This window comes from Cyprinodon tularosa, unplaced genomic scaffold (assembly GCF_016077235.1).
Source record: "Cyprinodon tularosa strain WSP-4 unplaced genomic scaffold, ASM1607723v1 ctg240, whole genome shotgun sequence".
NCBI classification, from domain to species: domain Eukaryota; kingdom Metazoa; phylum Chordata; class Actinopteri; order Cyprinodontiformes; family Cyprinodontidae; genus Cyprinodon; species Cyprinodon tularosa.
In genome coordinates this window covers 799,901-871,989 of record NW_024038897.1, presented here as the reverse complement: position 1 = coordinate 871,989, position 72,089 = coordinate 799,901, and the positions used below count along the sequence as shown (strand labels likewise).

The 72,089-nt window shown below is 37.6% G+C and overlaps 3 protein-coding genes and 1 long non-coding RNA gene across 6 annotated transcripts in view; 2 read left to right on the top strand and 2 right to left on the bottom strand.

Annotated features, from left to right (window-relative positions):
* Positions 1-2,662, bottom strand: part of LOC119785152 — a 27,973-nt gene extending 25,311 nt beyond the window's left edge. Inside the window, exon 1 of the long non-coding RNA XR_005281019.1 lies at positions 2,539-2,662. This is a non-coding gene — a long non-coding RNA (uncharacterized LOC119785152). The remainder of the gene's footprint in view (positions 1-2,538) is intronic.
* Positions 2,663-25,337: 22,675 nt separating this feature from the next.
* Positions 25,338-26,685, top strand: LOC119785148 (immediate early response gene 5-like protein). Its single transcript, XM_038287593.1, has one exon. The coding sequence runs from the start codon at positions 25,497-25,499 to the stop codon at positions 26,382-26,384; it is 888 nt and encodes a 295-aa protein (XP_038143521.1). The 5' UTR covers positions 25,338-25,496; the 3' UTR covers positions 26,385-26,685.
* A 4,547-nt stretch (positions 26,686-31,232) lies between these two features.
* Positions 31,233-45,807, top strand: zgc:154046 (uncharacterized protein LOC562075 homolog). Its single transcript, XM_038287582.1, has 14 exons — positions 31,233-31,391; positions 34,481-34,750; positions 37,677-37,795; positions 38,282-38,335; positions 38,423-38,588; positions 38,725-38,899; positions 38,988-39,166; positions 39,244-39,344; positions 39,432-39,551; positions 39,632-39,754; positions 41,986-42,121; positions 44,920-44,982; positions 45,083-45,220; positions 45,311-45,807. The coding sequence occupies exons 1-14, from the start codon at positions 31,365-31,367 to the stop codon at positions 45,524-45,526; spliced, it is 1,887 nt and encodes a 628-aa protein (XP_038143510.1). The 5' UTR covers positions 31,233-31,364; the 3' UTR covers positions 45,527-45,807.
* adamts13 (ADAM metallopeptidase with thrombospondin type 1 motif, 13) lies at positions 44,982-65,054 on the bottom strand. Of its 3 annotated transcripts, XM_038287580.1 has the most exons (29): positions 64,894-65,054; positions 62,852-62,891; positions 62,555-62,688; positions 62,286-62,369; positions 60,738-60,862; positions 59,637-59,783; positions 59,007-59,141; positions 58,590-58,740; positions 58,364-58,468; positions 58,121-58,272; positions 57,980-58,043; positions 56,801-56,927; positions 55,674-55,822; positions 55,468-55,588; positions 55,281-55,361; positions 55,012-55,193; positions 51,758-51,911; positions 51,541-51,670; positions 51,279-51,458; positions 50,955-51,153; positions 50,777-50,879; positions 50,556-50,685; positions 49,553-49,729; positions 49,275-49,479; positions 48,671-48,986; positions 48,459-48,602; positions 48,204-48,383; positions 46,249-46,424; positions 44,982-46,152 (listed from the first exon to the last, which is right to left on the bottom strand). In XM_038287580.1, exons 1-29 carry the CDS (start codon positions 64,969-64,971, stop codon positions 45,997-45,999), a joined length of 4,125 nt encoding a protein of 1,374 aa, XP_038143508.1. In that variant the 5' UTR covers positions 64,972-65,054; the 3' UTR covers positions 44,982-45,996. The 3 variants fall into 3 exon arrangements, with proteins under 3 accessions (XP_038143508.1, XP_038143507.1, XP_038143509.1); XM_038287579.1 differs by having other exon boundaries at positions 44,982-46,424; XM_038287581.1 differs by lacking the exon at positions 55,674-55,822 and having other exon boundaries at positions 44,982-46,424; positions 58,121-58,241.
* Between the last annotated feature and the right edge of the window lie 7,035 nt (positions 65,055-72,089).

Here is a 72,089-nt window from a genome sequence, read left to right as displayed (position 1 = left end):
TCAGGACCAGAATGTTCACATTTTGGACAGATGATAGGTGGTTTGAGAGGGGCGTGAAGGAAGCCATCTATACTAAGAAAGAAAAACCAACCTTAAACAGAGCGGGTGGACTCACATTTTAGCTTTCAAAAACCTACAATGCAATAGAGTTGATTTCTTCTCACTATCATCGCAACCCCCACCCCCTTACAGGGGACCAGAGCCAGGCCAACGATTCCCTCTAACAACCCCCTTTCATAGACATATACCCCGTTTACACTACCCTTAAAAAACTGAGCCGAGACCGGTCCGAGCTCAGTAACTGAGATAACTTGTCGTGTGTGAACGGAAACAACCTGAACTGAACCGAGATAAACATAACCGGACCGCGCTAACTGCAGACCAGTTCCCGAGGTGGGTTCGGCTCGGTTTTTTCCTGGCTCGGTTCTCTGATAACAAGAGCGCATGAGCAGAACGCGTCATCGCCGACTGGCTGAACATGCCGATTCACACTCCATTCCAGAAAGTCGGCTTCCCAAAAGCCGACTTTCTCAAGTACATCCGCGCAAGGTTGCCGTCTTCGCCTGACCCACCGCAAACACGGAAGTACAGCAATAATAATCAAGCATAACTTTCTGAATGTGACGGGCGCCGCCATTTTGATTTGCTTGATTCCCTCCTCCTTCGTCTTCTTCTTCTTGGGTTTTACGGCGGTTGACAAACAGCGTTTGGTGCATTACCGCCACCAGCTGCTTGAGTCCCTCCTTCAATCCTAGCAGTAATACCGCACATCGTCACTAGGAGGCGAGGAGTCGAGGCGTCGAGATAACCGAGATAAGTGTGACGTGTGAACGGTCGTCAAAACTGAGCTTGGCCTGGTTACCGATCCAAGCTCGGACCGGTCTCGGCCTGGATCGGTTTTTCAAGGGTAGTGTAAATGGGGCTTATAGACAGGTTTTGGGTATCACATGCTAACAAAGGAACCAAACGACCCCCATTCCAAAGGGGCGGACCGGCTCGTTAGGTTCAATTTGCATGTTTTCTAAGCTCAAACTAGGCTTTGCTTTGGTCCACTCTATAAAGCCTTGAACTCAATGCTATTTCTGACATTTTGAATTGAAAAAGCTTCCTGGATGGGAAGCGAAATGTCTTCAAACTTGGAAACAAAGTCCAGTGGATTTTTTTTTTTTTTTTTTACTTTTTTGGAATTAATTTGAAATCACATGATGCTACACAATGATGGTGAATGTTTGAGGTGTTGCCTTAGCATGAATCTACATTTTGGCTCCAATTGACTTGACGGTGTCATCATTGGGAAATTGAACTTGTTAATGTTAAAAGATGCCTGTTGGTGTTTGGTCTTAGTTATAAACTGCTGGACAATCAAGTTGTCTTTTTTTTTCTCCATCCGGGCTTTGTGTTCAAACCAGAACTTGGGTTTGAAGTCGGGCTATGTAGGACATCAGTGAGTGTTGCTGCTTGTGTAAATTTTACCTATTGTGTGAAAGATCAGAAAACGGTGGTAGAAGAACAATAGGGATCTGCTAATGTTACTAACGCTACATTCACATGAGCTAATACAATATACAGTCTAATTTTCCTAGACACCCTCACAAGGAAGACAACATAGTATGAAAGGGGATCCAAAGATAGATGATTTATTCACCATGGTAAATAACTTTTTCACCTTATGACTTCTTAAACTTGGTGAATAACCAGTGACAAAGTAACAAAGCCATGGGATCCTGATCTAATAACCTGAATAAAAGCAGAGCAATCTCATTGTATGACAAGTTCTGAAGTTAAAGAAACAACTCTAAAGTTTAATTAACTGGAAAGGTTTAGTAACATTTGATACCAGATTGTGAGAACAAAAGTTATGTGCTCATGTATAAGAGAGTTTTGGCCAAGTGGTTAGAGCTTTTTCCTGGCCAAGTGGTTAGAGCATTGTGCTTGGGTCTCGGAGGATCTGAGTTCTGCAAGACCCTTAAACCCCAGTCTGCTCCCCAGGCGCCGCACAATGGCAGCCTACTGATAATAAAAAAAAACTGAAAAAATGTTAACATCTGGTTTTGCTGTTTTTTGTTTACTTTTTATTAAATAGCACAAACTAAAATGTAAGAACACCAATGCTAAACGATCCTATTAAGTTTAACTGAAGCACACTGCAATAATAATCTAGTAATAAGTAAAAATGTCTTAAATTAGGTGTATTTAGCTTTAATTTGAGTATGTAAATAAGATTATTTGCCAATGGAATAAGTATTTTTACTCTTAAAATAAGATAATTAGATAATACGCACTTGTAATAGGACAACACAATTGTTTTTTCATATTCTAAATGTAAATTGTCTTGTTCCATTGGCAAAGTGTCTCACTTACCTCCTAAATTCAAGAACAAATGCACTTATTTTAAGGAAAATATACTTATCTAGATATTGATTTTTCCAGAGGAAGAGCTCACCCACAACCTGTTTTTGCACAGGCAAAATTAGAGCACATGATGGCAGTGCTAAAGCAAAAGAAAAAAAAAAACGGCACCAGTGAGACTTTACTTACTGTCCTCGGAAACTGGAGCGAGGCCATGTGCTCTGGGTTACCCCTAACTCTGTGAGCGCTTTGAGTATTTCACGTTGGGCAACCTTGAACTCTCTTTCCTGTTTTCCTGCCTGAGCATGTCGCATTGAAGCACGCTACTCTGTCTGTACAGGTGATCTTACACAGGATGTGGAAACTCTGAATGTTCAGGGTTCTGGAGGGGGGTGGGGGGGTTGAAACAGGATATGTTGGGAATAACACAAAGCACAAAAAGTGTCACATGATCTGAAGCGGAGGGTTGATTTATTTGGCTTCAGAAGGAATCTGTTGCATGTGGTTTGGAGGAGAGAATATTTTCCCTCTTTGCTCTCTGCGCTCTCAGACACAACACATGGAAACATTTTCTGAGAGGCCATGGGTCTGGGAAATTTTATTTTTTCTCCCTCTTTTCTTTGCTTTTTACACTCCCCCCCCAAAAAAGAAAAAAAATGTGATTGAACAACATACAGCTGCTCACCACATGTGGAACTCTTACTAATGAATTGCGGCAGTGGGCTCAATGACTGCAGCCTTATTAAATATACGGGCGTACCAATCAACTTTTGGAGGTTTTGCGGCAGGTAATACACTCATCATTAAATCCTTTGCAGCCGTGATATATCAATGAACATCCTGCTTACAGGCTCTGTTTCAGTGCGTAATGAATCCACTTCCACTCACATGAGACAGTTGCATGTCTGCTCTATTGTCTGCCATAAATATGCTGGAAGGGTTGGTTAAATATTGATAACACCAATTTTCTGCCTCCTTCTTACCCCACGCACATTTCTCCATCACAGCCACACTAGCCAACACATCCACACGCTCACACATCCCAAACCCCTCCTCCTTTCTCTCCTTCTGTCTCTCAGTTATTTCACCCTCACAGTAACCTTGCTTATGCATATTGCATATGTAAATAAAGCACCCCGCCTCTGAAGTAATTGTGTGCATCTTTCACATAGCAGCATATCTCAGCTAAGGCTTTAAGAGGAAACACAGAGGAAAAGCTGGATTCTCTTTGTTTAATAGTCATTCTTTGTTGTTTTGTCACATCCGCAGAGTAAATAGCTTGAGACTTACTGCAAACTAAAACCTCTCATTCTCAGTTTCTTGTATTAAATAAATAAATCTTTTTTTTTGTTATGTTTTTTGTCTTGTGTTTGGTTTTCAAAATAAGCTCAATGCATTTGTATCATATTAAATGTCTAACTTGTCTTTTGTCATTCCTACTGTGTCGGTTTTCACCCATAACACAAACTTGGGTTCAGTTACCTTTATTCTAATGATTAAAGTTGGAGTTTTTGTGACATGAATGAATTGTTTGTTTAGTTAAAATATGTTCTAAAAGGAGACAAGATTATTTCAGAGAAAAGCATCACTCCATCTCTTTGAATCTTTAAGCACTTGAAAGCCTTACTCCACGTAATTCTTAAACATTTAAAATCTTCATGAAAGTCCTCCTTTTATCATATTTTAAATATGCGGTTTTAAAATCTTGAATAATAAAAGTTTTTACATTGTTTTTTTTCCCCATTATTTATCTATTAGGTTCAAAAGACAAATCTTACCCTTCATATGAGCGTCGCTTTTAAACAGGAGATTTAACAGAATAAAGCTGTCCTCTATTCTTATTCTAAAATGTAATAAAAACAGCCAATCAACGCATAAAAGGTATCTCTTTGTCATATTTTATTTCACTACATCCTCAACCTTGAAATTTTCGGAATTTCATCCAAACCAATTACTTTGAATTTGGGTTTGACAGGAAACTCAATACATGGTTTTAAAAAATGTATTTATTTATTTTCACTAATATAATCTAATATAACACTCCTAAATACAGTCTGATGCAAAAAAAAATTGCCTTGAAAGTCAACTGTTTAGCCAATTACCTCCATTAATATTTAATTCATTCCCAGCGTCAATGTAGGGATCACTTAAATGTACTATTATCAAACAAAAACATCATAAGGACCTAAATAGCTCAATTTTAAAGCAGGCTTGGGTTATACACCAGTATTCCTTTAGCTTTGATGAGTCTTAATCTCTTCCAAGCTGATCCTGGTAGAGTTTCTTGGCAACAAGAAAGCCATTGTTGAGATAATGAGTTGTATATGCATTTAGCACAAGCCATGTGGAAAATGAAGAAGACGCTCTGGTCATAAGAGACCAAAATAGATATTTTTTAAATCTTTTTTCTTTCAAACTGCAGGCAGAATAACAACTTGAGTTGGAAAACTAATCCTGCACATCATTATGAATGCACCATAGTGACAGATGGCACTGGCAGCATCATGCTGTGGAATGGGCTGCATCTTCACATCAAACTGGTCACAGCTGATGGACGGAGCTGAATACGATGGTGGAAGAGAACCGGCATAGAGGTTTAGAAAAGATGTCCCCAGGAAGGCTGAAAACAAATGTCCCACTTTGCAGATCTTTGAAAGCCACTAATATCCGTAGGTCTGTCAAATTAAACACAAAAATATTATTATTTGCAAATAAAAAACTGTTCAAATACCACATCTATTTTTGTAACACACAGCAGAGTAATGGTTACATATGAGCTAAAATCCTTACATTTGCAAAGTGTTGCATAGTTAGAGTATTTAATGCAGAGCTAAAAAAATAACAAATATTTTTATGTTTTATTTCAACATCCATGTAGCATAATCCCAAACATACGACATAAATAGATAAACCATACTATATATTCACTAGGAAGTTAACTAACTAGAAAAAATACCTTACAAAGTATTCATACTATTGAAATGGTTTAGGCTAATTTAGGGGTAAGGACTTTTTTTTTGTTGCAAATTCTTAATAAACTCTAAATTTTAGCATCTTTTTTTTTTTTTATCTCCAAATCTTAGGAAGAAAATTCTAAGTTCAGGAGGAACAAGAGCAGTAACTGAAAAGTGAACCAATCCGTGCAAATGCAGCTGTTCCTACTTCTAAAACATCAGTCAGACTGTTTTTTTATTTACATTTCGATTTCCTGATAAACATTGTGCTATTGTATTTATGGCTCCCTCACTCTGTGCCATGCAAAGAGTAATCTTTACAGAAATATGTACTGAGCATTAATGTGATGATAATTATGCTCATATACAGTGATGGATCTAAACTATCTTTTTTATGGTATAATGACCATGTCACAAACAATTTCTAGTGATTTTTAAACCAGAAATTAGCTGCTCAACTTTATATTTTTCTATATATTTGACATATGAATAAAATTTAACATGATGCTGAAATATACACTATTGCACTATTTAGAACTAAAGTAAAACACAGCAATTATGTTTCAGCAAACTTTTCCATCAGGATTTGAGCCTTGCGCTTTTTGTTTTCCTCTCCTCAGAGGTTCTGACCTATTACCTTTCATCTAAAGGTGAGAGTTTGGGTCAGATGTTTGGCATTTGGAGTCACATGGAGGTGTTCCATTAGGATAATGATCCCAAAAAGGCCTCACAGAGGTTACAGAACAGGCCCCATTTGCCACACTTCAGATCAGAGTTTAGAATTTGACAAAAAGAGAGTCTGGGCAAAAATGTCCCCCTGTGGAAGAGTTTTAGAAGGAAAACTGTTGACGAAAAAAGAACAGAAAGGTTGCCTCGTGGAAGGGAGTGGCAGCCAAGAGGATAGTAGCCTCGTGAGACCATCCTGATCTCGCGATCTTTCAAGATTTCACTCGCTAATCAGTCTGGAGACTCTCCGTTAAAGAAAATTTGGAGCCGTTCACCAATCAAACGTCCAATCAGCGTTGGTTCTGAGGCGGGTTGAGGTGTGACGCAACGAGAAGCGCGACAGTTCAGTCTAAAGAACATGGCGGCTTCAGCCGATGAAACTAGCGTTAGCGTGGCTATCCAGCAAGTTTTATCGGAATTACAGAGTATTTCTTCACTGAAAGAAGAGCAAAACACTGCTCTGGAGGCTTTTCTCAGAGGAAAAGATGTTTTTGCTCTTCTCCCGACTGGTTTCGGCAAGAGTTTGATCTATCAATTGGCTGCTCTTCGTCGTCGCTCTGTTACATCATATGCATCGTTGATCTGATTGGTTTATTTGGCCCGTCTATCACCAACATAGGCCAATCAGCTAACCAGTATTTTCGCCCCTTCCCAAAATTACTTAAACGGAAGGTTTCCAGATGGATATGGGGAGCAAATCCATCTGGTGGAGTCAGGCGAAGAGGTTAGGGCACAGAGCTTGGAATCCTGAGGTTCTGAGGTCCAGCCCCACTTCTACAGACTGCCACTCTGGGTCCCTGAGCAAAAGACCCTTAACCCTACGCCGCGCCCCACAATGGCAGCCCACTGTTACCCAAGGGGTGGTTTTAAATGGAGAGGTAATTTTTTTCCAATGTGAGATCAATAAAGTTTTCTAATTCAATTATTATTACAAATAATCATCTATGTGGCTCAAAAAGAAAGAGAGGGGAAAAAAATTCGGAGAAAAAAAAAAATCATGACCAAAGCGAAAACATGGAGGTGGTGGTAGTGTGACATGCCTGAACTAATGGAACGATTGCTGCTCATGATCATCAGGTATTGACCTCGAGCTTAAGCATACTTGGGTCACGCCATATGACAGGGATCCAAAGCAAACAAACAGGGAGACCTTTCTATCAGTTAAAAAATGTATTGGTCCTTTCATAGTTAGGTCCTGAATCCACACATTACATTTTGCAGTATTAAAACATAAAAATCCTTAACAATGTACAGATCGCAAGAGGATCTTTAACAAATATCACTTAAAAAAAAAAAAAATCATTTACACGTTCAGAGAGGATAATTCTAGAAGTAATGCATTTAGTAATAACCTCACTGACAGAGATGTTTGAGCTTTTAATATTTCCTTTTGGGCAAATGAATGAGAAACCATTGTTGTGGGCTTTTTATTGTGTGCGTAACCTTTTTTATGATATCGCTGAATATTAAGCATAGTTCTGTATGTAAAAGGAAAACACACACTACCTCAGTCTATGTGGTTTATTATGCTGAGCTATTTATTAAAACCTGAAATGTAATAAGATAATTAAATTCAAACTCCTACAGATGTTGCCGTGCCTCTATGATTTCTACATCAATTAACCAGGCTAAAAGTAGTTGTTTGCCAGTCTTTTCAAAAAGTTAGTCATGTAATCCACGAACTACCTAAAAGAAAACAAGTTAAAGTTTCAAGGTTACTTGAAGGTCACATCGTGAGTCAGTTTACCAAAACGCCATATAAAGAAAAGGTCAATGAATAAAAGGCCTGGATGTTTACGGAAAATGGAGGCGTTGAATGACTGCAGTATCTTTTACACGGTATACAAAGAAAGCTCTTAAAATATCCTGCAAAAAAGAAGAAAACGCTCCCTTGAGGAAAAAATCCAGGAGAGGTTTTCGCCACAAGATGGTAATCATTTATTAGCCTCAAAAATATGGGGTTGATTAAACTGTTTGAAAGCATCTGGATGAGCCAGATGAGTCCTTAAACTTTCTCTAAACCTGTGAGTGTTACCTCAAACTGTATTAGAACAATAATTAACAACCTTGTTTTCAAAATGTCCTTAAACAGACATTGGAGAAAAAAAAAACAAATATCTCTAAATTTGTGGTTAAAACATACCAGGTGAAAACATGTAGAATCAATCTAACTTTGGTTTATAATCGATTAACTCTGTTTGAGTATTTTCATTCTAATTTTTGGGGGTAAAGTCACACTAGGTTGGAGATTAATTTAGACCAAAAAGAGTGTGACTTAATAAAATCAGAGGTCAGTGTGAAAAGCCAGCAAAATCGAATCACTAATAGTGAGGTTGTTGTTTTGAAGTCCATTTTTTATGACATTTTTTGAAGTGAGATTAGACACAATGCAGTCAACTCTTAATTTAAACATCCAAAAACATCCAAAACACATCTGACTGTATTTAAGTATTTAATTTCTTAATATTATCATCATTAAAAAGATCCATTATATTTTATTGGAAAAATCCCTGCATTTCTGCTTTAAGAAATCAATAACTTTTAAACTGTCCATCCATCTAAACATTTTCTAAGCACAATAGGTAGCATCTAGATAATAATCTTCTTCAAAGGATCACAAAAGGGAAACTTCAAATGTTGCAGATTAACTAAGGAATGGTTGTAATTTTAAAAATGGTGCCTTAAATTCTCACGTGGAGGGATCTATTGATGGGAAGCAGACAACCCATGAGTTTAAAGGTCTTTTATCAACGCATTTATTGTGGGGAGTGGCGGCCTGGTGGATAGTAGCCCCGTGAGACCATCCTGATCTTCAGACCATCGAGCTTTCAAGGTTTCACTCGCAGATCAGTCTAGAGACTCTCCGTTAAAGAAAATTTGGAGCCGTTCAGCAAACGAACGTCCACTCAGCGTTGGCTTTGAGGCAGGTTGAGGAGAAGCACGACAGTTCAGTCTATAGAACATGGCGGCTTTAGTCGATGAAACTAGCATTAGCGTGGCTATGGAGCAGGTTTTATCAGAATTACAGAGTATTTCTTCACTGAAAGAAGAACAAAACACTCTGGAGGCTTTTCTCAGAGGAAAAGATGTTTTTGCTCTTCTCCCGACTGGTTTCGGAAAGAGTAGCCTGGCTTGTGGTTGTGTTTTCGTCGTCGCTCTGTTAGTACGTTATATGCTTCGTTGATCTGATTGGTTTATTTGGCCCGTCTATCACCAACATAGGCCAATCAGCTAACCAGTATTTTCGCCCCTTCCCAAAATTACTTCAACAGAAGGTTTCCAGATGGATATGCGGAGCAAATCCATCTGGCGGAGTCAGGTTAGGTGGTTAGGGCATGGAGCTTGGAATCCTGAGGTTCTGAATTTGGGCCTCACTCCCACAGACTACCACTCTGGGTCTCTGAGCCAAAGACCCTTAACCCCACACTGCTTCCCTGGCGCCACACAATGGCAGCCCACTGCTCCCCAAGGGGATGGGTTTAACCCTTTATAGGGCAAGTTTGCGTTTTTGATCACTTGCCTACCCCTTACAGATGGAGTCCCCCTGTCCCTCAGTGAGGTCTAGAAGCACAAGATCTATATTCAGTCCTTCAGCAAAGATGCTGCTACATGGCTGTACATCTTATTTTGACATTTGACCAATTAGATGAGCTCTTGAATGATATATTACCTCCTAGAAATTAAGTTGAAAAAAAGTCAAGAAAAGAAGGTAAAAAGAGTAAAGTTAATAAGCCTGGTTAACAAATATATTTAGGTTTATAACCTAAAAAATAAGGTTATGGGGTACCAAAAAAAAAATGTATTTCTTTCACTCTCAGAGTATTGTTCATGAATTTCTTATAGAAGCACTTTTGTTATTTTTCTTAATACATTCGGCCAAGTTGGCGTTTCTTGTTATTACATTGACATTCATTTTTTGCCATCAAAATATCCATATTTTTTTAATGTTACAAAGGTAAAAAGGTCTTGTCCTGGATTCCAGTAACACTATTGGCTTTATATCTGAATTTTCAAGGTATTTCACTATAAAGGGTTAATGCAGAGGTACATTTACTCAATTTGAGATTAATAAAGTTCAATTATTAAGGTTTTTTTTTGACACTCCTTGCTTCGTCTATCTATCCATTAAAAGCAACAATTGAAGAACACTTAACCCTTTAAAGCCTGATCAAAGAATAAAACAAAACAGAATTTTTTTGTTTGTTTTTTGTTTGAAGTCCTTATTTGGCCTTTTAACAAAATATGTAAAAAGAAAAAATGGAAATACATTTTTGATATTAATAATTTATTACTATGCGATAAGTCAAGATTATTTTTTGTGTAGTCTTCTACTGGCTGTTATCAGGCATATCTGATTGTGTACATTAGGATTTTGAGCAAAGTTTTTACCATTAAATTATGCAAAAGGTGTCAGACGCAAAACATTTCAGAAACCGTATGTATCAAATACGATACATTTGGCATTACAGGGTTAACAGTCTCTGCCTTTTTTATCTAAACAAAAAAATATTTTATCATTGCTGTAACTCACAAATCTCAATACATCTTTAAGATACAAAGTTTATTTTATTTCCACTTCTAAATTTTTTTTCTCTTTTATTTCCAGCACCTTTCAGAATATTTTCCTGACAATTTAAATGCTGGATCAAACACAATACATAAGATAATTGTGGACTGAGAGATAAATCATAAATGCTTTTTATCTTTTTTTTGTTTGTTTTTGTCCCACATTATTTGACCCCCCTTTATTTAGACACTCACAAGTAAAACCCCATAAAAAACACAAAGTGCTGTGTTGTAAATTAAGTCCACCTGTGTGTAGTTTGTTTTCACTACAAATGCAGTTGTTCTGTGAAGGCAGCAGAGGTTTGTCAGAGAATGCTAGTGTTTAAAAGAAAGAAAAAATTACAAGCTCGAATAGCACACCAGAAAATTGGTGTTAAAGCTGTGGAGAAAATTAAACATTAGGTCTAAAACTGGTTGAGAACTTTTCTGTTTAGCTACGTTTCTTCCCTAAATGAAACCACTAACTGAGTTACTCTACTCTTAAAATAGTAAGAGATCGGTCTACCTTTTCACTTTGCAGCTGTTATGAAAAAAAACATACGATTGGATGTGTTTATGTACATTTGTTAGTTCTTTTTTAATTTGCATTTTGTGGAAATTGTCTTGAGATGACTATTGTTTTGAAATGATGATATAAATGGACTAAAATTACTTGAATGTTTCAGCAAAATACAGACTAAAATACAACAAAAATATGCGGCAGAACTTGAAACCTTGAGTCCAAAGAGCTTCTACTCAAGGTTTTTATTAGAAAAGTCCCAATAAAAGTTTTGGTAAATGGCAAAATATGCAATATTAGGGATATGAACACTTTTGCAATTTGGAAGCTCTAAATATTCAGCTTTTCACTTACTTGCAAAGAGATTATAGATTATTCTGTTTAAGTGACAGAATGGAATAAATAAATGCGAGACAATCTAAGCAATAACATCCATTAAATTTTTGTTATATTTAGTGTTAATGGGTTTTTTTTCTCTCAGCTCTACTCTCATTCATACCATAATCGCTACACCTTCTCCATGTTAATGTCTAACTACATGTTAATGTCTAACTCCCTTGTTTTTTATATCCTTAGGTTTTGAGTGGCCCTCAAAAGCCAGTTCAAAGCCTAACGATTCTGACTTTTTTGTTCTTGTATACTTTTATTAAATAAATGAACAAATGTTTAAAATTTCAAATAAAATGAAGTTAAAAGTAAAAAGATGATATATTACTATAACTTTCATGAATCTTTACATCATAAATGGCTGCTAAATGTATACATAAAGCTTTACATGCTAGTAGTTAATGAAGGCTGCCGGTGAACTTTTATTGCATTAGAAATATTCTGAAGTTGTTCTAAATTAGACTTGGCTTTAAATCCCAGTATGAGGTTTGTATGATCTCCCTGTGCATACCCGGGTTCTCGCTGGGTGCTCCTGCTTCTTCTGATAGCCAAAAACATAAAAGAAAGGTTAATTGGTTACTTACTAAATGGCAGACACTTACTAAATGGGCCTTTATTTTGAGTGCATGTGTATGGTAGTCTTTCTTGTGTGTCTATGTTCCAGTATGAAGGACTAGTAACCTTTCCAGGGTGTTCTCTGCCTCTCACCGACAGGAGGAGATGGGCACCAGCCTCTTAGTAAACCTGCAAGAAAAGGTTATTACCGAAGATGGATGTGAAGATGTTTTATTCAGTTTACATTGTTTTAAATTTTATTTATATGTCAGAATAAAAGATATATATATATGTTGAGCATTAAAATGGCTCTCAAAAGTAAAAACATTCCAGGTTTTTAGAAATCTTGCACCACAATAAACTATTTCCTAAACTTTTAGGCTTTTATTTTGACATGTATCCACGTCAATTTCACTAAAAACTAACAAATCTGTGCAAGGGGGCAACGTGTGCACATCTTAAGAACACTTTGTAGAAACATATTTTGGTTTAATTCATAGTTTTTTCTTTGGAGTCTATTAATATGCAGTACTAAATCTGTAACCTCACAAGGACGTTTCATGTCCTCTTCAGCTGAACCCACAGATTGCGTCTTATTTATTTTATTATTTTGTAATTTTACTAGGCCACTCTTAAACTAATCTCCCTCAGCTGAAGTCATTATTTTGCTGATGTAGACGAGTGTTTTGGCTTACTACAAGGATAAATTCTTCACCTTCAACTTTCTACACACCAGTAATTGGTGCTTATACTTTTATCAACTCTTGACAAAACAAAATAAAAAATAAACTAAAGGTATCCCCGCAACATGTGTGTCTGTGAGAAGGAAGGGTAAGTAATTCTAATGGTCCCAGAAAATAGATAAATGTTAACATAAATATAATAAATATATGCAGCATATCAAGTTGAACTGCAGAATTAATATCTTTTTTTGTTTTACTTGCTTTGAAAGTGTAAAGATTTCCACTTTTTGACCAAGAATTAATCATCCAGACTGATAAAGAAAACCTGTATGTGTATAAAATGATTTGTTTCTTAGTGCACCCCACATTTATGGCCTCATTCACTAGATGCACCCCAAGAACCACAGTGATAAACATGCTGCTGAGAAAATTATGAAATCAAGCTTAAAAAAAAAAACGAAACAGGAAAAAGAGAAACAAGGAAACACAAAATCGGGAATTTAAATGTATCACATTTTTTATCCCAAAAGGGGTGATTAGGCTGTAGGGTGTGAATGTTAACCTGTCCATTGAAATTATTTAGCTACCTTAGCTACAGGCTAAAGTTTGCCTACATTTCAACAGCATTTAATCAGTGTAGGGGAATTTTAGTAAGACATTAACTCGTTAAAGTTGTCTCTTATCTACACCAAATACCAGATGAGTCAGAATGAACAACAGTCCTGACTCTCAAAACCATCGCTGTTCACCTTTACTGTCTCGGTAGAGGTGAACAGCACTGGGTTTATTGACAAACTAGTAATGATGTGACATTACAGCATATACTTGTTGTAATGTCACATCATTACAACAAGTATATGGGGATTACTCTGTATTTATTTTGCTTGTTTTTCGGCACGGTCTTGGTTCTGTTATGTTTTCTTTTGAGTATTCAGTTTTACTTTGCTCCATGTTTTCTAGTTTTATTGATTCAATTCCTATTTTGTTGTGTTTTCTGGATATATTTGAGTTCTTAGGTTTTTCTTTGTTGCCCTCTTGTGTTGCTCTCCTTTTCCCTAGCTCCTTTCTAGACTCCTGTCTTCACACCTGCTCCCAATCAACTCGTTAGTCCTCTCTTTCTTCTTGTGCAGTTTCTCAGTGCTGGTTCCTCGTCGTACCTCGTCTCTCCTCGCCTTTCCCTGACTACACATGCTCTTTTTCCCTGATGTCTACATGGTTCCTGTTTGTGTTACATTTTAAGTTGGATTTTTGGATTCTTGCCTCAGTTGCTTGTGATCATTCAATTAAATCTTCAAGAAACTCACCTGCTCTCTGCCTCTGCATTTTGGTCCTTAAAAAACCACAACCAAACCCTGACAGTTTTACTATCATAACAAAGAAAATTAAATATTGTTTATTGAAAGATATTCAAACAGACAAATTTTCTAACAGATTCATTGTTATTAATTATAATCATTAAAAAAAAGTCTTGTTGAAGTTTAGACAGTTTGAATTAATAAGCTGCCTACTTCAGCCTGCATGGAGATCTAGTCTGATAGAATCATTTTTGCTCGGTTTTTACAGCAAAAAAAAACCTTGCATATTGCATATGTAGTGCTGATTGCAGTACTGATCTATAAAAAAATATATTTTTAATAGATCAATAAAGTCCCAGAGTTGTTTTGACAGCAGCTGATCAGGTACTGAGGGGGCCCCACTTGAGTGTTTTTTGTCACTGGGCCCAACAATTCTGGCCCAAACACCAATGCAGACATTTTCATGTTTTCCAGTGGGCATAGTTTTCTCTTGGAGAACACAATGTTGTTTCCATTCCAAAAAATATCTTTTGTAGTTTAGACCATAATACATTCCCCAACAAGGTTTTAGGGAGATTTAATCCAGGCTTGAATGTTTTCTTTGAAGAAAAGGCTTCAAACAGCCATTCATGGAGAAAAGACCAGACTGTAACACATAAAACAAGATCAGTCTTTTAAAGGAAAATTCCGGTTTTTAACACTTTTAGCCCATTTTCTGTAGTGTCCAGGATGCATTCGAATGATTGACACCAAAATTTTGACAATTGGTCCTGTCTCTGCTATTTGGCTCATGCAGAATCCCCCCCCCTGGCTGCTTCAGAATGGCTTCCATAGTGCATGTCCGATAATGTCCTTAAAACAACCTTAAACGTTCTTTTTTTAAAATATGCTACTCACCGGGTCGTCAGCGCTGTTCAATGACGTTCCAAAAAAAAGTTTCGTAAAGAAAAAACGTTCCTGTCTTGTTTTATTTAGCATTTTGTAAATCCCAGAACTATTTTTTCCGATACATCACAACCGCTTATAAACTTCCGCTTCCCGTTCGAATCTGAAGCGTTGCACACTCCAGACCACTAGTTGGCGACAATGTCTCTATATACTCCTCCTCAGTATATTCCGGTTCAAAACGGTATCCTCTACCGTCAAACTCAAAGTCCAATATGTCCTCCTCAAGAATCCACCTTTCGTATTTCATTTTCAGAGTTTTTTAAAGTGTTTAACAGAGACCATAGCACCTCGACGTCGGAGTACACAGAGTGAAGCGAAAAGACTACAACTAAGTGTAAACAGGCCCCATTTCCGTTTCCGGTGGCGGAGGGATATTGACTATTCCAACAGAACTCAATGGGATTTACAAAATGCTAAATAAAACACTACAGGAACGTTTTTTTCTTTACGAAACTTTTTTTGGAACGTCATTGAACAGCGCTGACGACCCGATGAGTAGCATATTTTTAAAAAAGAACGTTTAAGGTTGTTTTAAGAACATTATCGGACATGCACTATGGAAGCCATTCTGAAGCAGCCAGGGGGGGATTCTGCATGAGCCAAATAGCAGAGACAGGTGTCGATCATTCGAATGCATCCTGGACACTACAGAAAATGGGCTAAAAGTGTTAAAAACCGGAATTTTCCTTTAAGCTATTTTGTATAAAACATTAATTATTTTATCTTATATTTCTTGATCTTTCCTCTCTGTACCATTTATACTGATAAATTTCAACAGTAAGATATGTTTGATCTTTGCAGACTATGACTCTATCCAGATGGGAAAAAACCTTTAATGGGGAAATCATATCAGACAAATTCATTTCAATTAATTTCAATTTAAAAAAACAAACCTTATTAATCCCAAATCAATTGTTGTTGAAAATCATAATGTAAAAGGGTTCTTCAACTAATTGCTGTAGATGATGGCTGTAGGCAGGAAGGGTCTCCTGTAGAGTCTAATAGCAGACCCAGAGAAGCTGACTGAATACGCTTTGCTGTTTGTATACAAGCCTGAGGAAGATGATAGTCAGGATTTTATAAAAAAAATATTTTTGTAAAATCATCTCCAGAGACTATAGAAGGATTCCAAGAACAGAAGCTTGTTGCTCTTTTTAAAGTCATACCCAGCAGTTGATAGCAGAAAAGATCAGACTCTCAACCAGCTTATAGACGATCTGCAGCATTTTGCTGGAAACCCCGAAGGACCTAATGTTCCCAGAGAAATACAGTCTGCCCTGTCCATTCTTGTAGATGGCTTTGCAGTTGTGTCTCCAATCCAGTCTGCTTTCCAGGTGAGAACCAAGGTATTTACTCTTCCACCATCTCCAGTTCTTCTCCTACGCTGGTAATAGCGTTTGACTTGTTCGTGTTTCTTCTAAAATCTAGAATCATTTCCTTTGTTTTATTCACATTGAGGAGGAGATGATTGTTTCCACAGCACGGCACAGAGCACTAGCTTCGTGAGACCATCCTGATCTCGCGAGCTTTCAAGATTTCACTCGCTAATCAGTCTGGAGACTCTCCATTGAAGAAAATTTGGAGCCGTTCACCAAACGAACGTCTAATCAGCGTTGGCTTTGAGGCGGGTTGAGGTGTGACGCAACGAGAAGCGCGACAGTTCAGTCTAAAGAACATGGCGGCTTCAGCCGATGAAACTAGCGTTAGCGTGGTATCGAGCAAGTTTTATCGGAATTACAGAGTATTTCTTCACTGAAAGAAGAGCAAACACTGCTCTGGAGGCTTTTCTCAGAGGAAAAGATGTTTTTGCTCTTTTCCCGACTGGTTTCAGCAAGAGTTTGATCTATCAATTGGCTCCTCTTCGTCGTCGCTCTGTTACGTCATATGCTTCGTTGATCTGATAGGTTTATTTGGCCTGTCTATCACCAACATACTGTAGGCCAATCAGCTAACCAGTATTTTCACCCCTTCCCAAAATTACTTCAACGGAAGGTTTCCAGATGGATATGCGGAGCAAATCCGTCTGGCGGAGTCAGGTTAGAGCACTGCACCAGCTCCCTGTTCTTGTCCATCTCTGATGGACACCATGATAACAGAGCCATCCAAGTATTCCTGCAGAGTCGGTTTTGAACTATTTCTAATTACAGGTACTCTGATTCTCAACGGCTGGCAGGTGTGAACTCAAGACGACTTATTGCTAAATTTAAATCATAAAGTATTTTGAACAAGGTATTAGCTTAGTTCTGAGTGCACTAATGTAGGTGGTTCCAATCGCCAGATTATTTGTGTATTGTGTAAAATCAATATTAGACTAAATTGGGAAACAGACGTAAAATTATTTAGTATTGTGTCAGGCCCCTTATGTAAAAAAAATAAGAAGAATTTGACAGCGGTGAGTTAAGTGCCACTTACAGTTTTTTGAGTTGTTGCCAAGTGCTTGACTCGCTAGCATTTTTTCTTGAACAGTTAAACAATAAAGTGGCCTGTAAGTTTGTAAGATTTGCTGGAAGAGCAGCCAAGCTCTGTCTAAAAGAAACAGACTGACAAGTCCGCTCTACATGTGTTCAAGCAATACCACTTAAGACTCTGGATCAATCTCTTCTCTGCCATTTAAACATAATTCCCACAGTAGTCTGCTTGTCTGACTCCAATTAACAGCATTATCAGAGCATGATAACTATAATAGTGTCTGTCCCCCTGTACCACCTATTTGGCAGGAAATCAAAGCCCTCTCCAGGTGTTTGGTGTGATGTCAGCCATCTGTGTGTATGCACACACAAACAGATGTGGAGCACAGATGATAGATAATCTCTCCATGAAGAGCTTTTTTTCCACTCGGTTGAGTGTGGTGACAATTTTTCTGTCATCACAGTCAGTCTTTATTGGTGTTATTGTTGGTTTCAGAAAGATAATTTACTGGATGTCTGCAAACAGTATGTTTCTGGGATAGACAACTTAAATCAGTCCAGTGGTGTAAAGGTTGTCCAGAATTGTAATACCCGTGCCACAATAGTGGAAAATACAGTACTCTTCATTACCTATGTATATTCAGTGATATGGCTTTAAAAATGAAAACCTTAAGTATTTTGTGAGTGCTGCTCAATAATACCACATTAAATGAGGTTAGAGAGTCCAGTGAGGCTTTTGGGAGGCAAGTAAAGTGAAAACTCACACAAACAATCCTAAGGAATTAGAATCTATTTAATTGATAATAAACTAAATGCAATATTGTTAAATAAAACCAAGCAACTCAGCAATAGGAATTTATTCAGCATGATTTGATTCAGCAGAACCGGTTTAGATTGTGGGTTTGACCTAACATTCTGAGAGATTCAATTCAGTTTATTTCTATAGCGTCAATTCATAACACATGTCATCTCAAGACACTTTTCAGTTCACCAGATCATACAGTACAGTCCAATTCAATTCGATTCAAAGTTTTCTATCTAAGCATGCTTGTAGCGACAGTGGAGAGGAAAAACCCCCTTTTAACAGGAAGAAACCTCCAGCAGAACCAGGTTTAGGGTGAGCGGCCATCTGCCGAGGCCGACTGGGGTTCAAGGAGACAGCAGCAGAGTTAAAAAAAGGCAACTGTAAAAGGCGGAGAGCTCTCCTTGCAAAGCATTATGGGATTTGCTGTCCCAGCAGTCAGTTATCTGAGTTTGCTATAAAGTTCACCATATAATTCCCGCTGTATGTGGAAACAGTAAGCTTGTTATGTTATGAGAACAGCACATTTTAAATAGGGCATACACGAGGAGAAATGGGCTCTTGGATGTTCTTGCATGCACATTTTTCTTTTATTTGGAGTGGGTGGGTTTTTAAAAAAAAATCCTCCTCAATACCTTTAATGTTCAGTTCTGGTGTGGAACTAGTCGAATCACTAACACAAAAGTGATTCAACAAAATGTTTGACAAACAGTTGAATTTTAATAACTTAAGAATGTATTTTTAGAAAACAGCAGCGTAAGAAATAACGCCTCTTTATGTGAAGCTTATGACCAATTCATTAGTTAATGTGGGTTTTTTTGTAAGCATAGGCTAAATGCAGGCTAAAGGCTAATGTTATCTGAATGCACCGGCTGGATTTCTTATGAACTGCAGTGATTGCGTAACATTATTATACAACATTATCTTTATGTTTTGCCATTTTTTATTTTCTCTTTTGGATGATCCAAAGTTTGCTTCAAACTGCGCAAACCTAGTATTTCAGAAAAAGCCTATTAGTTACCATGTAGTTAGGTTATATATTTATCCCATGTTAGACCCAGCATGGCTCCTAATTCCTTACTGTTTTGAGGATTTTGTTACAAGCAGGCATTGTGAAGACTGTAATTAACCTGTTGTTATGCTCCACAGAAAAAGCGCAGTGTCGAGTCCTTCACCTTCCCACCATAATATTCTGTAAAACCTGGATACACCTGATTTTGTTTCTACCCAGATAACTCATATATTCAATTCAATTCAGTTTATTTATATAGCACAAATTCACAACACATGTTTTCTCAAGGCACTTTACAGTTCACCAGATCATACAGTCAAATTTATTAAAAGTTTTTTGTCTAAGGAAAACCAGTTAATTGCATCGACTCATTGACTGAATGCAATCCCTCACACTAAGCATGCTTGCAGCGACAGTGGAGAGGAAAAACTCCCTTTTAACAGGAAGAAACCTCCAGCAGAACCAGGCTCAGTGTGAGCGGCCATCTGCCGAGGCCGACTGGGGTTCAAGGAGACAGAAGCAGAGATACAAAAAGCAGCTGTAAAAGGCGGCCCCCGTCCAGGAAACACACAGCCAGGCAGACGAGCTCCGAGCCAGCTCCCATGTCAGAGGATGAAGAGAGCACATCCAGGCAGTCACAGTCAGAGAAACAGGACTACACTGGAAAAACAGGCCGATCTCCAACATCTATAAACAAAGGTGTTGATGGCAGCAGCACAGCTGATATTTTTCTCCAGGATGGCATCACAGCCAAACAGGAACAGACAAGGCAAAGCTACTATAAGAAAAAGCAGAAAGAGCACAACGTTAGAGATTGAATTACCAGATTCTGCAGAGTGGGAGAATAGAGATAGAATGAAGCAGAATGATGAAATGGGGGTCCCTATGTCCTCCAGAAGTCTAAGCCTGTAGCAGCATAACTATAGAGATAGCTCAGGATAACCTGAGCCACCCTGACTATAAGATTTATCAAAAAGGAAAGTTTTAAGCCTAGCCTTAAAAGTGGACAGGGTGTCTGCCTCACGGACTAAAACTGGTAGTTGGTTCCACAGGAGAGGAGCCTGATAACTAAAAGATATGCCTCCCATTCTACTTTTAGAAATTCTAGGAACCACTAGTAAACCTGCAGATTGAGAGCAAAGTGCTCTTTTAAGGACATAAGGAACAATCAGCTCTCTGATATAAGAGGGAGCTTGGCCATTTAAGGCTTTATATGTGAGGAGGAGGATTTTAACTTTTATTCTGGATTTAACAGGAAGCCAATGAAGAGAAGCCAGGATAGGAGAGATGTGATCTCTCTTTTTAATTTTCATCAGAACTCTATAGGGCTATATTACCTCTGGCCTTCTTGCTTAGCTTTTTGGAGATTTGTAGGAATGATGTCCAAAATAAATTTTCTACAACACCTAATGTTTTACATGCAGGGCAACATTTCCGTTTTGGACTCTTGTGACCAGAGCATCATTTCCTACAGCTCAGCTTTATTTTGTCACGTTTTGGTTGTGGTTTTGAGGACCCAAATGCAGAGGGAGAGAGGCTGAGGTGAATTCTTGTAGTTTTTAATGATGAAAATGGTTCACAAAGCAGGAATCCAAAAATCCAACAAAAAATGTAACAGACCAGAACCATGGAGACATCAAGGGAAAACACACACAAGGAGCCAGGGAGAGATGAGGTGAGAGCACTACGGCGACGACAGGACCAGCAACAACAAGGAATCATCAAGGAGTGACTGCAGAGGGAGAGCATATGTAGCTGACAGACAAAGGGAGGGCTAACGAGCTGACAAGGAGCAGGTGTGAGAGGAGACAACGAGGGAGCCAAGGGGAAAGGAACACACACACAAGAGGGCAAAAGGGGACAGAAAAACATGAGAACTAACATAAATCTAGAAATTACAACAAAAAAGGAATTAAACCAATAAAACTAGGAAACATAGAGCAAAGTAAAGCACAATATAACCAAAACCATGACATATTTCCTTGATGGCTTTCTACAAATACAGCACCTGGTGGCTTTTGCTCAACAGTTGCTTTCTTTGTCATTGTCATAAATTTGAAATTTCTTTATTGCAACATTAGCTGTTGTCTTGAAGGCATATCACCCAGCATAGCTGGTAAGATCTGCTGTTCCGAGTTATTATGGGCCTGTTTATCAGCTGTTAATCTGATAAACTTTCTTCTTGTCCATCAGTTCTGATGGACAACCATGTCTTGCTAGATTTGCATTTGTGCCATACTCTTTCTCTTTTTCTAACAATGAAAAAAACTAAACTTTGTGCAATATCAAAATGTGATCTAATGTTTTACAATGTACACAAATCCATGACTTTAATCCTTCCAACTTTATTCATTCAATCTTGGTCTTACTAATGCAGGTTCTTCCTTAATGTTCCTTATGACTGAGGCCTTCACCCAACAGCTGTATTTAAACTGAGATGTTACCCAGACATTTATAAACTAAGAGACTTCTGAGGGAAGCTGAACTAAATTTTATTGAGATATTAGATCTCTTTGCACATATTTGACTTTATTTGCGAAAAAGACAAAAATTTATTTATCCTATCTTCCTATTTCCTGAAATTTAGGCACTTTTTTTTGTTATTTCCTCATTCTTTTTGTGACAACATTTAATGGATAACATTACTTTTACAATTTTGTTTTCATTTAATTTGTGGAAGCATTATATATATATATATATATATATATATATATATATATATATATATATATATATATATATATATATATATATATATATATATATATATATATATATATATATAAACAGGCCCATAAAATCTACATATTTTCTGTTCTGCTTAAAGCTTAATAAATTTAACTAAGTGAGAAAAAAAATAGATGATCCCAAAAGACAAAGGAAAATGAAAGAGTTATAGTGCCTCATCAAACAGAGGGGAAAAAAAGAACAAAAAAGCAAAGTAGATCATGCATGTCAAAGGAGTGCCCTCTTCTGCATGTTGACTATAAAAAGGTTTGTACAGATGACGGGAATAACCTCCTGTATTCCTGTTTTGGCTAAATGTGCTATGAACCATCTGAGTAAGGATCTGTAGATTCATTGGTACATTTACAGACAAATGGGTGTTTTGTTTTCCATTGTGCAGTTGGGCTTCTGCAACATCTTTCTCTGTTTCTATAAGCTCCAAAAAGATCACAGTCTTCCCTATGAAGCACAAAACTAGACTTTTCTTTTCAGCAGTTTTTCTTTTTCCCCTGCTTTCTTTAAGTCATCGGCTCTGATGCTGCTTCCCCAACAGATGGCTGTGAAGAAAATACTGTCCTCGGTGTGGACTTATAGATGTTATGCAACATCTTGGTGTATATGCAAAAGGACCTGCTAAGCCTCTACAAAGAGTGTATTAGAGCTTGCTTTCTCATAGCTAAAAATGTTTGTATTGTTGCTTTAATGCAACCAGAGGTTTTAGTAATACACAAAAACATAATCCCTCAGTGCAACATACAAAAAGTGGGTATTATTGATCACAGCAAAAAATTCACTCCACAACAAAATGCTTTGTGGCATGTTGGTTCTGTTCTACTGTTTTTCAGCTCTTTTAACCACTATTCTTACATCATTCCCTATTTATATCTCTTATATTCAGTTTTCTCTCTTTTATTGACCCAAATATTTGATCTTCTGCTCAGTATTAATTTTATAATACATACAAATAAGCGGCCATGTTATTATTTAAATGCAAATGTTGAATTCCAGCTTTCTGAAATAAAGTTATTTAAACAAACGTTAAGTAAAAATAGTTAAATTAAAGCCATGTTGGGTTAGAAAGAGACACGGCATTCATCAGTTTCCTCCATCTTAAACACTAAACTTCTTTCCCAGAATGCAATAAACTAAGGTGGTGAAGCCTGGTTATTTAAACCAGTGTTGAGTAAATAACTAGTTTACATCAGAGGACGAGTTTGTTCACTCAAGCAAACATTAACCTTTTATCTGCAAACTAGATACCTCAAGCCAGTGACACATTTTGATCAAAGTATTTATCATAAAGAATCATGATGACCATATTGTCTGGTAACACATTATACAATGGTACACAAAACTATATGTTGCCATCCAAATAAAACAGTTTCATAATAATCACATCAATCAATGCACCATAGCATACAGGGGAAAAAAAAGATAGCATGTTATGATGGCTTAAAAACAACATAAGTAACTGTATCGTAATCGAATAGAAAAAACCAGAACAAAATGTACAAAAATAAACTAACTCTACATTTACCAGCAGCTGGTTAGTGTTAGCAGTTAAGGCTAGAGAGCTGTGCGGTGGGTCTGCTGTTAAAATGGCTGTTGCTTGATGGAAACATTTCAATACAAATTTTTTTGTCAGAGACTTGCTCCTATAAGGCCTCTAAAGCAGAGACCCTAGTTGAGATTTTTTTTTCTTCTCCTTTTTACAGCTTTTTATTGTCATTAGACTGTCACAAGTACAGAACAACAAAATGAACTACCTGCATTTAAACCATCCCCTTGGGGAGCAGTGGGCTGCCATTGTGTGGGGTTAAGGGTCTTTGCTCAGGAACCCAGAGTGGCAGTCTGTGGGAGTGGGGCTAGAACTCCGAATCTCAGGATTCCAAGCTCAATGCCCTAACCTCTACGCCACCACTCCCCAGCACAGAGATAGAGGCACATCTACAGTATCTCTGTGCCTCTATCTCTGAGATAGATTTTAGCTCCCCTCACAATCCTTTGCAGGGCTCTCTCAAACCTCTTAAATCCATTTTCTTTACTCTGAATTATATCATTATATGTGATTTAAACCCAAATATTAGTAATTCACTGGTCTACCAAGCTGCCAATTAAACATAGCAGAATAGTGGAAGGAAGTGGACTTTAAAATGAATCCCAGATTGTCAGATGCATAAAAAAAAAATTTGCACCTATAGATTTAACACAGTGCACATTTAGGCGTAGCATCAAACTCAAACATGCGTTTTTTATTCTTTTTTTACTAATACCGTTTAAACCAAGACAAGACTTAGCCAAGTGTGCCTTATTTAAAACTGCTCTTTTTCTCTTTTATCTACTCCGCCAATCAATCAATCAATCAATCAATCAATCAATCAGTGCAAATGTTCTAATGATTATTAGAAATGACAAAACGTAGAAATGAGATTTATACTAGGCATATTGTACATAATAAAACCCCAGTACAAGATATTAAAATCATATAATTGATTAAAAAAAAACAATACAAATATCAATACAAATGAATAATTAGGTGAATAAATAGATTTTGAGAAATCTATATTAAACTCCAACATCTAAAATAAAAAGTATTCACAATAATACATTTAGAATTGAACTAGATTAAATATATTTAAAACCAACATGAGTGCAACTGCAATAAAAAAAAATCCACTTATGATTAAATAAAAAAAAATAATAAACTTACTCCAACCATGTTAATGCCAATCCTCAAAGATACACCCTAAAATTATAAATGGTCTTCAGCTATTAGTATTAATACCTTTACTAAAATATATATATGTATATATATATATATATATATATATATATATATATATATATATATATATATATATATATATATATATATATATATATATATATATATATATATATATATATATATATAAACAAGTAACGTTAACCTATTTGTGGTGTTAAAACTTTATCTACTGGATCCCGCCATTAAAACCATCAAAGACTGGATCTTTTCATAATTGACCCATTGGGTTGGGACTAATTACCCAGATCTGTTTGGTTTCAGGTATCAGTTTCTGGACTTCAGTATATCTTTTTATTAATAACATTCATGATAAAAAAAATAATAATAATTAAATATTTTAACAATTTTATTTTAGATTTATTTAGTTTTTTTGTTGAACATGTTCTTAGTGATTCTAATCCGTTGTTTAACACTATTCTGCTGTTTTCTATTTCATTTGCTTCCACTCATAAAAAAGTCATTTTTTCCTGATATTAATATTTACAGAGATCGGAGCACATTTAGTGAGATGCAGCATGCCTGCTCCTCCGTGCATTTTCAATGAGGCCACTAGTGATATTTGGGTATATCAGAAGCACCGCCTCCCTCCCATTGGACAATGTGTGCGTGAGGGCGTGGCAAAGGAAAGATGAGAGTTGAAAATCCATGCCCTTACTGGGAAGACATGGAGCGCTATGGACACAGTCTACACGAGCATAGTAGGTATCTCAACTAACGAGATAAATATTTCTTCTGTTAGAGAGCAAGCGCTTTGAGAAACTGAGAGAAACAGGAAAAAAAGGGCTGCCCAGTTTAGGATGGAGTGTGCATTTGACGCACAGAACCTGATCTCCATTTCTTTGAGGAAAATCCAAAGCTCCAGGACGCAGAGAGGAGGCATCAAGCTCCACAAGAACTTGCTCGTAACCTACGTCCTAAGAAACGCCAGACAGTTTTACATGAGCAAAAACTCATTGCAGACGCAGAGAAGACCCCCGTGTGAGGATGCGGCGGTGGTCCGTGGGAGACAAGAGTACCTCGAACTGTCTAGCAGCTTTACGGAGTTGACGGATGACTTCTACTGCAACTTTACAGGCGTGGAGTCGGACACTTGGCACTGCGGAGCGCACCAGCCAAGCGCACAGCCGACGGAGCTGGCGCGCCAAGACGCCTCTGCGTGCGCAATGGTTCCAAGTGACTCTGACCTCATGGTTTCAGAAGCCTGCTGGAGCTGCGCGGACAAATCTTCCTGGGAGTTACCCATCCCGAACACACAAGCCAACCAAAAGACTGTCCTGGACTTAGACACGCATGTGGTGACAACTGTGACGAACGGATACTTCCACTCAGACTGTTGCGCGCAGCCAAAACAGCCGCAGGCGGGCGCGCATTGCTACACCGGGAAGCGAAAGATGGACACAAGTTATATTGTTGACCCGGAGTTTTATTTACCGGACTTGGTGCCTGTGCCGTTCAAGAGGATGAGGAGCGAAGATGAGGATGATGGTGATTTACAGTCGGACTCTGAACAGCTGGAAAGCTCCAACATCTCCAACCTGATCTCGGTTCTGGGATCAGGTGGTCTATCTGAGTTTGTGAGTTGGCAGCAGATGGACCTTGAACAGATATTCGGCTCTCAGACAATTTGTTTAAAGCAAACACTGTTGGCAGGCAGTGGTTGGACCAGAGCTATCGAAGCGTTTTGATTTGTGTAATGTTTTTTTGTTTTTTTAATTGTATGATTTTACTTTGTTGTTTCCAAATAAACCATGACACGACTGCAATCCCCACTCTCTGTGCGCTGTTATTAAAGAATACTGCTGAAATGTGACTTGATAGAACAATCACATCCATCTCCAATGGCTTTGGCTCATTGACTTTCTTCATGCCAACTTCTCTCATTATTGCACTTATAGATGAAGTGTGTTTTCTTGTGATCCGCTTAGAATAGAGCATACTGGAGTCTGTCTGTGGATTGTATTTCCTGAGGAAACTGGTCAGTACTGTTTCTGTGAAAAAGATGTGGGAAGATCACCATCATGTGGCCAGTGATGATTTGTACAAAATCATGCACCAGCTTAACGCCTGGTATTCTGTAAATAAATTATTTATATCAAGACCTCTTTTGATAAATAAATAAAGTTAATAATAATATTTAACAAATGCTTTCTCATGTAGTTAATTCAAATTCTTGTTTTTGCAAATTTTTTGGAAGGTGGATTTTGATAGAAAAGGGGGGAAATCCTATCTCTCTTAATTTTTCCATCTACCGTCTCCAATTCACTGAACTTTGCATTTGTACTAAGCAAGATAAACATGGGTTAAAGTGTAGCTGCAGCACATAAAGCCTTTATCTAATGAAATTTGAAAAAAGTCACAGAAATATACCCTAAAATTATCCAGAAATTGAGAAAACTGGGAACAGTGGGGAACCTTGTTGGACTATCAAATGAACTTAACAAGTAAATTGAGAACACATTCAGGAGGCCTCAAAGAACCAGTGCAATATCTGAAACACAGGCTTCACTTATCTTGTTTAAGGAAATGCTCATGGTTCAGTAATAATAATAAGTTAACAATTTTGACCAAAAATAACACAAGAGTTTGTTTCATTTCCCCTCTAATATCAGGTTTTTTAAATAATTTGGGGAAAAAATATACCTTGGACAAAATGTCTAATTTCAGTTATGTGTATTCTTACAGTGCTGATTCAAAGAATATACAGCCACTTCCATGAAATCATAGAACGATTGGTTCATCAGAAAACCCAGCAGATTGTATTGGTGGTGTGCAAATGTCCACCCTAACCCCTATATAGGGCACTATATGATGGTTACGCCTTTTTTTTAGATGATGTCCGAAGGTCTAGTGGATAAAAAAGTAGTGGACTCAAAATTTCACACAATGCACCTTGTAAATCATGGTCACTATATGAACAAATATATCCCAGAACGATCCTCTGAGAAAAGAAAAAAGATGCCCCACGCCATCGATATCATTCCTACAAGCCTACCAGATCATTCCTCCAGAATTATATTGATGATTCATCAGTCGTTCATTCAAATTCCTGATAGCAAGAATTACTGCCAAGGATGGCAGAAAAACATTATCAGGTTAAGGAGCTTTTAGTTTTTTTTTTTTTTTTTTTTACACTGAACTTGGTTGTTTGGATTGCTCTCATTTAAAACCCTATTCTACACTGGTAAGATGTTCACATTTGTTTAAACATTTGAAATGAATAATATAAAAATAAAAGTGGAGGTTCTGCCCCACACAGACTGTGTTTGTTTTTGTGAGGCAGTATCAAGGGGGGCTTTCCCAGGGCACCATCTATGCAATAACCGGCCCTGCATAGATCAAAGAATTAGCCTTGGAGCAATATTTTAGGTTTGTTTGAGGTGCAAACCAATGAGCACAATGCAATTATTGCGACCAATGAATCTAATGTTGTCAGACTACATAACTGCCATTAACACTGCAAATTAATAATATTAATGTTTTGATCAGGATTTTGACACACTATGAAAAATGGGCTGTTGAAAGTCTCTTTTTTTTCAAAGCGGCTGTGATACAGCCAGATTGAATTTTGTGACTGTCCTCTTATGTTCTTAGGAATCCATTTTCTATATTGTGTTCAACCAGCCTCTGAGGGGAAATTTGTAATATTCTGATCAGGGAGACAGAGTCCGTCCTGGGATGGCCCATCTGTCCACTGCATGACGCTGTTGAAGAATTCAAACGCTCCTTTAGTGAAAGGTTGATGCATACTAAATGCATAGTTGAGCAATACTGCAGATCTTTCCCCTTAGCAGCTGCAATAGTGCGAAATCAGCACTGCTCCAAGCTAACCAGATGATGCATTAGTTTATGTTCTCTGCACAGATTCATATATTGTTGCACATAGGTTATTAATGCTGAATAACTAAAAAGAAAATTCAAAGTGTAATATTTTATTTTTGTACACTTTTATGTCAATAACATTCATTTTTTTATTTCTTTAAAACTATACATTTTATCAATTTTTTAACAACAACCAATTATTGTTGTGACCTTCATTCCTGGTTGTGTATTACTTTGATAGTTTTTCAGATAAATTAATTATACTGTATATTATTTTGTTGAAATGTATCCTTTAACCAATTATAAAGGGCATTTGGATTAATCATTATCAGGGTTTCATACTTCAAAAAAGCTAATAAAACTCCAAGCACTTATGAGCTTTCAGAATGGTGGTACTTTAAGGATGAAGTATTGGTTGTAATTATACTTATTACAAAATATTTTAGAATAACCGGATTATTTCACTGCTGTGTTGTTAAAATGTAAATGGCCCAATAAAGGAAAAATATAGTATCTCTTTTCTAGCTTTGAAATGTCTCAGATCATCCGTTAAACAGAGAATAATTATTTAAATGCAATTCACAATTCCACTTGATAATTGAAAAAAATATATATATATTTTTTTAATAGTGGGCCTAATACTTTTAAAATTCCCTTGATTTTTGCACATCAAAGAGTCTTTAATGAGCTCTGTGCCATAGTATCTAAATGTGAATCTAAAAGCTCATTCTTCAATCTATTTTAGTCTCTCTTTTTCCCACAGTTTATTTACTAATGTGTGTATCAGTGCACAGATGTATTTTGGATACACCTGGCTAATTGGGGCTGATGTGAAGCAAATGAGTGGTCAATATATTAAACCCCTAGAACCCTACGGACCCACCGGTGGGTCCAGCTGCTACATGACCTCGTAATTTTAACAAACCCCCAGTATTGATGTAAAAAACACATTTGGCACAGTTTGGTGACATTTTTGGATAAATGTGCCAAAATGGCCTCTCCGCCTAAAAAATTTCTCAGTAATACCATTCTAAAATAAATATGATTCATCTGATTGAGTCCAAATTTGGTATATTTTTACACAACATTTAGATTTAAAAGTCTGTACTACTTTTTTGTGCTATAAATAATATTTTGGTAGTGTTTTGCAATGTTTATTTCAAAGAAAATTTTGGCGAGGTTCAAAAAATGCAAAATATTTTGTATTTTGTCCCTAATATTTCAGGCAGGGTCAAAGCTACAATGGTGCTGACACCAGAAAACCATTCTATGACATCTTACCTTTACAGAGGTACCAAAAGTTTCTTCTTAAATCTAATAGCTGTGAGGCTATAAGTGATTTACTTTTGTGTGTTTTTGTCAGGCAGAAATTTATTTATACCCCCTGAGGGTGTAAGAGGTTAAAGATATACTTTTTAGTAGATTTTTGTCTCTAAGATTGTATTTTGATGGACCATGCCGAAGATTGATCAATCAGGCCTGTTTTATACAGGCCAGGTTTCCATTTTAGGATTTTGTTCCAGAATCCGTCTCCAGGACTCGGAATGTCTGGTGGATCAGACTGGCGAGCTAGACCCATAAAACACACCAAAGGAAACAGCACATTCTACGTCCCAACTAGGAACTGGTTGCATTATTTGTATAAAGGAACACACCTTGGACTTCATGAACTTTCATGAATGATTTGGTTGTAAATATTGTAAATATGAATACATACCACTAATTTTGCACCATTCTGTTGTCTGTCGAACACATTCTGTTTGAACTTAAGAATTGTTTCTGATTTAATTTGTTTTTCTTCAATCATGCTAATATTCATATAAGTAATATAGGTTACACTCTCTCTAGAATGACTCAGGTTTATATTGATTTATATGTCAATAATATTTTTTTATTATTATTATTATTATTATTATTATTATTTTATTCATTTTTTATTTTATGCTCCACATTTTATGCTGTCATGCCATAAAGTTGTGCTTACTTTAAAAATAACTAATACAAGTGAAATATGAAATGACTCCTGTTATTATGGTGTATATACTGATTTATATGTCAATAATAATTGACATATTAATAATAAAAAAAAACATTTATTTATATAATTTATATGCCAATAAAGATTACTATATTAATAACAACAACAATAATAATAATAATAATTATTATTATTTTATTTATTTTTTATTTTATGTTCCACATTTTATGCTGTTATGCCATAAAGTTGTGCCTAATTAAAAAATAACTGATACAAGTGAAATATTATATGACTCCTGTTATTATGGTGTATATATTGATTTATATGTCAATAATAATTCATATATTAATGACAATAATGATGATAATAATTTTCATTTATACAATTTATATGTCAATAATAATTGATATATTATTATTATTATTATTATTAGTAGTAGTAGTAGGAGTAGTAGTATTAATAACAACAACAATAATAATAATGATAATAAAAATAATAATAATTAATGATGATAATAATAATAATAATTATTAATATTATTGTAAATATTATATTTATTTTTTCTTTTATGTTCCCGATTAAATGCTGTCATGCCAAAAATTTGTGCTTAATTTAAAAATAACTGATACAAGTGAAATATTATATGACTCCTGTTGTTATGGAGGCCTGTTAGATGATGCTGTTGTAACACACGCACCAGACTCCACCTTAAAAAGGAGAGTTTTAAGGTGTCTTTGCTCGGTAGGGCCAAGGGGGGGCGGGCAGCTGATAATAGACGATATGTCTGTCCTTGAGCTATGACAGCCCAGGGGTTACCCATCTGTATTCCCCGGACACTCAGCTGTTCCAGCGCCTATCTTCTGGCACCATGTTGGGGGTTTTTGTCAGAGCTGCGGTAAGTGTTTGGATTTATTCTGTTAAAGCAGCCGCGGGAGGTTTTGTTGTTGTTTACGGGACTGAGAGTGGAGGAGGAGAGGAGGGGGGTGGGGCCCCGCTGGACGACAACATTAAGACAGTGACAGGTCAAAACCAAAAGGACTTAATTGTCCTTTTAATGTTCACCAATGTGTGAACATTCTGACCGTCAGTTTTAATTCTAGTGTCATTTTAACATCTGGCGTTGCGTAACGTTAGCTTCATGTTTGCGATAGCATTACTTAACGTTAGCTTGATGCGTATGATGCTAAAAATCTAATTATAACAACTTTTAAAGCTCCTGGCTTTCTTGATAGACAGCCCATTTGTTGGGGGGCCACATTCGGTGGGTTACATCATTTGCCTGAACAAATAAAACTGATAACACTGCCGAACTCAGAGCTGTCACAGGCACTTTATTTTGAAAGTGTTAACCGGAAGTTCTATCTTAACCGGAAGTTCTGTCTTATTCCCACGACCTTGACAGAGGTGAAATATTTATAAATATGGAGAAAAATTTGTTGTAACACCCACTTAATCGTCAGTTTTTGTTATTATTAATTTATAGCTGTAATCCTATAACAGCTAGAGGAAAGAAAAATAAACAAATAAAATCAGTCAAACTATAATTGACTATATTTTATCCAACAATGGCTGAAAGCCATGGTTTATTTCTGGCCTGAATGTTTGAGTGAATCCTTCTTAAATTTTAGTTGTAAGTTAACTACTTAAATCTGATTGGTTATTTGCATATTTTAATCAAATCCCTCATCTAAACTTATTTACTATTTTGTAATCTATCAGCATTTAAGCCCACAGAAATGCCGCTGTTTGGATTTGAGGAAAAAAATCAGCTATAACAAAACAAACTGAAGGTATTTAGGAATAGGACAAGAGCAAACTGAAAATTCCAGGTCATCAAAGATCACTGTTGAGCTATCCGAGTGGTGTTTTTATAAAAAACACATCCTGAGTTTATCTCAACCACAGAGATAATTATCCCAGTCCCAGTAATGCTTACTGTAGAACTGCTGCAACACACTGCAGTTGCCAAAATCCTAGCCAGAGGGAAAAAAACACAATCCCACTTGTTAGCCCCATGGAGCCAGGCGCGCTGGAAGCTGTTTCAAGCAAGGGGGGCTGATGGCTGGGTTGGAAAACACATGACGTCATTATGTTGAGGGCTGTGGCTGACGTTTTTAACATAATATTGTAGGCCTACATTTGTCGACAAATACTGCCATTTAAAATGCATCGGAACAAAGGATGAACATTTTAAACTTTATTTCTTCTCTTTTAATCATTCAAAACAAACAACAGCTCCCAATCAACAGGATCAGGAATACTTGAATAAAACATGGCCTAAATATCGCCTAAACTGAGCATTGAACGTCTTGAAAGTCCCTTCGACTATGGATATGGGGGAATGATTTCATATCTGAAACAAAAAACACACCAAAAAAAAATAATTTCATATTTTATCACTAAATAGCTTAATACAGACATAATATATAGTGATATGCAGCCTTATTCTAGCGTAGACTTCTTCAGCCACAGGACTAAGACGAATAGGCACATAATAAACGCTAAATGCGGCAGTATAGGGGAATTAAAACCATTTCTTACCTCGAAATAGACAGAAATACGTTTCTGCTGCCTATTGCTAGCCAAGCCATGAATGTGAGGTGGCGGAACCTTCCGGGGGAGTAGCCTAGTTTTTTATGAAATATTAAAATAATGAATCATTAGTTTATATCTTATACACAGCCCATCATTTTAATCCCATATCAAACACAGTCTTTTTAAAAATAAATACATAAATACTTTAATGTTTTTAAGTACAATATTATGTTACTCCACAGCCCCCCACCATGGGGGGCTGATGCTATGACGAGGGAGGCTGCAGCTCCCGCAGCACCCCCCTTCCCGTGCCACTGCATGGAGCATGATCTGCAGAACAGTCTATGCAAACACATTCACTGGAAGCTAGAGGGAAATATTAGGACCAATATTCCTCATGAGTAAGAAAGAGAAAGTTGAATAAGTGACATTACGTCTGAACCTATTCAAAACAATGCAAGACAAATTAAAGATTTTCTAATTTCATATGTGGGGAATGAATAATAAAAACAAAAACATACAAAAACTCAAACAGGAACCTGTTTCTGAAGACAATCATTGTCCTCCTTACATCCTTGTTTGCCCTGTTTTCACAGTTTTAAGTATCATGGCCGATGTGTCGGCTGGCGTCGACGAGGTCAAATTATTGCTCTGACTAAAAGATTGGACCTTTTTCAACTGAAAAGAAACGCTTATGTTTTCGAGTCAAATCTCTATTGACTGCTGTGTTTACAAATATATCCTGATCAGCTGGACTGCACCGCGTCTTGAGGTGCCATTGACATTAATTGATGCCAAATAAGGGTGTTTGTAATTTTTTTTTTTGAAATGTTGTCTTTAAAACCTTTTTTAATAAAAAAAAAAATATTTGCAAAAGCATTCTTTCATTACAAGCAGTTTGTATTTTCACTGTTAGACATTTGGATTCTCATCTTTAGGTTTAATGGTGTCAATCAAAGGTTTATTTTGTAACTCACTTAAAGCAAATTGAATTACAACATGGCACCATTTCTTTTATGAACATGGCACTCACATGTTAACACAAGCGGCACAGATCTATTTCGTGCTTTCAAGCCTGTTTGCTTTTGCACCATCACACAGTTCTGCAGTTTCAACTTTCTATTTATGGGCTGGAGGAGCATAACCTCAGGGCTCCAAACAAACACTGGAACAGCTCCACTTAGTTGGCTTGGTGTCATTTTTCACAGATTCAGTCAGCTCACACCAGACTATATCTCTATGGATAATTAAAATAGCTGTTTCACAAATTCGAGCACAAATTCTGGTTTAACACTCTTGCAGGGAGGCATGCACACACCAAAATGTTGACACCTTAGATCTTTGGGGCCTGTCAGACTTTACTTAACTGGTACAAATGGAGTTAGATATCTATGACAGTTTCTCACTGAATATAGAGTGAAAGTGTCTTTTAACTTTCCTGTCTTATAGCTGCGTCCGGGCATTGCAAATCCATGCCGATTACTCAGAACGGTAACCCAGATACCAGAAAGGACCTTTGTGCATCAGGAGGGTTTGCCAAAGCTGCCCGTTCCACCTTTGAAGCAAACATGCGAGCGCTACCTGGCTGCTTTGGAGCCTATTGTCAGCGAGGAAGAGCTGGAGCACACCCAGATGCTAATACAGGACTTCCTAAAGGGCGGCGTCGGAGGAAGGCTCCAGAAGGAACTGGAGAGACGTGCGAGGAAGACGGATAACTGGGTAGATATTTGGCTTTGCTTATGTTTATATAGTGTCAGTAAAACACCTCATTTAGTTGGAACAGTATATGTGACTTACAGTATGCTCCCATTGTAGCCCACTTACAGGGGCTCACAAAAGTATTCATACCTTTTGAACCTTTTTAAGTTTCCTTGCAATACAACAATATAACGTCTAACGTTTAAGTGGAAGGAAAATGATACAGAGTTTTTATTATTTCAAAAAAAGAATCAGTAAACACTGTGATGTCTGTTCATATGAACTCTATACCCAGTGGTCTCCACCTTTTGGTGCAATTACAGCCTTAAGTCTCCTAGAGATGCACCGATCAAATCAGCTCTGATATTGGATAATTAGTTGGATCAGATATCTGATGATTGACACCCATCCATCATTCCAATCCAGTCTTTTCAATTTTTATTGATGTCCGACACAGCAATACAGGATCAGCAATCTGGTGACTTTTACGATTGATTAACAAACGGTGCTGAGCACACGAAGCAGCTAGAGATGATTTATATCTTTGTTCATTTTGTTAACTTTTTATTAAAGGATTTTATCAAGCATGATGCCTTAAATCAAACAGCAAGGTGTATGGTTAATTCATTTAACAGTAGGATCAGAAAAAAAATTAATTGTTGCATATATCGGGATTTATCTCCATTAAACATTAAATTAGGAAACTCCTTCACAGTTTTTTTTTTTACTCAAGGTAGGTTAGTTTGGTTTTGGGTAATCTTGTAATAAGTAAATTCTTGCCACATGTTTTCAATTAATTAAGGCTTTGACTTTGACTAGGCCAAATATGTTTCAGTTTAAACCAGAAGTCTTCAAATTGCAGCCCATTTGGGACCTGCTGTTTGAAACTAACACAAATCAGTCCTTCTGGCAATTATGGTTGATGCAAATAGAAACTTTAGATTTTAATTAGGACAATAGTTAACAATATATATTTTTTAATCCTTCCAGAGGTGGGTAGTAACTAGTTCCATTTAGTTAGTTAGTTTTTATTGAGAAAATACACATAAAAAAAAAAAGAACTTTAGGATGTTAGGATTGGTTTTATGAGTTTAAATTGAAAAGATTGATTTAGAAAAAAAGGTTTCTTCGATCTGAATTTGTGATGAAATTTTATTTGTATTTTTTCCCTTTATTTTATTACTTTGAAATGCAATAATTTACTTACTTATCTCTGTCTGATTACATAATAATAATAATAATAATAATAGATTTTATTTGTAACGCACCTTATATTTCAAAGAAATCTCAAAGTGCTACAGAGATTAAAAGAAGAAGAAAAAAATAAAGATAAAAATGATAATAATAGTAATAATAAAAATAAAGAATAAATTGTAGGGCTTACAGTAATACATCTTACACCGAGTGGTATCAAAAACTAACAATTGAAACTAACAATTAAAACTACAATTTAATCTCAAAGTGCTACAGAGATTAAAAGAAAAAAGAAAAAAAATAAAGATAAAAATAATAATAATAGTAATAATAAAAATAAAGAATAAATTGTAGGGCTTACAGTAATACATCTTGCACCAAGTGGTACCAAAACTAACAATTGAAACTAACAATTAAAACTACAATTTAAAACAAAACTTACAGTTCTAAAAGGCCTGTTTAAAAAGGTGAGTCTTAAGACCTTTTTTAAAGGCCTCCACACCTTGTGGGGCTCTCAGGGACTCTGGAAGGGCATTCCAGAGCCGTGGAGCTACTGCCTGAAAAGCCCTATCCCCCATAGTGGCAAGTTTGGTCTTAGGTTGATGCAGGCAGTAAAAGGAGGTGGAGGATCGAAGCCTTCGAGTAGTAGCGTGCGATGAGAGGAGTTCACTGAGATAGGCAGGAGCAACTCCATGGATGCATTGATAGGTAAGCAGACAGAGTTTATAATGTATTCTATGTTTGATCGGTAGCCAATGAAGTGAATTAAGAACAGAAGTGATATGGTCGTATTTGCGCCTCCTCATCAGGACCCGGGCAGCACAGTTCTGAATGTGCTGGAGCTTTTGCAGGTTTTTACCAGAGGTCCCAAAGAGGAGGGCATTACAGTAGTCCAACCTTGATGAGATAAAGGCATGGATCATACATTATTAACATTAAATCAGAAATTGGGTCATAATCAGAAATTATGACCCAACAATCATTCAGTATCAAGTATCACTGGTACTTGAGTAATTTCTTCAATAATTACTTTATGCTTTTACTTGGCTAAAAAATGTTACTTTAGTAAAATTTAGAGGTAATCTAGCTTCCTCTGAATCTTGTTTAATAAATCTTTGTTTGGATCTAAAATTATTCACATCAGCAACAAAATCTGACCACTTTATATGTTTAACTGAAATGTGCTGTACTTAATCAGAATCAGATTTCCTTTATTAATCCTTTGCGGGACATTTTTTTAATTAATTGTTGGGAACGTTAAAAAAGCTTTTACCATTTATGGTTATATGCATTTTTTTTTTACCTGACCATTTTGGTGCATGACGAAACACCCATGAATTAAACTAAATGGTCTCAAGACTCTGCAAGGCTTTCTGTTCAGGCTTTTCTTGCTTTTAGCTCCTCCCACAGGGTCTCTGTCCCTGCTGAAAAAAGGAACATCTTCACAGCATTAAGACGCCATCCACATGTTTTATAGTGAAGAGACGCTGCACTGAGGGATTTGTACCTTTCGGCCATACGCTTAGTAGCTTTCAGCCATGCACATCATTTTGTGTCGGCCAAAACGTTTCATTCCACTCTCACTCTACAGAGCATCCTTCAGATATTTCCTGCGTTCCCTTTCATGCTTTGTGGAAAACTGATTCTATTGTTGTTTTCTATGAATAATTTTGGATCCTTCCATCAGTCAACCTTTTTGGAGCGGTCCATTCAAACATGTCACCTGATGCTGTCTGATTTTTGATGTGTTTAGCTGTCAGAGTGGTGGATGCAAACAGCATATCTGGACTGTCGCATGCCCCTGGCCGTCTACACCAGCACCGGACTCGCCTTGCCTCGAATGCACTTTGAGGATCGACAAGGCCAGATGCGGTGAGGACCTGGAAAAAACTCTCTGTTAAACAAGTGTCAAAATAAAGAAAAGAGAAAAAAAAAACTTTCTTTACAGACACAGCTCTGAATTTTAAACTTCAGTACTTTCTAAGTTTAAGTTTAACACCTCTACTGGAGAAACCTGTACACCCACATTGTACTTCCAGTATAAACAAGTTGGAATTGAAATCTGACCCTCGCTGAGTCTTTCCCCCTTCATGCTGGTTATTTAAAGTCTGCTAAGGGCTCAGCTGTTTTTAACTGCGGTGACACATAGGATGCGCAGTGAATGTGGAGGCCATAGTTTGCTTATCATCTCCTAGACAATAAAAAGGATCACTAACATATATAAGATATATTTGGCAAAAATTGTTATTATTTAAAAAAAAGACCTTTAGTTTTTAGTGCATCTATTAAACATGAATTACTATGTATTTATTCTGTATCAGCTCCTGTTAAGATTACCGTTAAATTTCCTCTCTGCAGGTTTGCTGCCAAACTCATTGCAGGGGTTTTGGACTTTAAAAGAATGGTTGACACGTGAGTTTGCTGGAAATTAGCTTCTGTATAACAAAAAGATAGGTTTGGTCTTAAAAACTGCTAATTAATAAATCTGCTGTGTTGCAGCGAAACACTGCCTGTTCAGTATTTGAATGGGAAGCCTTTATGCATGGACCAGTATTACCAGATTCTGTCCTCGTGTCGTATCCCCGGTCCGAAGAGAGATACAGTGGTGCATTACTCTGCAGGTGCTACACCTCCTAGTCACATCACCGTGGTTCACAACTTTCAGGTACGTTGTATTAAATCTAAACCTCTGCATCGTCTTTAACTTTTTAAATTTCCAAAGTTGCAAAATGAAAAGTTTGGGGTAAAATTGGAATGGAATCTGGACCTGTATTTATACTGACTGATCTTTTCTGGTCCAGTTCTTTGTTTTAGATGTTTATAACAGCGATGGCACCCCGCTGACAGTAGATCAGATCACCATGCAGCTGGAGAAGATCTGGAATTCTTCTTTACAAACTAATAAAGAACCAATCGGCATCCTGACGTCACAACACCGCAACACCTGGGGGAAAGCTTACAACAACCTGATAAAGGGTGAGCTGAGATGGAGGAAAAAAGCCTTTTTCTAGGTGAATCTTTTGTTAAAAAGCATGTTTAGATAAAACGTTTCTTGCAACCTCAGACAGGACCAATAAGGATTCGGTCCGTGCTATCCAGAAGAGCATCTTTACCGTGTGTTTGGACGCTCCGATGCTCAGAGTTTCCGATGAGATGTATATGAGCCGCGTGGCGGCCCAGATCCTCCATGGAGGAGGGACGCGTTGGAACAGTGGCAACCGCTGGTTTGATAAAACACTGCAGGTGAATTTCTAAGAATTATTCAATGTCTCTGATGTTAAACAACTAGTAATTTCTATGTTCTTTCAAATCATCCTCAGTTCATTGTGGGTGAAGACGGTACATGTGGACTGGTCTATGAACATGCTCCCACCGAAGGTCCACCCATCGTCTTTCTAATCGATTACGTGGTTAAATACATGTACGTATTTTTTTTCTAATGAGTTTTCAGATTTCTCCTGTTTCCGTTCGAGCGAGCTTGAGCTGGTGTTTTTATATGCTTCAACAGGCAGAGACCTGAGATGGTTCGCTCCCCTATGGTCCCCCTGCCCATGCCTCAGAAGCTTCGCTTTAACATCACACCCGAGATCAAGAGAGACATTGAGAAAGCCAAGCAAAATATGAACATGTGCGTACACTGCTAGGGTTTGTTTGTGTTCTATTGAGTTTATAATAATTTTCTAACTTCCGTTGTTTTGGTTTTCACAGAATGGTGCAGGACTTAGATGTAAAGGTTATTGCATTTTCACATTTTGGAAGAAATGTGCCAAAGCAGCATCGGCTGAGTCCAGATGCGTTTGTGCAAATGGCTCTACAGTTAGCCTACTTTAGGTAAGACACCTCTCCTTAGGACCAGAGCATGTGAATGGTGCGGAGCGCCGTGCAATTCCCGCTCCCCGTTCAGGAGGAAGTTCGCTCATTCGCTCCGCCTCAAAGTTGCGCCATGATCCTCCGCTTAAAATCAACTCCGCGCTCACCTTAATTTTCCTGTCGCTCTGGCAAAATCGCTCCACGTTCACTCAAATTTTCAGGAGATGGCATGTTCTGACATTTTTCCTTCATGTCATTATGCCATGGCCCTGGGACACACAGCATTTGATTTAATGATGTGACCGATACATGTGCATTGTCTTATTTAACTGGCTGTTAAATTATCGCACTGTTTCCTAGCTGTGAACGTAACACCTCGCTCCATTCATGTTGCCCCATGTTTTCTATTTAATTTATTTATTTTACTAGACCAGCAGTCCCCAACCTTTTTTGCACCACGGACCGATATATGTCGGACAATATTTTCACAGACCGGCCGGGGGGGTGGGGGGTGGGGTGTGTGTCGATACGATCAAGTAAAATGATAAAATCAAATACAAACAGCATAAAAATAAAACAACAAGCCGGTCCCATCTAGGCGTAATCGGAGAAAATGACAGACGAAGTGTGCTCCTGATGTCCAGTCTGCTCCGTAGCTTTGTTTTGGTGGCTGTAACCGCAGAAAATTCCGCTTCACAAAGATAGAATGTTATAGATAGGATGAGTCTTGAACTGAATTAACCTGTGTCAAGAGGCACAGATGCACCGACTGATGGGAGAGAATACAGCAATTATTTTATATTTTTCAAAATAAAACATCACTTAGACTCTGATCGTCGATAAATTATATATATATATATATATATATATATATATATATATATATATATATATATATATATATATATATATATTTATATATATACTTTTTTTCTGTGAGGCCCGGTACCAAATGACCCACGGACCGGTACCGGTCCGCGGCCCGGTGGTTGGTTGTACTAGACTACATCAAAAAAGGTTACTTCCCATCCCATTGCAAATCATTAGATTATGTAAATCCACTCTGTATTGTTAAGTATAGTTAGTGTATGTTTTTGTAATATTTTATCTCACTTTTTATCATACTTAAATCAAATAAATGTTATTTTACAACTTTATAATCCAACAGTTATTAATTAATTGACGTTGTGAGCACATCTGAGCAAACTGGAGCGGAGCGAAATCCTCGCTCCGGCCTTTGAATTGAAAACTTCTCTGCGCTCCACCATCTTTCTTCCACTCCGCTCCACCGCTCGCTAGGGTTGGGAATTGAAAAGATTTTCACGATTCCGATTCCCTTTTCGATTCTATTAAACGATTCGATTCTTTATCGATTCTTTTTTCGATTCCAATTTGGGGGAAAAAGGAGAACAAACAGTTTGATTATCAGAATCAACTTTGTTTACTTAACTATTGCACAATCTTACAAACTCAACAAGATCAAGATGTCCACAGGAAATGTGAAACTGGAGTAACATCTGTGTTTAAATGAAAAATGAATACAAGAACAAACTTAATAACCAAAAATGTCTAATAACAAATGATGGGATAATAACCTATTTTAAATAACAAAAAATACTAATTATAAAACAGTAGTAGGGAAAATTAACAGTTCTTTTGCAGAAAGATGAGCATATCTGCTTTTTCTGGAAGGATACGGGATCTTTCAGGGCTTATGGTGCCAGCCGTGGAAAATACCCTCTCAGATGGGGTGGAGGAAGCCTGCACACAGAGGTAGTTTTCAGCTAGTCCAGATAGCAAGGGCAGCGTATCTTGCTTGTTCCACCACCACAGTGTGGCGCTATCCCTGCAGGGGATGGAGGGCAAGCTTTTATAGAGCTGGATTTCCTGATCTACCCTCTGGGCTAAGGAAAGACGGGGCTTTGATTCACAAAGTGACCGCAGCTCGTTGTCTTCCTCCTCGAATAGTTCTTCCAACTTGCGTAACTTGCGTAACTTACGTAAAAAACGTGACGTAAGTCGTGCTCTCCAGAGCCGGCGCTCTAGGCTCTGGTGCTGCGGGAATCGAAAAAAGAATCGTTCAGCGAGCTGCCAAACGATGCCATGGGATCGGAAAATACGGAACCGGTTCTGAACAGGAACCGGTTTTCGATTCCCATCCCTACCGCTCACATGCTCTGCTTGGAAGACAAAGAAATGCAACAGAAATCATGTGTAACATACATATTAAGTGTGTGACTCTGATGTTTTAGGATGTATAATGTTTGCTGTCCTACATATGAGAGTGCAACGCTGAGAATGTTTAAATTTGGACGCACAGAGGCAGTCCGTTCAACTACTGTGGACTCACTAAAGTTTGTTCAGGCAATGGAAGAACCGTCTGTGCAGGTATGGGAGGAGCTGTTAGGATATGTTTTGTTTTTTACCTGAAGTGCCTTTCAAAAACAATTTGTCTCATCACAGCCAGAAACTTCATGTTTTTTTTATTGGGTTTGTTATTTGGGTGGTAAAAATCAAAGTAGCCTACAGTTAAAAGGAAGAAAGAAAAAGTAAATATGATAAAAATATGATAACTTAAAATGAATAAATAGCTTGTGAAGTATGGTCTGAATATGCTTTCTGCCTCCTTTTGCTGTTGTTACAGCCGGAAGTCTCAAAGCTTTTCACATCAGCAGCATGGAACAGAATGCTGCTTGTTTGGAAGGAAAAATATGTATATTTTTTTATTGTTTACAAATGGGATGCATGTATAAAGTTCCCATGAGTCAATACTACACCCATCCTTTAAACTAGGAGCAGAGTTTTTTTCATTTATCACTACTGGCTTCTCTGTCCATCATTTGGAAACAACCAAGTATGACAATCATTTTAAAGTCTTGGCACGAACTCTAATTAGGATCTAAGCCTGATCTGTATTTCATACTCAAATAAAAAATACTTTATCAAGGAAATAAAAAATTGCTCTAACTTATAGCGTTTTATCTTTAATCAGTTGTTGTAGGCGTTGATAGCTCTAAGCAGGAAGGATCTTCTGTAGCGGTCTGTCTTGCATTGGGTCTGGAGGAGCCTCTGACTGAAGACCCTCAGTTTTTGTTTAAATCTAAGGAAGAGGATGCTCACTGTTGTCCATCATGTTCTTCACTTTATGAAAATTTCCTTTATGTGAAATAATCTCTGGAGGTTCTAGAGGAATTCCAAGAGCAGAGTCGACCTTTATCTGCTTGCTAAGCTTTTTTAAGTCATTTGCATTAAGCTCCCACCAACGTGTTTTCTAAGTTGTAAAAGCAATGTTAAGGCTAGTTTGTCGAGTAGTGTAAGCCAACAGAAATGCCAAAGACTCCTAGATACTGTAGGTGTCAAACCGTTTTCAGAAAAACGCCCTGTTTTGTTGTTGCCATGACCTGAATGACTTAGATTTTGTTTGGTTTGTATGTCAAAAAGGGCTTTTTTTTCTCTCTGATCTTCTGTCAGTGGTCTGTCAGTAGTCTGCATCTTACTCTTGTTGAATGTAATGACACAAAACCTGCAATTCAAAAAATTGTTTCATTAAATTGCTGATACATTGCAAATGCTATTAACAGCCAAGCCCTGTCCCAGTCTTACATAAAGCCCCAATTTGTGACGTCTGGAACTAATTTGTCCCCCATGGGTTCCTCTAGTTACCGTAGATATTTACTCTTCGATTGTTATTTGATTATTATTCTCATTACTGGGTCAGTTTAGTTGAAAAGGCATATTTTGATATGTTTGCAACCAGGGCTGCAGCTAACAATTATTTTGCAAATCGATTATTCTTTCAATTAGTTTTTTTCATTAATCGAATAATAATTGAATCGCCATAGATTCTTTAAAGACTTTTTACCATATCAAACCAGGTGAAACTCAAACTTTTCCACTTCAGGAGTTCTGGATAGAACATATTGACAGACAAAACGTTTCTTCCCATCTTAAATGCAAAATGTTTATATATTTTCAGTTTTGGTATAATTACTGCTCTGTGTTGGTCGCTCTGTCAGCTAAAGGTATGTTGTACAGTCTCTATACTCCAGTTAACGATTAATCGATTACTAAATTAGTTGACGATAATTTCAATAATCAATTAATCACCATTCACGATTAATCCAATTAATTGTTTCAGCCATATTTGCAGCTTTGTTTATTTCTTATTTGGCCTGTAAAATTATTCGCATAATAAAAATTTTTCACATGATAAATTTTAATTAAGTTTATAATTGACGTTTGCACACTCTAGGTGAGATTTGGAAACAAAATGTCTTAATTGCGAATGCAAAAGCTAACAAATGACAATGCAATTGTTTATCGCTATAATTTCTAGGACTACAACGGAGTATTTCTATTTCAAGAATAAAGTCGTAACATTGCGAGAATAAAGTCATACAATTACGAGAATAAAGTCATAAAATTACAAGTATAAACTCGTAAAATTAAGAGAGAAAAGTCGTAACATAACAAGAATAAAATCCTAAAATTACAAGAATAAAGTCGTAACGTTACTAGCATAAAGTCGTAAAATTACGAGAATAAAGTCATAAAATTACGAGAATAAACTGGTAACATTACTAGCATAAAGTCGTAAAATTACGAGAATAAAGTCGTAACATTACGCGAGTAAAGTCATACAATTACGACAATAAAGTCATAAAATTACAAGTATAAACTCGTAAAATTAAGAGAGAAAAGTCGTAACATTACAAGAATAAAATCATAAAATTACAAGAATAAAGTCGTAACGTTACTAGCATAAAGTCGTAAAATTACGGGAAACAAGATGTATTTTCTGACTACTCTTACAAGAAGCATTTTCTTCCCTAAAAGGAGGAATGTCGAGCATCATGTGAAGTTATACTTTGGCTCTGGTGTGACAAATAAGGAAATCTTTTAGCACACCAGCATCAAATTGGGCGGGATGTCAAAGTGGACTCAGGTTGCTGTTTGTTTGTGCTGGTTGGCCATTATACACTGGTCTGAAGATTTCTTTCTATTCCTTATGTGATAAAAGATTTTAACTGGAATCTATTTTAAAATCTCAGATTAAGACACTGTGTTTAGATCACATGAAACCCACTAAAAGAGGTTTAAGTTGTGACAATGTTGTCGGTATATAAATACTTCCCAAGGCAAAGTAAATACTCCATGTTTTACTGAGCAGTAAATGTTCCTAACAGAACACAGAGCGGGTGGCGCTGCTGCAGAAGGCCGTTCAAACTCACAAGGAAAACACACTTAATGTAAGAACTGCAGCTTTTATTAAAAACTCATTCATTATTTGTATTTTTTTCTTTAACTACTTATTAACTTCCCCACCATACGTGGCCTTTTTATTTGCAGGCAATTAATGCACAAGGGATCGACAGGCATCTGCTTGGGCTAAAAATGCAGAGTATTGAAGATCTGACCTCCATGCCTGAGATATTTATGGATACATCATATGCAGTAGCTCATCATTTTAATCTCTATACCAGCCAGGTATGAAGAAAAAACATCACACTCTATTATTTCTGAGAAAAAGACTGTTTACATTCCAATTTATTCATTTATTTGCATCTCTTTATACAGGTTGGTTCCAAGACGGATTGTGTGATGTGTTTCGGTCCAATGGTGCCAGATGGCTACGGGGTGTGTTACAATCCCATGGATGAGCATATCAACATCGCCATCACGGCCTTCAACAGCTGTGAGGAGACAAACGCTGCCAACTTCGCCCAGGCTGTAAAGAAAGCCTTGTTGGACATGAGAGTTCTCCTGGAAGAAACAGCCGGGACCAGACAGTGATCCCACACATGAGCGCGGCGCGTGTGCATGAAGCTGAAACTAAATCTTGTCGTTGCCAGCGTCGTTGGCCGAGCACCACGCTGGGAAAGGAGAATTAAGAGGAAACCTGTTACCAAAGGGTTTGTGGAAAACGCAAAACGTGTGACTTTAAATGCACTGCCTTTAAAAGGAGAAATGCTCTATGATAGATGTGTATTTTGAAATGTTGTTAAAGCGATTGTAATGTTGCAAAGAGTTTTTTGTGGTCTATATTTTAAATGTCCCATGTGGATCCTAACAGATCCTGGTTGCCTTTCCTTCTGTGTTTCTTTTTTGTCCCCCCACCAAAAAAAAGCTTATATATTAGGTATGTAAATTAAATTAAATACTTTTTTCTACTGAATACAATAAATGATTATTTTGAAAACTGTAAACTCAAGAAATGTTACACATATAATATTTAATCTATTCTTAAGAGTTTATATCTTCAATCAAAGACGCACAAAGGAATATTCAGCTCTGAAGGTCCCTTTGGAATACAGGTAATCACCATGAAATTCAACCTCCGCCATATTTCCAGAGGAGCGCCACAGGAACAGCTGCTGGCCGTTAAACACGGTGGTCTTTAGGACGTCCATGTCCCGGATCTGGACAGAAAAAACACAGTAATAACACAGTTTGTTCCTCATCCATATCCCCAGTAAGCGAGCGTACATGGCATTAAAAACAAAGCTGCTTTGCACCATAATGTATGTAGACTGGGAGTTGGTGGTGTTGAATACTAATCCTATGTGCAGCGCCTGGATCCTGATCTTCACTGAAGGAGGGGCGTTGATGAGCACTCGGCAGGTGTGGCTGGCGTTCGACGTAACTGGATTCTCAAAAATGCCGCTGGGGGAAAAAAGCTGAATGTCGCAATCTGTGTGGAGAAGCAAAGAAACAGTTAATTTACTGTTCGTCACATCCTGTCAAAGGCGGTTGGATCTGCTCAAAACATTGGAAGAGCTTTTTTTTTTTTTTTTTTTTTTTTAACTTTTTCCTGTTGTATTTAATAATATAATACATTATTGTGGGAAACTTTAAAATTAAAAAGGGAAAAACACATTAAAGAATCCCCTCTATGAAATTTTACTCTTATTCACTTCTACAGTCATTTTATTTTAATAATACGGGGGTAAATCCCTCTCAGGACTTTTACATTCTATCCTATTTAAAATCCAAACCTTATTCCATGATTTATATTTGTACATTTCATTCTTTTGGGCTTAATATGCAACAATTAGTAAAATACAAACACTAAAGAAAACTAAAATTGTAACATTTACAATGAAATATTTACATTTTTTTTTTTATGAGAAAATCATTACAGCATAATGGAATTGTAAATAGGTTTTAGGAAAGTATGGAGCAACAGTAAAAAATATTGTTACAATTTGTTTTCTTCCTCTTTTTAAAAATATGAGTTTAAGTAGCTTCAATAATGTCAGTTTGTATGAAGATCTGAAGCTTTATGGCTTCTCTGCCCCTGAGGGACAAACCTTCACTGGCTGAGAGAAGATGACCAAATTTTGGTTGTATTCTACTGGAAACAGATATTTACAAATGCTGAAAAAAATAAAATAAAACACAGGACACATGTTTTCAATGTCTGAAAATATATTAGATCAATACATGAATTACAATGTATTAGCAAATTCAGGTGTTTACATACATCACCTTTCCAAAAAGGTTAAAAAAAAACAATCCACTGGACTTTGTTTCAAAGTTTGATGACGTTTCGCTTCCCATCCAGGAAGCTTTTTCAATTCAAAATGTCAGAATTAGTGTTGGGTTCGAAGCTTTATAAAGTGGACCAAAAAAACTTGTTTTGGCTTAGAAACAATGCAATTTGAAGCAGAAGAACGGGTCCGCCCCTTAGGAATGGGAAGTATTTGAAAGTTGGAAAATTTGAAAGTATTTTCAGTTCCTTAAATGTAGAATTCTGCCTTGATTTCACTTTTTAATTTAAGTTCATGCAGCATAGAAGCCCTTCTAAAAACAAAAACAATAGCATAAAGGTGGCACCTGTAAATGTGAGAAGTTCCTAGAAAGTCCTGAATGTCACATACAGCAAATATAGCATGTCCGGGGAAGGTAGAGAATACACCCTGGGCTAAGTTCAGCGGAGGTCAACATGGACATAAAAACAACCATGAACACTAATGTTTATCTCAAGGAGAAACATAGAGATCAGTTTAACATTCAAAGTCCACCAAAAAGAGCAAATACTGTGATTCTAATCAAGAGGAACAACCACCCCAAACTCTTCACCACTGTGCTAAACCTGTTTTCAGTTTTTAGTTTATTTCTATTGCGCTAATTCACAACACATCACCTCAAGACACTTTACAGTTCACCAGATCATACAGTCAAATTGATTCAAAGTTTTCTATCTAAGGAAAACCAGTTGATTGCATCGACTCATTGACTATAATGCAATCTCTCACACTAAGCATGCTTGTAGCGACAGTGGAGAGGAAAAACTCCCTTTTAACAGGAAGAAATCTCCAGCAGAACCAGAGAGGCCATCTGCTGAGGCCGACTGGCCGATCTGCTTTGTTAGTGTTCAGGGACAAAAATAAAATTCTGTAGGTCGTCCAATTCTTGTTTTTAGTTTGTCAATTAAACTGAGGCATTATGCTTTCAGCGGTTTCCTTACCCTGACGATGGCTCCTTTTCATACTCCTCTCCGATCTATAGGTAAACACAACCCCATTTCCACGGGTGAGCAGATTTTGGCGAACAAACAGGACATTGGTTCTGCTGGTCAGTTCACTGCCTGCTGCTTGAACGCACTTCCTCACAAAGGCCAGGCGATCAAAAAATGCTACATAGTCCCCTGTAAAACACACACATTTACAGACTTCTCTTTGTATATATATCAGAGTGTAGAAATATTGAGTTAAAAACATACTTTGTCTGCAATCCAAAGAACTGGATATGACTTTAACACTGATGACCTCGTCAAGGGGTCGACCTATCGACACCGTGCATCTGCTCGGCGCATCCTTTAAATCCACAATGCCCGATTCCTCCAGGAGTAGCTGTCCACATGGACCTTGAAAAACACAAACACTGCAATAGTAATCATGCTTTATCTGGTAAAGATAATGGAAGGGACCTCACCAGACTTTGTCATCGGCATGGCTGTGGTAGTCTGTGGGATGGTTACGGCCTCTGTTGGAATCGGAGGAACAACGCTGACGCCGTCATCCTCATGTACCGGAACGGGAGATGGGAGACGCTTTTCTGTGAGGTTTGTTCTCATAATTGGGGAGGTTTTGTTCAAGGCCACAGCTCCACAGCTGCCTTTGTAGCAGCCCTGTATGGTGATGGGTTTGGGCATGTGCATGCAAAACAGGGGGCTGAGGGGCTCGGGCTTCGAGGGGCCCATGCAGAAGACGGCTCTGGACTGGATACCATATCCACAGGGTGCTGAGCACTTAGAGAAACAACATGAGGGGTGAGCACAGGTCACAGTGTAAACAGGATTATGTGCAGAGACAAACAAGATGTTTAGATGATGAACAGCATGCAGAGGAACAATATATTCGATCTAAATAACATACTGTTGAAATGCATGAATTAAAACAGGACATGCATATGCTTTATTGTAATTATTAGAGTATTTTTCTGTAACTAAATGGCTCCAAGAAAAAAAAAAATCATGTAAGCTTTTAGTCACATTGATCAGAACCAGTCTTGGTCATCCTATTCCAATCAGATCTACCTGGCTCCATGGCTTCACCTCCCACTTGAAGGTGCACACTTGCACTAGGCAAGGCACCGTGATGGCAGGTTTGACGGCTGCCCTGCAGCTATCATCTGGCACCACGCTCTCTTTACCATGGATAAATTGGACACAAGACACATTCCTCTCAGCTACACCCAGGTCACAGGATACAGAGCAGGGCCATGTCTTGAATACCTTCCACCTGTACAAGTCACACTGATGGTGAGATGACTTATGGCCTTTGCAAAAAATAACATTGCTTGTGTGCATCTCACCTTGCAGGGCAGCTGTGAGTATTACATGAAATCACGGCTGTTGGTTTGGGAAAGCCACTGCAGCTGTAATCCTCCAACACCTCCTCCTCGCCATCTGCCTCTCGAGCACAATACAGCACTCTCTTGGCTACCCCTCCTCCACACGTTACACTGCACACTCCTTGCTTAGAGCGCCACCTGGTTGTTAAGGGAAACATGGCAAACACAATAGTATACAATAGAATAGAATAGTATGATTTTGGGGCTCCAGTTATTCTAATAAATTGCAATCTGCTCTGTCATCGGTAGTCCTAAGGTATGTATTTGTATATGTATATATATGTGTATGTATACATGTATGTGTGTATATATTATATATGTCTTTTTTTTTTGCTGTTTGTTTACTTTATGTTGTATTTTTGGCCTGTGGGTGAGCACCCTGGAGGGGAAGGGGACGGGTGTGGGTTTGTGTGTATGTATATATACATATGGTAGTGTGTATGTGCAAGTTTTTTCTTTTAGGGTATTCAAAGTTTCAGGTGATCTGGTTTATTGTGCTGCATTTATGTTGAAATATTGTATATGTGGCATTAGTATTTCTGTTATTGATTTCATTGCTCTCGGCTCAGGGAATATTCTTTTGTTGTGAAAATTCTTGAAGAAAGAAAGTAAAAAAAAAAGAATAGAATAGAATAGATTAGGGAAAAGAACTGTACTGTATGCATGCAGATAGACATAATGTTAAATATATAAGAACAAACATTAATAATAGGACAGCTGTAGATACAATCCTTTATCAAAGAGTCACTCTTTTCTTTATTCTAAAATATAAAAGGAGAATAATTCATGGATTTTAATCCTTGTTGTTTTTTTACAGATGAAAATCCCAAAAAAATGTGGGTGTTAATCTAAATGTGTTGAGCATCTCTTAATCTTAAGCGTATGATAGGATTTATGCAAAGCATAGCAGTAACAAAACACTTATAAATTCATGATTACATGTAATTAAAAAAAAGTTACTCACATTGGAGGGCAGGGATAAACAGCACACATCTCAAAGTAAGGATCAGGTTTGCTGGAAGTGTCACAGTGGAAGTCAGGAACCCCCTGTCCCGTCTGGTGATCCACACAAGAAAACCACACCTGTAGGGTTCCTTTCATGCACGAGCATCAGGCCTTCAGTTATTATACCAAAAAGAGGATGTTCTGCTTCTGAAGTGCCTCTGGCTACAGTGTTCTGCTCACCATTCCCACAGGTCCTGGAACATTGGCTGACAACAGGACTCCAGACATACACAGCAGCCTGTCTGGAACGTGGCATCAAGCTAGACTTCAAACTAGGCTGATCCTGGTCAAGAATGAGACTCGTTAGACATTAAATGCAATAAGGAACTGGAAAAAGTCACTGTCCCCTTGACTTTACCTCTCGCTTAGATTCCCACCCAATGGGGCAGACGTTTACCACACAGGGCACTGATTCTGGAGGTGCGATCTGATTTAAGCAATATTTATGATCCACTATGACATCCAATCCGTCTTCTCGTCGGATACACGACACGTTGCGTTTTGCTTCACCTGGTCCACACACTGCTGAACAGTTTCCTGGATCTGACACAGACCATCTGAAGAGAAAATGTTTATACTGAATTCAGTTTAAGACTGCACAAAAAATATATATATATATACTCTGGGATCACTAGAGCGAATTATTGTTTGCAAACAAATGAATAAAAGGTCACATGGTCACCTGGCAGGGCAGTGGTGAAGGTTACATTTTTCCACAGAGTGGGGAGTTTTATCTGAGGGACACTCTGAATCTGGAACCTTTTTCACATCGGATCCATCTTTTTGAACACATTGCACATGACGCACCCGAACTCCCCCCCCACAGGAGGCGCTGCAAGCCCCAAAACCTGCTGCATCCCACCTGAAAAATAGTCAATTATTCATCCATACCTGCAAAGGGAGGACGAATGATAATAGAGAATGGAGCCAAGAGTAAACCTAACCTGGGGGGGCAGGATGGGAGCTGACAGGTTGTGTGCAGCGCTGTAGGCGGAGGAGGAGCTTTACAGTGGTGTGGCTTCAAAAGGTTGTTGGTGTGTTCATCTACACAGACATGCTCATGCTTTTCTATACCTGAACAAAGGTGGTGAAGCATTAAAAAAATATATATTTTATTACATGTATATCATGAATTACATGCATTTGTTAGCAAACATTTACCCAATCCACAAGTGACAGAGCAAGGTGTTGTGAAAGCAGTCCATTTTCCTCTCGGTAAGCTGTCAGCCAAGCTCTTGTTTCTTGGCACATAAAACTGAAAGCTGATGTTTGGATTCGTTTTTTCACCATATTCTGGTCCATATTTACGATAGACCTGAAAAAATTATGAAATAAGCTTTAGAAGACATTATTAAATGTATTTCCTAGACATCAACTATTTAAAGATACAGCTTCTTTCTTTCTAGATAACCCGGTCTCCTTCGTGTTTAATTCAGACAGCTGTGCAATATAAACACTCTCCAGCTCATGGATGGTCTCTACATTTTTTTGACTTGTCTTCTCTGATGCATCTACACAGTGCGCTTCCTTTTATGCATAAATGGAGAGCTAAATTTCTCCAACAGTTTTGAGCATTCACTAAATATTGATAGTTAGATCACGATGGCTTAGAGGTGTCAAGTAACAAAGTACAAATACTTTGTTCTATCTATACTTTACTCCATTACTAATTTTTCTTCCTACTTCTAACGTCTACTCATTACATTTTCACACAAGTATCTGTACCTTCTATTCCTTATACTTTTAAAACAAATGTTACTCGTTACTCTTAGCTTCGGTTTAATGTTTATAAGTATTTATTTCACGTCATGTGCACCATCCACATATAGTGAAAACTAGTGGAATTTGATGGTCATATAACGGAAACACTCATTGGTTAGCTAAAGGAAATAATCAGAAGCAAGAAGGTGTTCTTCAAACTGTAAATGCAAATTGTCTATGCCATGCTACAATATGTCGGATTCAGAAAAAGATGTTGAAATGTCTGAAAGGTCGGACACAGGCGAGAGCGTATCGGGAGGTGGAGACCAACAAGACCTTCCTCATCATTGGCCCTATCTCAAAGAATGTTTAGAAATAGTCGTAAAATTGAGTTTTTCATTCATATAGTGGCATCTGGCTGTTTGTTTTTAAGGTTACTTTATACTTTTATACTCTAGGGTTAGGGTAGTTTTTAGAGCACATACTTTTTTACTTTTACTTGAGTAAAAAGGTCAAGTTTATACTTCAACTTTTACCAGAGTGTTTTTAAACTGCAGTATCTATACTTCTACTTAAGTAACAAATGTGTGGACTTTTGACACCACTGCTTATATTATAGTGATAGCAGATTTGGGTCATGGGAATAGCATACAAAGCCTAGTAGCAGCAGAGGTAGTTTATCCATAATATATGGCCCACATATCCCTGTATGGATTGATCATTGGCATATTTAAAGGATAATTTGTCACTTTGAAGCTGTGCTAGGCAGCAAACAAAACCAAGGAGCTAAAATAAACCATTTATAATCTCCAAGGGAAGAAATACCTTGCTGTGATCTGACTGAGAGCAGTTTATATATCCAAACAGCACATAGATTGATTGATTAAAGCAGGTTTTTCAGATTACAGATGTGATGATGAGAAGGAAAACCATTATTGATAGAATGTTTTTTTTAAAACAATTGCAAAGAACCCCAAAGATTTTGTGTTTCGTATGAATTATTCTTTCTAAATGAAGTAGAAGGCCGAATTGAAAATTATGTACAGATTTTCTTGTTAGTTTTCCCTGTTCTTGGTGTCACCTTGCTTTCCTTTTCTCCCTTTGCTCCCCCCGCCAATGTTTCTTAATTTATAGTCATTAATATTTTCTCCTGTTGTGTCCTTTCCAGAGATGCTGAAGCCTGGCCTGCTGTCGCAACCAGAACAGCTATTTGTTTACATGAGCTGTCATGACAGGGGAGTGTGTTTAAAAAAGGTTATATGGGTTGGTATGCTTAGTTGTGGGTAATGATGCAAGAAATTTATTTTTTTTTTTTTGCCTTCTATATATAATACTGATGGTGTCCCCTCTTCTACATCAATGCTGAAACTGATGGCGGAGGTGGAGAAACCTCCTACTGTGTATATAGTAGTGTTGCGCCGATGCCATTTTTTGGCCCCGATACCTGGCTGTGCAGTATCAGCCGATACCGATACCATAAAAATGTAAAATAATTTCCATCATGGCTTTGTCAAGCTGCTGCTTACCTTTGTGAAGCAGGAAAAAAATCTAATACAAAGTGAATCCAGTAGAACTTTTTATTGCCTAGTGGGTGAATAAACTTATGGCTCTCAAAATGGTATTGGTGCCCTGTTTGTTGGTACTCGCCGATACTCGCCGATATGGTGCAACACTAGTATATAGTTGCTTAGAAAAGTCTGTGCAGATTTGTGACAGATTTCAGATAAAAGAGGGAGAAGTGGACACAACATCTACAGCTTTTATACACTTTTCCTCTTCTCATCTAATATTTTGGCTAACTCCAGGGTACAGCACAGAACGCAAGCTTACAACACCATATAACACACTGCAAAAATGGTCTAGAATTAAATAAAAAATGTCTTAAATAAAGTGTATTTAATCTTAATTTGAGATGGTAAATAGGATGATTTGCCAATGGAATTACAGTAGGTTCTTTACTCTTAAAATGAGATTATTACATCTCATTTTAAATGTAAATTGTCTTGTTCCATTGGCAAAGTGTCTCACTTATCTCCTCAATTCAAGAAAAAAATGCATTTATTATTGAGAAAAAATTACTTATTTAGATTTCAATTTTTTGCAGTGCATGAAGCCTCTTTGTGTTATCTAAGTAATTTATTTCCAAGGGGCTTGATCAAAGTAACATTCATGCGCCAGATCAAGAGACGTGTCCAGATGTTTATTTTTGCAAACCCTTTCTAGCAGATGCTGTCGCTTGCCCACCATGTTTTGCTGTGAGGAACTGTCTGCTTAATTTTTCTAGGAGTGCTTTGCAAACAGGAGGGGCAGGGATGCTGAAATCACATAATTTAGCAGAATGTAGTTTAAACCTCTCCTTAGCCATCTCTTTCTGGAGTCTGTGGAAAGATCTTAATCTGAGGTTTGAAGGGGGTAGAGATAGACTCATACACTGACCGGCCAATATTTTTTAGACCCATATTAGCATTTTTTTCTAGTGAAGGTTCTCCATTTTTTCTTCATAGTGGATACATTTGTAATACATCTTTTTTTGTTTGTTTAAGTTGAGACTCATTCAATATTTGCTATCATTTTTTCATTATCGTGAAAATGGAGGAAGAGAAAGCAGTATCAGTTAGACTGAGTGCCTTTAAGGAAAAGGCTGCATAAGAAGATCTCTACAAATACCGTTTATTTCTACTTCTAGATGAACCAGATATGTTGATTTTCCTGACCTGTATGGTTATCTCCTGTTTAAGAGGTCCGGGTAGAACCACTTCTTCTGTCTCGGGTAAATTGTCTGGAGTGAGGTGAAGGCGGTACTGAATGTAGTCTTCATCTAGCGGTGAGGGGTGGGTGATATTCAAAGACATGGCACCAGTCCCAGACACAATGTACTCACCCCCAACTATTACAGCTGCGGACAGAACAACCTCATATGTTTTAGATACAAAAAGTTTGGGGTCGAAGAAAATTAAATCTGTTATAAAGTGATTTGACTCACCTAAATGAGTAAAAACAGGTCCACTGTTGACAATATAGACCTGGGAGGCATTAACTGGCAGAGTGAGAAAAGTGGTGTACTCTTTGCAATAAAAATAAGAGAGAGGAGAAAGAATTGAGTCAAATAGAGTCAGTTTCTCATGCTTTAGTGTTAAGAAAAAGCAATTACTTATCCAGTCCTTTAATACCTTGGGCACGACCGCCGCTGTAGGAGTCAGATGTCAAAATGCAGGTCGACCCATTTCCACCACACACTCCGCAAACATCCCACGCTTTCCCAGAGTGTAGCACTCCATCACAGCCGAACAGCTGATCCCAGAATGAAAAGCATGCATGAAAAAAAGGGGAACAAGTTGAACTGAATCATCTTCCTGGTATGAGTATTCTTCTTTACCTGGCATCTGCCTCTGAGACAAGCAGCTGTTGCTCCGTATGGAGTTGCGCTATCTGACTCACAGCGAGTACCATCCACAAAATGAGACCCACGGCTCACTATGAAGTCCTCTGCATCTGACTGGCACATGTACCTGCACTGCTCATCGCCTGATTGTCACCAAAGTTTGATAAAATGTGAGTTACTGGACACAGGAACATAGGAAGGAATAAGGGATGCATGACATATAGGGGTAAGTATTGGCATGGGTGTTGCAATACGATACATATCACAATTATTGGGTCACGATATGGCATTATCACGATATTGCAATATCACTATATATCACGTCTTCCACCGTGACTGCCTGAACTACAGATATGGCACTGCGCCACACAGCAAAAGGGCTCCATGGTGCTATTTACCAGAGTGGTGGTGCAGATGTAGCCAATTTTCCTTCATCGTTTTTGGTCAAATGTTTGTTTGTTTTTTATCAATATTAGGAACTGAAAAATCTATATTATATCAGGCAGCTGAAAATCACATTATATCACCTAATCGGTTTTTTTTCCACAGCCCCAATGATATATATCTGTGTTAATATTGATATTAGCCGGGCGTGCAGGTGGGGCCCATGTACGGAGGCCTTAGTCCTCCTTAATCTGGGTTCAAATCCGACCTGTGGTTCTTTGCTGTATGTCTCTCCCCCTCTCATACCTCTTTTCATGTCAGCCTACTTTTGAAAAAACAAGCCACTAGTACTGTAAAAACTCAAAAAAACAAACAAAGAATAACAATATTAATATCGGCCCATGTTGGTCATTTTGAAGCATAACGCTAACGGCCCAATAAGTAAAACTAAGCTGATATTAACAACCAATATTTATTTCCATGTAGTTTCCAGATTTCTTTTTTTTCCAGACGTTGGAAGGAAGGAAGCAGATCGGTTGTGTGACTGATTTTTATGCATCTCAGGATTATGCGTGTTTAAGAAAAGCATTATCAGCGTTGTGTTTGTTTTTCTTCAAGGTGTCAAAAGGATAGGGAAATATATGATTTCTGATCTAAGTAAATATCGGTCATCAGTCATGAGTGTGATATTAATATCAGATATGGGTATCGGCCCAGAATGTTTTGATTATTGTCACCTTTAACAAATCCAATAGCTGGGATCCATTTGTAGAAGGAAGCAGTGTTGGGTAGCAAGTACAGAGGTCGGAGGTCTGTTTGAGAACACTGCTCTGCCATGAACTCCAGCTGGGTCCCCTCACAAGGCTAAAGCAGCGTAGCAGAGAGAGAATGACTCAATTAATCATTTTGCTCTGTGATTCAAAGGAGCTTTCATTAAACTCTAGCAGATTGTTTGCTAAGAGGTTAGTCTCTCCACCTTTAATTGCAATGTTAAATGTTAGTATCCCAAAGTGTCTTTCAGAACAACTAACTACCTGATGTTATAAAAACGTGTTTGTTCATCCACTGTGGTAGTGATACTGAGCTATAGTGCTCCCCAAAAGTTTCAGTATACCTTCAACATTTTATACTGTGGGATTTAACTTTAGTGTTTTTTTAATCGGGACTTTAGTGTTGAAAAAGAATCTGGATAACCAGCACCCCAGGTTCTTCAAAATCCAATAAATGTGTGCACGTGAAGATGCCGTATAGCGAGAATGCGTACCTGACCTCATTTAATATATTGGAGTTCTGGGTACCAAGATTTTTTGTTCAACTCCAGAACCTTGAACCTATCTACTTACATGTCATAAACCAACTTTAAGAAAATCCTTTTCAACCAAAGTCCCTCAAGATATTACTAAAGTAATGTTAAAAGGCCTGTATATAATGTCATATCAGCTACTCTTAGTTATTATACTCTTAGTCTTGCTCACACCAGCTTTCTAGCAAATGTATGCAGAGATACACATATTAGGTTAAGTATCTTGCTGAAGGGCATAGTGATGTAACAAGGGAGGAGGCTCAATTAAAAACCACAACTCTAATGAGGGCAAATCTCCTCCTACTGAACCACAGCAGCCCATAATTTCAGGTCCATCTGTGTTGAGCTGTACTAAAATGAAGGACAAATGTTCAAGATGTTTAAAGCTTAAAGCAGAGTAGGCCTGTCCAAAGTCCAGACCTGAATCCAATAGAGAATCTGATGCCATACTTGAAAATCCTATATCTTTCTCGTTGTTATTATGCACAAAAACTCTGTGGTGGTTTAAACTTGTAGTTAATTTTTTAGAAAACATGAATGGGTTCATGAAGCAGGAACACTTTTGTCAGGCTAATGGGGAGGCCCAGTGTCAACAAAACTAGTAAGAACTTGCCTGTTGGTGACAAAGTTCAGCCTCAATATCTGGACCCTCACAATCAGTCCCTCCAAAAGCAGGTCTGAAAACACATGACACACGTGATCTTTAAAAGCAGCTCTCTGAAGCAAATCTTAAAGCTTGTGTAACACTTGCAACCTTGGGTTGTTGCATTCCCTGGTACGTAGCATGACTCCTCCGCCACATGTCCTAGAGCAGGACGAAAACTCAGACCAGCTGGACCAGGAGCCATTGACCACCACAGAGGAACCAAAGTCATCTGTGGACACACAGCGTCCCTTCAAACACCACTAGAAGACAGAAGGCATAGTGTGCTTGTGCTTTCTTCTACACTTTAGAATAACAGCAGCAGTATTGGTCAGTAAACACATAGAGTGTTACCTGATTGGGTGCACACTCTGTCCCATCCAGCAAAGGAACCAGGAGGCGTTTACAGGAGCCGACATCTTCAGGTTTAACGTGACAGGACAGAACACGGCAAGCTGGCTGATGGAAAATTAGACTATAACTGTAAACATGAATGAACATGTGCCATGGAACTGCATGCATGTTTCTATGAAGTGGGGTTCCATCTAGTGTTGCAGAGTTGTTATTACAGGTAATATACCAGGTCAGGATTGGAGAATGAGCAGGCTCTTGCAGTGCTGCCAAAAGCTATACGACATTGGTCATCAACTCCATAATACAACCCTGGCTTCCAGTCCTGTAGGGAGCCTCCGAGTGCAGGGAAATCTTTGACGCATTCAGCCCTACCTTCACTGGGAACATTTAATAGAGTGATATCTTATATTTCATTGTGTTATCAAGGTCCAATATTTAGATCTTTGACAAGGAATGCTCACAAATTAATGTCTAACATATACAAATATTGCAATTATTTTAGGTGTATACAAACAATTAAACTGAAGCTAGTTTTACTGATTAAAAGATTTGCAAAAAAGGGGGGAAAGATAGAAAAATGGATCTTGATGGATCTTAACATTCCCTTTTTTTAGGTACAGCTGCATTGAACAGGTTGGCATACCTGAAGAAGGTGAGAAGCTGCTGTCTGCTGCAGGGGGACCAGGTCAAATCCACACTGTTATAGCCTCCGTCTGTGGCCATTATGAAGCCGCTCCGGCTGCAGCTGTTCCCTACCCCGTCGTGGTTGATTCCAAAACTAAGTGCAAGGCAGTAAAGTTTAAATTGTAAAACTATCCTACGGTATATGAAAAATTCATCCAGAACGATACTTGTGAAACTTGTGAAAGCGTAATTGCCACATATTCATAATTTTTCACCTGCTGTCTTAGTGCTAGAAAAGATTATAAAAGATTGTATATAAAAAAATTGCAGTTTTTTAATAGTTTTATGAAAAAGTTTTAACCATTAAGGTATTATATCACATACAGGTGGGACCTTTTGTCTGTAACTCATTCCAAATTATGCTGTCTCAGAAATTGAAAGAAAACTTTGAAACAACAGACGTGTAAATTAGAAAAACACAAAATGGAGCAAACTAATAAAAAAAAAACATATATTAGACAAGGTGCCTGCAGTCCCATTCCTTAAACGTTGCTTTCCTGCAAATCTGCTATGTTTCCTCTCTGGTATAACTCAATCATAAATCCCACCTGTAATTTACCACAGATTGAGGGATTATTCTTTCTTATACCTATGTCCAACTTCATGAGCGATGGTGATGCCCAGGTCGAAGCCTGTGTCCTCTGTGATCACGCAGGGCCATTCCCTGGAGCAGACCCCTCCAAGCTGTGTCACCCCTCTGACCTGTTTGTTCCCGTCTGGCAGCTCCAGATCGTACCTTCAGATAACAAAGCATTTATACAATCACCATGTTTCCTTGTTAATAAAACACAGTGCCCTGCAAAAGTAACATGAACACTTATCCTTTTCATATTTCGAAGAAAGTTTGAAGCACAAACTTTTCTTTTTTTATCCAGATTTTAAACCAAAGCAAAAGTAAAAAAAAAACATATGTACTTGAAATAAAAACATGAATTGTTTCAAGTTGTTTTGCCAAAAATTTAAGTGTTATTTGCATTGATATTAGTCAGTCTCATTTACTCTACCATCCCTAAATAGTGTCCGCTGTCTACATACTACTATACCAAGGTTTGAGCTATGCTATTTGTTTTCTAAAAGACTGCAAAACCTTCCAAGAGATGGCCATAAAATAGAATAGAATAGAATAGAATAGAATAGAATAGAATGGAATGGAAGAGAAGAGAATGGAAAAGAATGGAAGAGAATGGAATAGAGGAAAATATAATGGAATAGAATAGATTGAAGAGATAAAAGAGCAGAGAAATAGCTCTACCTGCATTGAGGAAATCTGAGTTTGTTACCTAAACTAACACGCTCATTGATCTACAGCTGAGGTGAGAAAATTTATTGATAGACCATCAATTAGTAATATCTTTCATAAATCTGGCATTTGTGGAAGAGCAGGAGGAAAATAATTTGTTTAGTGAATACAAAAAAAAAAACTCCATTTGCAGTTTACCACAAACCCTGTTGGGCACCTAAACCTCTGGGAGAAGGTCCTCTAAATAGATGTGACCCAGTGTAACTCTTTACCAAAATGCTGACATCATGCGGTGGACATGCTAAATTAAAGACAATTCTAGAAGAAAATCACAGCTACCATAAACTGAATAAAGTCAAAGTAGTTTAAAAAATCTGGAAAATATTTAAGTGATAAAGAGGATTTTTACAATAATGAATATGTTTAGAGTTGCATAGATTGTATCCATACCTTGTTACATATAACAGGAGGTCTGCATGTAGTGGGTCTGAGTCATTGGAGGGGTTGATCCTTCTGCCCCAGTCACACACACTCCTCAGAGAGGAAGTGATGTTGGTGGACATTTGGATCTCTGGCTAGAAGAGGTGGATTAGGCAAACATTAGAAGATAAACATTTTCTATAGTTCTACTTGGAGTGTTGACAGTGGCTAGCTCAAGTGGTATGTCACCCCCTCCTGCAAACAGGAAGCCTGGCTTCGTATCCCAGCTGGGGGGGAATTAGTTGCCAGTGTGGGTCCTAAGGCAATGCCTTTTGGCATGTTGTGTTTGCAAAGGGAATTGCACTTGGAATCCTGAGGTTCTGAGTTCAAGCCCCACTCCCACAGACTGCCACTCTTGGGTACCTAATTAAGACCCTTAACTCTACACTGCTCACCGGGCGCCGCACAATGACAGCCCACTGCTACCCAAGGGGATGGGTTAAATGCAAAGAGTTAATTTTGTTGCCCTGTTCTTGAGAAAGTGTCAGGACAAAAAAAAAAAAAAACTTTTATTCTCAGTAGATAACTTTACATCAGGGATCAAGAACACGTGGCATTTCCAAAGGGTCCATCTTAAGGCCACAATTTATTAAATATCTACATACTCCTCCTAACTAACAACTCATGCTGCCTTCTTGTGGTATCGTGATTATAGTAAACACAAAAAACATTGCACAGCAACGTGTCATTTCTGTTGGAAAATTGTATGATGCCAAAGTTGATGAGATGATGTAAACTTTGACCTTTCAACATGGCAGAGGGCAGCAAAACAATTGTGTATGGAGAGTTCTGCATCGTTAAGCCTTCTCTCCTGTTGTTTTTGTAGCTGGGACATAGCTTTTTTCAAAAAAGAAAATGTAAATGTGTTGTTTTCAAAATTTCCATCAATGTTTCATTTTTATTCAGGTGCATCCTCTTTTTCCTGTAACATATGAATTAGGAAATCTATAACTATCTTACCCAAGTAGCAGGTCATAATAATCTGTGGTTCCATCATGATTCTTTTCTCTTCCTACTTTGAAACTGAAAAAGTTAGCTCACAGCTTCAGCTAATCCTCCTCAAAAGCACCAATCAGCCTGTAAATCTTGATGTAGTGATGGACAGACCTGAACCTTCAGAGGCTCATAAAGACACTAACCAAGTTGGCCTTCTATCAACTAAAGAACATCTCCAGGATTAAAGAACTAATATCTCAGCAGGATTCATACATTCATCTTTAGTAGAATTGATTATTGCAGTGTTGTCCTCACAGGTCTGCCTAAAATGTGGATCAGACTGCTGCAGATAATCCAGAATGCTGCTGCCTGCATCCTTTTTTTTTTCATGTAAAGCTCTTTAAATTGTATTGTCATTGAAATGTGCAATATAAATTAATCTGCCTCACCTTAACTTGATCTCAATGAATGTTTTATCACCAGCTCACTATTACACATCCCAACCATTAAGTTTTAGTATGCACCAGCCCTAATTTTACTTTGTAAGCAAATGTCCTATATCTCCTAAATCCAACCTCTTACCTCGGGCTGTGACATGATGATCATGCGGACCAGGTGTACCCTCATGTTGGCACCCAGGGTCATGTCTCTGAGCAGCTCAGACGCCTGGGGAGAATGCATAGTAGTGATCACATCTGTATACGTTTTTTCTGCTGAGAGTTAGTTATTATATAAAATACACAGTGTCTTAGCAAGTGTTTAGCTCTAATTCATAATTTATTGACCACTCCTTAGAGCAGCCTTATTGTATGTTTGACCTAAATTTCTATCCACTGAAGGTTTAGACTTACAATATTTAGGTTGGTGAGAATATATCGTTCTGTGTCCTGTTTGTGGACCTGCTGGACGTCGGGCCCCACAACCACCAACAGCTCTAGGTGTGTGATGTCTGGCATCAGAGTAGAGCGACGTAATCGAGGCTTTACTATGAAGGGAAGAAAAACATATAAACAAATAAGAAACGGTTGTTGAGCATGAAAGTTGTTTCCAAATGGTTCTTTCAGTTCATTAATATAACATAGAATGCTGTTTATTCAAAATGCTGCAAATAAGTAACATGAGCTGAATTCTCGTTTTGCATCACATACCTGTAGGTTCAGCAGAGGAATCTAAAGCAGAGAATTTTTCCTGTAGTGTTTGGATGACACAGACTGCATTAGTTTAATTCAAAGTGAGTCCACTAACAATCTTTACCTGTTTGTTAAATTACAGAAACAGTTTACTATGTATTTCATCATGTGTGACAAATCACCACAAAATGTATAATGTTAAGGGTAAAAATAGGCAACACATGATTTTCTTCTTTTTGTCAAATCTTCTTTGCAATTAATATCCCTTAAACTGAGTCAGATTAAATAGAAAGCATCTGAACATGCATTTTTCTGCAGATTTTAACTGGATTTAATTATGGGCTTAAAAAATACTTTGATCAAATCCAATCCAACATGCTCCTCGGCGAACCACTGCGTCAATCTCTGATATTTTCCCACCTATAACAGCTGTTTTTCCAGAACTGAACTTAATTTTGCTTCATCCATCATTGCAATTAATTCTGAACAGCTTCCCTGCCCTTGTCAAAGAAACAATTGCCCCAGAATGATGCAGCCACTACAATGCATCATAGTGAAAAAATTTTTGGTTCTACTTATAGTGAGGTAAAATTTGACTTATGATAACTTTGTTTACATACTAACTGACTTTAGGAGTTAGTTAGTATATATATATATATATATATATATATATATATATATATATATATATATATATATATATATATATATATATATATATATATATATATATATATATTAGTGCTGTCAATCGATTAAATTTTTTTAATCGCGATTAATCGCATCAATGCCTGAGTTAACTCGCAATTAATCGCATTTTAATCGCAAATTTTTTTTCTGATTGAAAATCATTTAAATACTCTCGATGACATACAAAAAATACATACAGACTAGGTTTGTGCCAATGTTCTTTTTTTTAAATGAAAACAGGTCACAGACACTGATTTATGCCATAGAAACATATGGCAAGAAGATGGGGAGGCATGTAGCAAAAAATAACAAATATGTAGCCAAAAAAAAAGGCCCTGAAAACAGGCTGATGTAAAAGACAGTCTTTACAGTTAATACAGTCTTTTGAACAAAGACAAGCATTTTACCCTACTGCTATAAAATGTAGTACAGTTAACATTAGATGTTAATTAACCAAGATAATAATGAACAATTTTCAATCAATACATCAAAATCAATAGACCGACATCACTAGATGGAGGTAGTCAATGCTCTAGAAAGTTACTTTTCAGCCTCTTAACAAAAATGAGAACACACACACACCCACACACAGACACACCCACCCACCCACCCACACACACACACACACACACACACACACGATACCGACTTGTGGCGTACACAGACAGCAATACTGCCGTAGCAGATTCCATTTCACCTCAGTACTCTGTTTTCTCAGCGCATTTCAGGTTGCTACTAGTTACCAGACACTCAACTTGTTTGTTGGTGGTGGGGCTTAAAGAAAAGGCACTAGCGTCACCCAGTGTATGAGCGTCTTTTTCCCTTGAGGAGCTCCGCTCTAGAAGCCTATGAGAAATGCATACACTGGGGGAAAATAGCCCCGCCTTCCCGCAGGCTGCAGCGGGATGTACTTGGAAAATTGTACCATAAAACCACATAGCGTTAATCTCACGTTAAAAAAATTATCGCCGTTAAAATGGCCTCGCGTTAACACGATAATTTTGACAGCACTAATATATATATATATATATATATATATATATATATATATATATATATATATATATATATATATATATATATATATATATATATATATGCAAATAGGCTGTATAATAAGACATTCAAAACTTTTCTTATTTCTTTCCTAGAAAATATTGCACAGCCGTGCAGTTTTTTCAACCTACCGCGTTCTAATTAAGAATTTGTATTTTGAAGTGCGCCATTTACATGTAGTAATACATAATTTATCTTTCATTGGTAAAGTTCTCTGTTTCTACTTTAAAGTTGAAGAGTTCAATGCACTTTGTATCCCAGAGAAGCAGAATGACCACAGCAGAGCTCTTGTTTACCCACAGCTTTCCACCTACCTCTTCCTGAGGAGATCCAATTAAAGTATGGAAGCCAGGCAGTAGAAGCAGAAGCCATAACACAGTCTTAAAACCCATTTTCCTCCTTATTTCTGTGCGTCTACCTGCTCCGCTTCGGCCCTCTATGCAGGTATGAGCCAAGCCATGAGTGTATGAGTAACATGTTTATGTAAACAGTAAGGACAAAGTTGATGTATGTCATACGTCATTTCCAGATTTTTTTTTATTTTTTTTGCTTTCAAATCTGAGATCAAAAGGGCATCTCATTTTAGATGCCTTTTTGAGTGGGATGACTAATATGTGAAAATTTTGATCTTGCTTCATAGCAACAAAATGTGTTATTTAAAGTAAAGGCAAAATGCATATGTTTGACTTGGATTAAATTTGATCACTCATCAGTGGAGTCTCAGTGAAAATCTCCAACATTAAAGTACTAATGTCCTTTAAAACCTGATTGAGACATTGATCTATTTTAGAATTGATTACTGCAGTGTTGTTTTCACAGGTCTACCTAAAATTTGGACAAGACCACGGCTACTGATACCAAATGCTGCTGCCTGCATCCTCACTGGAACTAAGAAAGTAGAGCACATCATCCCAGTTCTAAAATCATTCCAACACTTTCTTGTATCTGAGAAAATAATCTTAAAAATACTTCTGGCAGTCCATAAACACTGAATGGTTTACGGTCAGAATACAGACTTGTTGTTTGTGGATCAACTGCCCAAACCACTCAGGTCTTCTGGCTCAAATCTACTTTGCATAACCAGAACCAAAAATAGAGGAGGCTTGTTTATTTTTATGCTGGTTCCATGCTGTTCAGTGAATGCTGTTCAGTGAATGCTATTCAGTGCAGCGAGGAATGCTCTGATCTTTATATTGGAGAAACCAAACAACCTCTCCACAGACGCATCGCCCAACACAGAAGAGCGGCCTCCTCTGGACAAGACTCTGCTGTACATCTGCACCTGGTGGACAAAGGACATTCTTTTGAGGACCATGATGTTCACATTTTGGATTAAGAAAATAGGTGGCTTGAGATGGGCGTGAAGGAAGCCATCTATGTTAAGAGAGTAAAAACAACCTTAAACAGAGATGGTGGACTCAGATTCCAGCTTCCGAAAACTTACAATTCAGTTATTCAAATTCAGACATTTTGAAATGAGGAAGCTTCCTGGAAGGGAAGCGAAACGTCTTCAAACCTTGGATCCCAAGTCCAGTGGATTGTTTTTTAAACTTTTACGGAATATATTTGTTATTATTTGGGACTCAATGGAGTCTTACATGCTTTATTTAGTAACCAAATGTCAGACCCTCTCATATTCATACAGTTGTGCTTGAATGTTTACGTGCTGATTAATATTTTATTTTTATAGCATAATAATTTAGCACTTTTTAAATGTATTTTTACTTTTACCCGACCTAGTGTTAATTTATAATTGTCTTTAATGGTAGGGTGTGTAAACTTTCAAGTACAACTGTATTTAGCCTGCCACATTAACCCTCCTGCTGTCATAATTTTCCAAGGGTGTTAGTGACTTTTGTGGCCTCTAGAGGGCAGACTTGAGCTTTAGTAAAAAATAAATGAAGAGGCAGGCATGTACAGCAGTTCTCTGGAGAATTGAAATGTAGCTCTCATGAAGCTCATTAAAGGCTTGAAACCAACTGTACAGCACTTTTTAAAAAGAAATTTTGTCAATTTTTAAATGCAATAATGCCTGAATTTCAATAACAAAAGTATTTTTTTCTTCTTGCTGTAAAGTAATGAGAGACTTGAAAGTTTCCTCCAATTTCGCCCTACCCAAGCTGCAGTGTTTCTACTCAGCCCCTATCTGTCTATACCTGATGGGGAATACTTTATCTCAGCAACTCTAGGATCCAAAGCCCATCTGCCATTGTTCTGCCTGTTGTCAGCCTGGATTAACAGCTGGCCGGTGAGGCTGCTGCACCAGCATCACCACTCATCTGAAACCTCAGTGCTGGATCTGTCAAACACAAGGCTGTGATAAATGCTGTTATATCTTCACGTCCATATCTGTTCCCTCTAAGGAGAACAAGAATTTTATATTTATGATGTCCTCAATTATACATAACCAGCCATATGGGATACTCAAGTGGGCACAAGCATATGACGCCTCAGGGAAAGTATTGTTTGGTTGCAGCTTTTTTCTGGAAAAAGGGAAGAAGCTGTTCATTGTCAAGAAGTTTACAAAAGAAACTGATCATCCTTTTTCCGTTTTACTAGAATTCCAGAGCCTGTTTTCTATTTTATTGTAAAAACAGGAAATAAAACTCCCCTTCGGCGTTCAGACTGTACTCTTAAGACTTAATTTTATTATAAGCCATGCCTCTTTTTTTCGGATTTAGAGAGGCACTAATTTTGAGTGGATCTGATTTTGTCCATTAAAGGACATCCTCTTATCTGCTGCTCTTTGTCATCATCTCCGTCTATTGCTCTAAAACAGTGAACAGCTTCTACTGCCCCCCACCCGAGGAGCTCTTTGGGTGACCTTTTTATGATTGTTTATAGCCATATGGAGGACATACAGTGCTTTTAAACAAAGTATTTCTTCCTGAGTGATCTATTTTCTTTTGGTATTTTATTCATCACACTTAGATGTTTCACATAATCTAACAAATAATGAAATGAGAAAAATAACCCAATGAAATCCAAAATGTAACATTTCAGTTTTCTTTTCATTTATCCAAACCAACATGACTTTATTTGAATATTCTGCTGTTTCTAAATCATCTAAACAGAAATGTATCTTTTTCTTTCATAAATATGGACGGGGTTCCGCTAGTTACACCCAAGCCTGTTTACAGCCAGACTGTTAACAATGAGAAATCATCAAAAATAAAACCTGTCTGAGAAAGAAAAAGAAATCCACATGTTATTCCCATATTCAAACAAAATCAAGAACAGTGAAAAACAGTCCCATCTATCAACATCTGAAGGGTTACAAAGCTATTTTTAAGGATTTGGACTCCTGATGAACTACAGTCTCTGGAAATAGAGAAAACTTGCAGTATCAGTGAACCTTTCCAGGAGTGGTATCGCTACCAAAAATACATCAACGGCTACATTTGGAGGTTGGAAAATAATCTAAGAAATCTAAAGGTCATGACCCCCTACATCTAAAGCTAACCAGTATAAAACTAAAAGCCAGTCTGGTTGGATGTAGTGTGATAAAATGGGGTTGCTTTGCTTCTTTAAGACTCGGCTGAATGTCCAGTGATCTGTCCTTCACCTTAAGTTCACCCACACCTGGACTCTGCAGCAGAACTATGATCAGACACTAGAGTATCCTCTTTTGAATGGTTAGAAAACCAACTAAATCAAAACTGAACGACTTAGAGTTTTATCAAGTCCCATCATGGGCTGCTCAGTGGTGCAGTGGGTAGCACTGCTGCCTTGCAGGTTCTGGGTTCAATTCCCAGTCCAGGCTCTTTCTGCATTGAGTTTGCATGTTCTCCCTGAGCATGCGTGGGTTCTCTCCAGGTACTCCAGCTTCCTCCCACAGTCCAAAAACATGACTGTTAGGTTAGTTGGCTTCTCTAACTTCTCCTTAGGTGTTTGTGTGAATGGTTGTTTGTCCTGTTTTTCTCTGTGTTGCCCTGCAATGGACTTGCAACCTGTCCAGGGTATACCCCGCCTTACCTTTGTTCATTATATAAAACATATAAAAAAGCTAAAAGAAATAAAAAAAAAAAGAAAGAAACTCCACCACAGATGGCTACTTACTTTTCTTGCCAGAGTTTCTATCTTTAAGTCTCGACAAAAGGGAATGTCTTTGTATGACATAGCTTTCTTATAGATGTGTTAAATGGATGTGTTCAGTATTGTTTTCTCCATATTTTACAGGGGAGTTCCCCAGGATTCTGTCATTAGACCAGTTATGTTTGTCATTCATATAAATCAAACTACATCTTTAGTACATGTCTATCTATCCATATGCTTATAACAGATTTATTTGTTGACGTTCAAACCGTCTCCTTGCACCGTTCTCAATGCATTATTATTGTCAAACTCAGAAAAATAGGATCCAGTATTCAAGATGGACAAACAGATTTCTCAAAATGTTTATTGGAAAGAGAACTGCAGTGAGCAGTGTTGGCGTCTAAGGCAGGGACCTCTGCAGGACGAGACAAAAGGTTAGTGACCATGTCTCTCTGGAGGTGGATGGTAACGAACGTGTGAGTCATTATCATGGCCTAATACTTCAGTCCATACCCAGAGGGTCTGGTTGGTTCCTGCCGGCCAGCTGCCAACATGACGCAGTGAGCGCTGACCACAGAGTCCCAGATGCAGATGTATTGGTGGTTGGAGAACAGGCAGGAGATCAGAACCAAGCAGACGAAGACAGGCAGGATAATCCAGAGGGCGAAGCCAAAGCCAGTGTCAGGGATGTGCTTGGTCAGAGCCAGGAGATCAGAGATACAAAGAGATGCAGAGTGAGAATTCAGAATGGAGTCAGGAATACATTTCAGTACACAGACAGGCAGAAATTCGGCAGGAGTCAGAAGACAGGTCAGGCAAACAGATCGGAAGGGGGAAAGGCAGGTTCAGAGGTCGAGAGGCAGAACAGGTCAGGATCAGGCTATTTGAAACACATGAATGCTGGAAAACTTCTCACAACTGGCTTGAAATAATCTGACACTGATGACTGGTTTGGGTGCTAGTTAAATAGAGACTAAAGCAGGTGGATCAGATGAGCAGGTAATGAGAACTGGATGGAGCTAAGCAGGTAAAAGAAATGAGTAGATATCAGTACCAAGATCATTGTAATTATTATTGCCTCCCATTCTAAAAGTTCTATTTGATTTTAAACATTGTTTAAACTCTTCAGCCCTTAACATTTTCTTCACAAACCACTAAAAGACTAGAAAACTTTTTTGTTAAGAAAAACTGTCACTGAGAGACAGTTGGGCTAAAAATATCTGTGCATCTGATGAAAACCTGAATTTCTAAACACAGAGTGATTCTGTTACTGTCATACATTTCAACTGTTATACTATTCTGTTTTTTGTGCTCAGTTTTAAGTGCATTTGCTCTGCTTCCTTCAAAAATCTGAGTAGTGTTATTGCAATAAACAGGCCTCAAAACTCAAAAGAAATAAGAGTATTTCCTTAGTGGGTTTTCCAAATATGAGGGAGTATTTATTTTTTTAAAGTTAAAATGTAGAATGTTAATTTTAGAAGCTTGACATCTCACTTATTAGCTGAAAGCATACTGTGCCCACTGAACCAAATGTTTTGTGTTGATTGTGCTTTTTTATCTTGCAAGTTAGCAATTATTGCCTCAACTAGAACGCCTTGACTAAATTTAGCAAGTTTTTGATCATTCTGACACATTGCATTTTCTGTTCCAAGTTAGGTACATGGTTATTTATAAAACTGCCAAAGTGATGGATCAGATGTTGAATCAAACTTATAGCAAAGCATAAAAATATCGCTTAAATGGCCTGATAGCATCTATTTTTCAAACCTACAGACATTTTTCTCTCTATCATTGTGTCATTTGTTTAAGCACAGGTGTCTTGTTCTTCAAGCTGCAGTGTAGTGAAATGTGTAAACCCAGCACTGTTTCTTCCTGCTGATGAAGTCCTCACTGCTTTTCATAGTTCTCTCTGCTAAATTAAGATGAATACTCTGTTGATCCTATCATGCAAGCCCCAAGATGACGACATTCCATGCAGAAATGTATTATTGAGGGTGCTGAAACTCAGCGCTAAAACAATGTATATGGATATGTTCCAATTTTAGGTTCTCTTGCAGAAGACCCCATACTGTATTAGCATATGTCAGCATTACATGGGGATCCAAAGAAGTTGCAGCGGCATTTAACGATGCCCTGCTGCTGATGAGTTAATGATCGCAGTGTGTGAGCGCTGTCTGATAAATGGACAATTATGCAGTAATTGCACACAATCCTTTCAAGGGGAAGTGCTCCTATAATGTGTGAAGGAAAAAAATAAGAAGCATCAGTACTTGACAGCAATGTTTGCTGCCTTAACAGGTCTGACTTTGAGTTTGCGTTTGTTTGAAGGTAAATGAATAATCAATGAGTGGGAGTTGCATGTGATGCTGACATATTTCAGTCTACATGTGTAGGTCTCTGTAGGCAACATTTCGGAAATTAGCGTGGGATGACCTAAATGTGCTGCTTGTTCTCTCCAGCTCTCCATCAGTGACAGAGCTGTAAACAAAAAGGAATGTAAATTGTGCCCTGAAGTGATGCCAGTTTAAAAAACAACCCAAAAAAACAGTAGGTGAGCAGTTTTAATGTGTTTGATTTACAGACAATACACCTCCATCCTTAGCTTAGGAGAATGACAGCAGCTATATCCCTTATATGTACCAAAAGAGGCTGCTTGTGATAAATGGTGGTTCTTCAAAGCAAATAAATCCATATAGGTGCAGCTATATCAATGACATCTACCCTTATAAAATTTCACCTCTAAAATTTCAACTTTCCTCTAAGTTTTAACTGCAAGGAAAGTTTGAATTTTTATTGATTTACTCAACTTTGTATGACCTCAGTCACATTCTCTCTTTGCCGATAGGGTTATTGGAGATCTAGCTGACTGGATTATCTGCAGGGAAGGGCATAGGAAAACAAGCTGAGTTGCCCATGTCAGGATCCAACATTCCAAAAAATGCAGCAGGGCGATTCTGCTGCAAAATGTAGATTTACAAATCCAGTGAAATGAGCACCTGTTTACCTGTTGCTGATGCAAAGAGACTACTAAAAGCATGAACTTTAGCGAGAATCTTAATCGAACATGTGTCTAAAAGCAACAGCAAAAACTATTAATAAAAGTTGTGGGACAATGTCTCAAAAATGCATCACTAATATTGAGGGTAAATACAAATAACAATAACAGATTGATAACAGATATGTAGCATAATACTTTTGTATATGTACAAAAAGCTTTTATTGGTAAATAAAAGAAACATCAAGCCTCTTTTTGAAACAGATATGATTAGATAACTTTAGCTCATAATCTATGCAAACATCATGTGATTAACTTGTGTTTTTAGGTATTGAATGAGACTTAAGACTTAGTTAATTGCTAAATAAGTTCATTTGAATTAAGTGGTTCTGTTTTTCTTATATGTTGCTGTAAATGTGAGCAACAAAACAATAGTCTAAAATCAAATCATCATGTCTATAACTTACCTGAACCAACTCT

What these genes read in the sequence shown, in the direction of transcription:
- LOC119785148 (XM_038287593.1), top strand. Translation starts at nt 25,497, where the DNA reads ATGGAGTGTGCATTTGACGCACAGAACCTGATCTCCATTTCTTTGAGG.
- adamts13 (XM_038287579.1), bottom strand. Translation starts at nt 64,971, where the DNA reads ATGGGTTTTAAGACTGTGTTATGGCTTCTGCTTCTACTGCCTGGCTTC. An exon ending in TTCCTCTGCTGAACCTACAG is followed by an intron (nt 62,689 to 62,851) that starts GTATGTGATGCA and finishes TTCCCTTCATAG; the next exon opens with TAAAGCCTCGATTACGTCGC. An exon ending in CTCTGTCACTTGTGGATTGG is followed by an intron (nt 51,671 to 51,757) that starts GTAAATGTTTGC and finishes ACCTTTGTTCAG; the next exon opens with GTATAGAAAAGCATGAGCAT.
- zgc:154046 (XM_038287582.1), top strand. Translation starts at nt 31,365, where the DNA reads ATGTTGGGGGTTTTTGTCAGAGCTGCG. An exon ending in GGGTTTTTGTCAGAGCTGCG is followed by an intron (nt 31,392 to 34,480) that starts GTAAGTGTTTGG and finishes CCTGTCTTATAG; the next exon opens with CTGCGTCCGGGCATTGCAAA. An exon ending in TGGAAGAACCGTCTGTGCAG is followed by an intron (nt 42,122 to 44,919) that starts GTATGGGAGGAG and finishes TGTTCCTAACAG; the next exon opens with AACACAGAGCGGGTGGCGCT.